We start from the raw sequence: 72,089 nt of genomic DNA on the forward strand, positions 1-72,089 counted from the left end.
CAGAGGTAACTTCTTCCACACTATTTCAAAAACTACAGTCCTTGATAAGGATTAAAACATATATAGGCCTTTACTTTGTACAATTCAACATGAACAGGTGATCTCAAGCACAGACAATGAAATCTGAATGTTTTTCTCTCGTGAAAATTGTCAAAACTGTCACAGATAAATAAAATACTGAAAAAAAGGCTATTTCAACATTTTGCAGCTGTTTATTACATTATTTCATATGCATATACACTACCTTATTTATTCTCTCCTCCTGTGTTTTTTTTTTTTTTTTTTTTTCCTCCTCTAATGTACCCAGATGTAAAAAGCAGCTTCTTTCAAAGTCAAGATTGAATCTACAGATTCCTTTACATTAATTTTTCTGTGTGCTGGGACAAGATTTATAAGATTTAGGCAATGTTCTGAAAGTACAAAGAATTCCATTAGGTTTGTATACAGTGCCAAATGCTCCAGTTCAACAAGCATCCCTGTCTGTTGGGGTATAACTGCTAAATTGCTCTGTCATAACAGTGAGCATGATTGATAGACTTTTTCATACTTCTTCCTCTGCACCACCAGCTGAAATTAGTCAATATCCAGCAATCAGTAGCCCTTTCCAACCACCCAAAAGGCCAAATACTTAACTAAGTCTGATAGAAAAAGTTTTCCTCCAGTCCATACGAAAAAGGCAGTTTTCAGTTGTCAAATATTCATCCCAAAGCCCATTCTAATCCATACAACTCTAATACATCTTTATGAAGGCTGCCCTATCTGTTTTTTCTCCATTGCTGAAAGCTTTTTTACATGACTGCATTCTAGGGAGATCCTTCTTTACAGGGAGTTAGCTAATACTTTTTTTTTTTTTTTTCAGCATTCAGAATGACAGATCTTCATCAGACAATTAAACTTTTTATGTTCTGTGCTGTGATCTGTATTCATATTTTGATTTCTGAGAAAAAGCAGTCTTAGGAAGTTCGAGGCCATTCAGCCTAAGCATGATCAGAAGAAATGCAGATATTCAGAATGTGGAACTGAACTCAGGATCGCCAGACCACAGGTTTCTACAAGTTGATCTTATCACCACAGGAGCTAAGTAAGTTTTGCCTCCACATATTAGTTGGACAGAAACCATTAAGCTAACACATTAAGAAGGCCATGCCCACACCCCTAACATGCAGAATCTACACTTAATCTTCAAGAACAAATGAGCACAAAAACTGAATTTCACAGACCAGGTCCCAGAGACCTAAAAAGATTATCTTCTGTGTTGGAAAGCTCTCTCTCCTTGGAGAAACCCGATCAAAACAATGACAAAGTGGAGTAGTCCAACTAAGACTCATGGCTTTATAATATAAAATGCTAAGTTAATTAATGAGATTGTGTGAAATTCACCAACTAGGAACCTGACTTGATGACCCAGGAAATCCGTCTGCTGTCAGGTCTCAAAAGGAGACATGACCAAGTTTTAGAGTCTAATTCTGTATTGAGTTCCATTTCAAAACAAAAAAAACAAAAACAAAAAAAAAAAATCACCTTTTTCCTAAATCCATACTATGCAAATTCAGCATTCTCATCCTACGCCATTCAAAAATGTGAGTCAAATTCCATTTCACACAGTTGACCAGAGAAAAATATAAAACTCAGAAGAAAACTTATTCAGACTGTTTATCTTAGACCCAACAGTATTTGTGCCTTCAGCTTTCTTACCATCAAACGTTTTTCCTAGGAAGTTCAAAGACTGTAAAGAGGAGAAGTACTAACCAGTGATATGCCAGTCTCACACTCCAGGGACAAAGGGACATGCAGGTCATTTGAGAGCATACCCACATGTGCTCAGCACAGCTGTGTGGCATCTAAAAGCCTAAGAAAGAACCTTCTTTGCCAGAGGCAAGTACACCAAACAAGTCTCCAATAATAATTTTAACTTCTGTCTTAAAAACAAGTTAGTTTTCTTGTTCTTCTATTCTTGATGTAAAATGTTATTTTTGTAGGTTAAAAAAAAAATTAGTACCATTAAGTATTAAAAGCGTCTCCAGACCAATTTTACACACTGGCTCAGATCTTAGATTTTATCCACTTGTTACATAGTTCTCCTTCTGTTGTGTACAACCCTAAAATGCATTGACAAGGACCACATACCTCTCTCCAGCAAACTACATTCAACATTTCTACAGTTTTTCTCTGCCCAGTCAGAGATCAAGCCAAGGATTCAGGAGTTTCCCGCTTTATCTTTACAGTAAGAAGCTTGGAGTGTCTGTGGCTTAAAGGTGGGTTTATCGCAATGCAAATACTATTTAGAAAACGATATGCTACAAGCAAGTAACTGCCAGGTAGGATGTACAGATTTACTTGTGTATGAAAATTAGCCTACTTCGCCAGTTTCTACTCTCCTTGGAGGCTAGTTCTTTTAGCCTTACTGTCCTTGTTGGCCAAATGTTCCCTTGGTTGTGCAAACTCCAAGGTCTCTTCTAGGACCCCTGGAGTCTCCTCCTCTTCTACGCTGAAAGCTTGGCTTCAACCAGAGCACCACTCCCCACCCACTGCCCACAGTTTGTGTGCCAGCCCAACTTACGCAGACACTTTTGGGGATAGAGACTGTCTCTTGCTAGGCTAGCAGGACAGGAGTCAGGACAAGGGAAGTAGGCAGCCTTTCTCAGCTCTGTTATCAAGTTATCAAGTCAGAATCCCACATTGGCCAGAATGCACATCTCAGACATGAACAATCATTTCATACAAGCTTGTACGAAGATGCTTGCTTCTTTCATCTCCACCAGTGTATCTCAGGATCACATTTGTATTTACCACAAAGAGAGATATTTAACAAGTTCCACAAAAAATTTGCTTCCAGATGGGTGCCTCCCCTTTCTGCATTATCTGTTGCCACCTTCTGCTGACCCTCATCTCCACTGTCATAAGTTATTTCCCTTGAGACATATGTCAAAAGCATTGCTGAAATCAAGGCAGATCATATCTACTATGTTTTGTTTAGAAAATGAATTCTCATTACATGCAGACATTAAGGTAGCCTGGAAAATCTACCTTTGATACATCTGTGTTGTATTTTATTCAATTTTCCTTTTATCTCATGACTTTAAATATTCTCTTTTAAAATTTTACAAAACCTTAAATACTAGTGAGATCAAACTAACAGCTCTGAGGCTGTCCTAACTGCCTTCCTTCCTGCTTCTTAGATGTAGTTACTACATTTTGCTTCCCCCCACTCCAACTCCCATCCTATAGTTGCAGCATGCTTAACAATAGAGAGTTGATTTCCTTCATCATCATGATTTCATAATTTTCAGCTCAAACTACTCTTTGGATCACTTCAGCAAGTTGTATGCTTTCAGTGTAGTTTCTTCTGTGGTAGAGCATTCCTCATATCTAGCAGCAGTCTGACTTGACTTCTATTCCAATACAATCATCTTTAGAGTTAAGAATACAATCATCTTTACAGTTAAGAATTCCTTTAGTTTTTGGGTTCAGTATGCTTCTTTATCAGACAAGGACCCTAATTCTTTCTTCATTCTCTTTAGTAATGACTTTTATAAAAAGCATTAGTAGCTTGATTAGCATCACTCACAATGCCCAAGTGAGACAATTTTGGGAATGTGTAACTTAGCAGATTCTTAAGATGGAATGCTAATTATTTCTTCCCCCACTTCCAACTGTATCTACCCTTTCCTACTCTTCTCAATTCCTTTCATCCTCTTCACTTGTGCTACAATTAATAATTTTGATCTAAAAAATTTCTAGTCTCCTGTTCTCCCACTAGCAAGTTTCCTGTATATCATCCTTTAAGAATGACAAATCTCATCATGCTTCTGACAAAGCAAAGGCTACCTCAGCACATATGTTTCACAAATGTTTCACAAATTTCAGCATGTTTCTAGTAGATCAAGGCAATTTCCCAAGAATGTTAGTATGCAGTGGCCATTTTCCTGCGGGGGGAAACTAAGGTGAAGAAGCAACTTGATGAGGGCTGGACATCAGATAGAGTCAGACATCACACATGAGGCTCCCACTTCTCAAATATCAACCAGTGGACACTGCCTCCAAAATTGTTTTCAAATCATATTGTCACAAAGTAATTTGCTAAACAAATGTATACATGAGTTTATTAATTTTTTAACTAAGTACAAATGTGTGAATACCCATCTATTTCCCTGTACAGATTAAAAGCCTATCTCCATCAACCATGCCAAGCAGTGAGCTCTCATTGTCCTCGACATGTATTACGACAGTGCAGCATCCTACAAGGCCAAATCCAATGCCAACTGCTCTTTTATAAATTTATAAATAATACTATTAGTGCTAACATGATTAATAAATACATTAGCTATTCAACTAAGGTACACTAGATAATTTATCATTAGAAAGCTGGTAGGTAACACAATCAAAATCGAGTTCAACAAGGGGGAAACTTGATCAAGTTGTCTCCACAGGAGACAAAATGGGAGAGCAATCCAGGATACTATCATAGTGCTTGATGTCTTTGTCATGCTTCAGAAGTCTTTCCTCAGGAAGAGCTTCTCTGAACTCACTGGTGGATTCCTGATTCAGATTATTGTATCTGTGAGGGAGGATATGGAAGGAAAATGCTAAAACAATCTTCATTTATGGTATCAATTTCACTCATTGTTTATCAGGTAATATTTTGCAAGTTAGAGTGCCATCTCTATCCTGGGTTTCTAAGCAGTACATATTGTTACCCTGTTTTTATTTATTTTACTTTCTTAGAATTGTTCAGAACATCATGATGAGAAGTGCCAAACTGGATGCACTTTAATAATAGTAATAATTCATAATTTAAATAGATTATAAAAAGAAACAACAATATCTGGAGTAATACAAAAGATACTCAGTGTTTTGCAAGCATGCTTTACTCAGAAGTTTTAGTCTACTGTAATTCTGATTTTTAAAGGATAATTTCCTCAGAGTCTTTTTTTCCTCCCCTCTGTAAAACCGCGATCAGGTGAATTTTACTTGGTACAAAATGGATAAATAACATTTAACCTTAAAAGACATATTATCTTGGTTTTGGTTGCCTTACTGAAAAGTAAGTAAGGAAGTGAAGTGCCAATTTGAAATTAATTTTTTTTAAAAAATATATAATAAAATGTAAATAACTTGATATAGATAAAATAGGAAGACAAAGAAATTTGTTGACTTTCAAAAACATGTTAATTTGTGGCAAAATTATTTGTTGAGCTCAACCTAATTTTATGACCACTTTTTGACAGCTAAAACCCTTCAGTTTTCAATGGTAAATGATAAGTGAAAATTTAATTTTACAGAAGAGTAAGAACCCATTTTGTAAAAGGACAAGACAAAGTACACAGAAGAGAAACATTTCTAACCATGACTCAGGTCACAGTTAAAAAGCAGAACTGAGAACTAGCTAACTATATAAATGAACACTTGAGCCTCAGGTTACATTGAAGTGATTGAGAAGATGCTACAGTAATCTTTGCTGCTGCAAAGTTAGACTAATAAGTAACAGGAAAGTGTTTTTTTTGTTTGTGTTTTTTTTTTTTTTTTTTTTTTTTTTTTTTTAAAATGAGTTCTAGAAGTACAACGCCCTTGAAAATTTTCTATTATTGTCATTATCAAATCACTACTTTGTCAAGGTTTCTGAAATATTTTCATAGAACTGCAGCCCAGCGTGTAGGAGAGAATGCCACTTGCACATGACCTGGGTTGCTTCCCTCTCTGATCTTAGCCACAAGTATTGCTTATAACACTGACAACAAAGTTAGCTATGATTAAATATTCCAGAATACAGGAGGCAGGCCAACTCAGAAGCCATTTTGGATGTAAAAGGGGAATACAAATGTGAATTCCTTGCATTTTACAGGCAAAGAGTGGGCCTTAAAAATAGGCTCCACAGGTGACATAAAATTACTTTCTGTATGGGGGCTGAGCAATTCCAGTCTGCAGCAGAAAGTTGCATTTATCTCATTATCCAGCAGAGCATCAGAAAATATTTCAGCATCACTCTGTTGATACCACTGCACAAAGCATTAACCAGAAGCATTCTGATGTTTTCTTGCAAGCCCCTCACCTACTGTCCAATGCTAAAGATGCAAGCTCACGGGGGCAATAGCAATGTTTACCACATTTTGGTACAGTGCCAAGTGCTGTAGTTTTAATCTCATGACAACATATTTATGTCCTTTAGGAAAGGAAAGAATTCTCTTCTTTCTTGGAGGTATTTTTATTTTGGTATTAATACATGTAAGGCCTCTTAAATATTTAAAGCCAATTACTTTTTTTTTTTTTTTTTTTTTTTTTTTTTTAAGTCTTATTGTGATTTTTACTGTGATCTCTCTCTCTCTGCCATCAAGGCAGAAAACAACTCTGAATCCTGAACATCACCGTATGATCTATCACTACCATTTCCTTATTACACACTAACATAGAGGTTTCACAAGCATTTCTACCCCTATCTACACATGAAACATCAAGTGTTCATTTCTTCACACATACCTGTGTGCAATGGTCCAGAACCCCAGGGTGTTCACCATCATTAAGAAAGCCAAGAAGAAGAAGAATCTCTCCAATTTACCTTCATGTAGCAAGTGGGGAAACCAGTTGCCTGGCAAAGCAGACATTTGAAATAGAATTAGTTTACCTTGCAGGATAAGATGTGGCTTGTGTGAAAGGCATGAAGATAAGTCTGTATAAGATAGTCACAGTTGTCTTGAACCCTTCTGTACCTATTTATACACAAGTTTTAGAAGTGCTAGAATTAAGGTCTTTATTTACATCTCCCATGCTTTTAACAGGCCCCTTTTCAAAAAAAAAGCATTTTTTAGTGCCTTGGGTGGTACTCCATTACCAAGATGCTACCTGACATTTTACTTTACCTTTTATTGCCTTTAACTGAGAATCTGCAACATGTGCTTGTCTTCCACACATTTGTTTTGCACGAATCACAGACCTTTTGCTTACCAAGGCTTTAGGCAACAGTGTCTGTGACATTCTGGCAGCATAGACTCCTTTCAGCAGAGGATAGTGACATATACATATGCACATACCTATATATACATCCAGAATCTCTCATACCTAAATTCTTGTCAGCTTTCCATGTTGCTCCTTACAAATTCAAGCTCAGGTGATAAATGATTACAATGGAAATCAAGATGCTTAACAGGAAAGCAATCCCCAGTCTGTCTACATCTGAAGACGATCAGTACCTGAAGTACTCTAATCAACTACAGTAAAACAAAACCAAGGTGAAAAAGAAACTACAGTAGATACAGAACATCAGAGAAAGGTGTACACTGCCATAACAACTTATGTTATTTGGTAGTACAAGTTGCCTTTGAAGAAGGAGAGGCTGTCTTCATTAGCAAGTAGTGAAGTACAACAGGAGCAATCGGCTGGAGCTGAAAATCTGATGTCCACACTACACACAGCTTAGAAGGGTTGTATCAAGCTAATTCCTGTTAACAGCTGGAACGCATCCAGCACAGACATTTAGGGAGTTTCGTTTCATCCAGAAGATTTTTTTGTGGTTCAAGACCACAGTGATGCAAATCAATGCACAAACACATCATCAGGAGATTCAAATCAAAAGAACACTCCTGATCTGAACTAACACACTAGCACTGATGCACCCAAAGACTCCCTTCTTCGTTCCCTCAAATTCTGGTACCAAGTCCTTCCTATCTACTTAGAATAGCTATTCACCATTTTAACTAGCTTAAAAGGGAGAGGAAGAAAAATAGCCTTCTATGGCATAGCTGTCCCATAAAAATCAAATAGTCTTAACCAATCTTTGGACCACTAATACCATCTTTAGCTATCCAATGCCATTCTTATCTTGTCAATTTATTCTAATTAGATATGGAGAGAAAAAGCAATCAAAGGATTATGCATACACACATGTACATTCTTCTCTTTTCCTCCACATCTTGGCATTGTAAACACATTTCTTTTCAAAGCAGTTACCTCTAGCTCTCCTGGGATTTACAGGGAACACCTGCCATCAGTGCAGCAGTTTTCTCCCAACTCCTCCGCAGCTTGCTCTGTGCCATGTCACCTTTCTGCCTGTCACAGTGCAGCACCACCTCACCTGCGCGTGCAGTGTCTTTTGTAGCATTATCTCAAAGCCAGTTTTAAAACGTATCATTTAACATTGTCAGTCGACTGAGCTCCTATGTGCTATAACTTCATTTTAGTAGCTTATAAACTTGTACTGTCATAATTCACAATCAGGCAGTTTTTCATTTCACATCACCCAGTGGGCAATAGAGCTCACAGAGAGAGCACGTGTATCTGATGAAAGGGAAAGCATGCATGGGGTTTGGTGCTACAGCTTGTCAAAGCAGAGTTCACACTGTCTGCTAGGTTATTTACATTGGCTAGCCTAACTATATGAGCAGCAGGAGTTTCCTAATGGAATGGAGTTTACAATGGAATCTGAACAGGAAAATATGCAGTTAAAAATAGTTCTGAGCTATATATATTTATATATATATTTAGCAGCTTCTAAGAGGACAGAGTGAAATGGACCTTGGAAACTGTTTTAATACTAGGAAAGGTGCCACACTGAAACATTGAAAGGGAGATTGGTTGCTTTTATCACGGTGAAATGGCAGCCTGGGCGTTAAGAGATCTGGGTTCTGCCCCCGCTTTACCACTGGCCCCTTCCAGGACCTGGGTCAAAGATGATTGATCAATAGGCACTTTCATCAGTGGGTACAGACAAGATAAATTTAATAATTTCCAGGTTTCAACCAAAAGTATTTGGTTCTCCGATCTTTTTCTTTTTAAAGGCTGTTGGTTTTCCACAGAAGAGGGGGCTGACCTGGACTACATTTTCTTCTACTTAGATACATTGCGCAGAGAATCCTCTGCTGGCACGAAGCCTTGGGAGAACAGCCATCCACACTGCAGCTTCAACCAGGTGTTTCAGGCAGTGAAACTACATTTAGGCACCTTACTCCTTGCCCCACTAAAAGCTTCCACAAGCCATCTGCAGACCTTATGGGTCACTGGCTGGGGGTTTGGTTCGTATTTTCAGGATTTTACTCTAAGCCATTAGCATCAAGAACTTATTGGGCCAGTTTGTTTGTTTTTGATGGAATAAGATGTTTTTGACACTATTGTGTTTGAAGATTTCTGAACATTCGCATCCTTCAATCAGCATGCAATATGCTAACAATTCACTTTTCCCCAAAAGACACTGCCTTTGGGTTCTGTCAATCCTTTACTTTTCTATGGAGATTGCCAACAGAAGTGCCAATTACAAGGTTGGTTTGTCACATAGATAATTGCTCACTGGGAATTAAACTTTCTACAACAAGCTCCTGATTTCCATTTTTATTCCAACAATGGAAATGCTCAGTAGCATGAATCACCACAGAATCAGAAGTTTCCTTTAGCCAAGTATTTTAAAGAGCCTTTTGCTGTTGGCTAGAGGTGAATTGGTTATGCATTTCATGGCAAATTTAGAATAAATTAGAAGACTAAGCCTGGGGAGAGCCTAAGTTCCTCAAGCCTGCTACCATACATTGTTAAAATAAAATGCCTGGTAAACTTCCACTGACATTAAGCAGTCCTATCAATTTTATATCAAAAATGCTCAGACAGTACAAGGAAGAATATTATACAACACTGAAAAAAACACCTGATCCTACCAACACAGGCAGAGAAGTAGGTGAAGCAGCGACTGGGACAAACACAAGAGCATTTTCCTATGCTGCTGGTGGTGGATGACAAATACTGACAGTCAGATACTGGTATAAGCCATGAAAAGTTCTGTGGAAATGACCATAGCCCAGTTTTTCCACATATACTAGTACACACAAGGGAACTGTTATGATGATGACACCCTTAAAGTTTTCAAGGGATTCATAATGAAGCCCAAAGTTACATAAGAAAGGGTTCGCTTTCTGAATATCATCATATTTAGCATTGGGAAAAATTGAGAAGACAGCAAAAGAAACATAAGGCAGAGGTTAGCCTGTTATGTACAATTCCCACATTTAACATAATCCCGCAACCTAGACTGTAACTATAGAAAAATGTAATTCAGGTCTTAGAAAATAATTGTATCTCCTTCCATCACTTCAACAAGTTAGCAGGTATATATTTCATGTTTAATCATATCCAAATTAAAGTCTCAGTCTGCCTCTAATCCTTAATAGCTAAATAGGCACCAGTGGACACCACCATCTGGACTGCAAGCAATATCATCACTGGTATTTAGAATCACACAAGGCTCCAAACTGGAAATAGAAAAAAAAACTTTATCTACATACAAATGTGTCTGGGGCAGTTTCCTTCCTCTGACATTCCCCCCCCCCATATTTACATTAATATTTTTAGAGAAAAGTATTTTGAAATGATTGGCATAGCAGGACAGGTTGTGTCTTGCATCTTCTGTTAAAATGTTAGGAGAGGTAAGAGATCCAAAAGAAAGCAGTTTCCCAGCTTGTACTGAAAATATCACTGTCACCCATCATCTGTTTGCACTCGTCAGATTATTTTTTTTTTTAAGTCTTATTTTATCGTATTCACACCATCCTCCATAGATGCGTTAAAAATGATTAATGCAGCTTTGACTGTGACTGATATTTGATCAACTTTGCCAATAAAAACCTAAATAAAATTCTAAACTAGTGACATGAAATAGGATATAAAAAGGTTTAAATAATTTTCTCAACATGCTGTTCTTCAAAATATACACAGGAGGATATTCTTCACTGTATCCTGAATTGCTTCATAGCAATCATGGTTGCATTGCTTAGATATGGGAGAACCAAGAATAGCCTTGGCTCAGGTTCTAGTGAAACAAGAATCTTTGGATGAGGCAAAAGCACCCATAGCCCAAGAGTCACATGCTAAGCCTTGCTAAGTCTTACAAAAAAAAAAAAAAAAAAAAAAAAAAAAAAAAAAAAAAAAAACATTGCATAAACACTCATCTTCTTTCAGGATCATTTTGATCTTTCAGTATAATTAAAACAGTTTAGCTTTTCAGAAAAAAATCAGAATGGTTTTCTTACACCCAGGTTTCATAAATTGTCCAAGTACTGAGTGTTTTAGAAGCTCTTAAAACAGAGCTGGAAAAATAAATGCAAAGAGTAAGAGCTTAATTTATGTCATTTGACCTTATCTGGCTTCAGAGAGCCATTTTATTCTCTGAAGTGGTGACTTTAAGAAGTTTTGTTAAGTAACCATTAGTCTTTATAAATTAAATAATTATTACTTTGCTCATGTTAAGATTTTCACCACAAGCATCAAAGAACACCCCATAAGAAGCACAATGGAAGAGTTTGAAGAAATACAGAACAAGTGAATTTCATAGGAAATGTTTTCTTTCAAACTAGAAGAAAAACAAAACCAAGTCTAAACATCTCTGGTTTTGTTACACTCTACCCAGCTTCAGAAGGCTGATCCCAGGCCTACTTTGACCTATGACTCACCAAGACAAAAAGTCTCTTGGGGTGAGATCTCTTCAGTCTGGAGGATTATAACAAAGTAAGATACAGGAATATTTCCACTATTATCAAGCTGTGAACTGTGGCAGCTTGGAACAGTTTATCTCACTCTAGCAGGTGCAAACCAGGAAAGAGATACCCAGTGAGGTTCTATATATTTTTAGAAAAAAAAAGAGGCCAATAATATGTTTGTTTACATACTAATAGAAGCCTTAGAGGTTACTTTTCCTAACTAGAGGAACAGAGCAATCATGAAACATCTTTCATTATATTTTCCCTGTAACTTTTCATGTTTTGCAGTGGAGTTTCTCTGTTTAGGGGTTTATTCAGTCAACACCTTAATCTGAATACAAACTATTGCTGAATATCTTTGGAAACTCTAAGAGTGACTTTTGCTCAGGATGACAGTGTGATTAGTCCACCTACAGTAGTGGATAGGAATATAGGAGTAGCAGGGCATGTCTGCCAATATATGCCCAAAGGCATAAGTTAAATCTTTCATTTTTCCCCCTATAAGCTAAGTGGAGATCTTTGCCATACAACTTCTTAAAAGTGAGAAGTATTTTAGAAAAAAGAAAAAAAAAAACTTCCCCAGTTTGCTTGAGAATCTTGAGCAAAAAGGGTTAGAACATGGAATTGCATTCTGACAAGTTTATTTGGCCTCACTCAGGATAAAAATTCGAGAGCTCTGGATGTTTCTTCTGGAAAGAAACATTTTCTTTTTGAATAATTATTTTCATATAGACTTACAGGAAAAAAAAAATCAATGATATAGAGTTGGACAAAATCTACCAAATTGTAAACCAAATACAAATGCCAAGTTTCCTCTGGTGCTTTATATAAATATTCTATGAAAGAATAAATGACATACGTTGCACCACATAGTCAAAATGTTTTGATGCAGACATCATGCTTTTTTAAAAAAAATTTTTAATTCTATCAAAAATAAAAATGAAGTGAAATATCAACTTTGGAACAAAATGTTTCAATTTTATCAAAATTAATAGCTTCCTTACTTTTGGGGGAGAGGAAAATAGAGGGGAAAAAAGTTAACACAATCTTTCTCGAAATGTTAATTTTGTTGAACCCTCATTATTCAATGAAAAATTTATTCTACTATGGAAATTCAAGCAGCTCTGCTCTCTGCCATAATGTCTTAGTACTTAATGGTTCTTTGCCTGATTCATTTGGGTAAGCATTCCTGCTTTTTAACCATCTCCAGGTGACGCTTTTGTGCCTGGTATTTAAAGTATTTAATTGAAGTGTGAATTTAAGAACAGGCCCTATTTCAGATATGTAAACAAAGGTATCCTTGTCCTTCAGCTCAAGGACTCAAGTGCATTATTTTTTTAATTTACTTCTGAAACAAGTCTTCTATGTATTGAAAGAAGATTTATCAGCAAGGGAAAAAAAAAGCTTAAACCCTTTGCCTTTCTTCAAAGTCAGCAACCCAGAGAAGTTTCTAGTTCAGGGCTTGCACTAAATACTCTTTAACAGGATGAATCTGAAATAACTCATCTTGAAACATCAATTTATCTGAGAATGGCAGATATTTGTCTGGAGAAGGGTGAAAACAGTGAAACTATCTTGTCACAGATTCTTGTTCTTCCAGTAGCTGGGGAAAAGAGTCCATTTGCTAAAGCAGTAATCATGCTCTTGTGGCCAGAAACTTCCATGTGAGCCTGGCTAACATGATCATACTTGGCCATGAACATAAAAAGATGGATACAAGAACATTTATTTTCTTGTGTTCCAGAGAAGTATAGAGGTTAGAGGTGAGGGCTTCCTGCATGGTGCCACTCATTAATTACTCCACCTACCAAAACTAAGATAACTCATTAAAATTGGATGAATACAGCTGCAAGGCTATTTCCTATCTTAATTCCATCTTAATTGTGAAAGCAAATCAACTTTGGCATCTCCTTTAATTCTGATGTCTAATTCTCCAAATCAATAATCAATGGGATTAGCAAACTGCTCAGGAACACCAGTCATGGGCATGCTCTTACCTTGAGTGCCTGTGTGGGCTGTCTGAACAAAGAAAGCTCCCATAAAGCAGCCAGCTCCATTGAAGAGAGTTAAAAAATGCATGGAAATACCTCGAATTCTTTCTGGCACAAGCCAGAATGATAGCAATGAACCTTTAAAAAGGAAGCAAATACAGTTACAGGTTGTTTTTGCTGTTTTTGTTTTAAGTGATAGTAGAAGATCGATGAGAGGAAAAAAAAATCCAAAGTGGGGACTTCCGACATTTTACCAATAGAACCTACCTGAAGCAGAAGGGCAGTCATGTGTAGGTATGTACACTATTAAAATGGATTATCTAAACTGTTCAAATAAATCTCCATAATAAACCACCCTATATACCACTAATGATATTCACAAGCACATAAGTTTTCACCCATTCACTTTCACCTTTTAAAAACCTGAAGCTTACGAAGACGAAGAAAACCACCATCACAGTCATGAGGGGTAAAGAAAGCAGATGGCATATTTAACTACAGGACCTTACATGCAAGAGCCAATGCAGCAAGGCCACTGGTGAATGCTTCTGAAGTTCAGAGCATGCCTTAACTTGGGTAGTTAATTTGCCTTAGTTAAAGCTGGATAAAAATCCCATACAGAACCCCCACGGGTCACTAGCTACTTTAAGAGCTGTTGTCTTTCTTGTCAGAAGACTAAACCTGAAAAAGCACCAACCTGGGGGGGGGGGGGGTAGCTGTAGCATGCAATAGTAGTATGGATTACTATAGTCCCACCAGTTGTAGTTTGGCTAAACTAGGTTAGAGTAACAGTAAGCATTTCTAACAGCTGTTCTCTTTGAGCAGCTTTCCCTGGTCAAAGCCTCTCACTTCCTTATCTCACACCTTGAGCTCTCAACCACACTAGCTCTCCAAGCCCCAAGCCCCAGTGTCTCCCAATCTGCTTTATTACTCAACTTTGAATGACCTCCAGCCTGAGAAACTTGTTAGCAGAAAAGCCTATTTAGATGCTGAGTTGCCTGAAGCATTACTGAATACAAATGAAACTTGAAAATTACCATCTCCCACCCTTTTAAATTTGGATGTCCAAATGAGAGCATTGGAAACATTAAAAAAATTTTCAAAAGTACCATGGGCAGTGCTTTTTCCTCATTCATAATAGGAACCAAAAGCCTGAGGACAAGAGAAAACAGGTGAGCCTAGGACACCATCTGTAGGAACAACAGTACGGTCTGAAACATTGGACAGTCAGTGTCCTAGCTACTTTAAAAGTCTCTAAGAGCCTAGAAGGTGCTGGGCTGTGCTTTTTCTTTGTTTGTTTCCCTCATTCTCCCCCAAACCAGGGGTGCAAAGCATTCATCTTGACCAAGTTCTGCTTGGTAATTGTATCCTACTTATGTAAATTATCCCTGCTGTTTCAATTGCATGCTCTATTCCTCACTTCTCCCACAGTGCTGCTGTGAACTATTAACCAGCTGCTGCATTTCACCCTGGAGATTATTGCACTTTGTTGGTGGGTGAAGTGATCCCCAATATATCCTTTAACTAACAGAGCACTTTGTTACAAGGCTTCCCATTTCTAACTGCTTTGAGGAATGATGACAGGCAGAAATGTTCTCTCTGGAGAAACCTGCTAACCCTTTGTAGGGCAAGCAGCTACAGTGCACCTGATTGCTTGAATACTGGCAGTGCACCACAGCTGCTGTGGCCAGCAGGACAGCTCCACATCACCAACCTCATGCACTGTGGTAGCAAATGCCTGCTGCAGTGTTCCACCAGACAGACAACACTCCCTCAACCCCCTCTTTTTTAAGCACTAAGCTTCAGGAAAGTAATTTCCTTCTTCAAAACAAGCTATGGTTGCAAATTCAAGCTGTGTTATCTTAAATTCTAACACTGTGCAGGAGAAGAGTTCTATTATCATTTTATTTATTTCTTTATAACAGAACTTCAGCATTAGCAAAACATTAAAATACTGGTATTATGTATTCTTAAAGATACACATGCTACTCAAGGCAGGTGATTATGCAAACCTCCTATCAACAAGATAATGAAATAAATCATATAAACACAATTGTAAGTATCAGAGCTCAAATGTAGATAAAGAGTTCAATATGTCAAATCTAGCTCCTCTAACTAAGCACTTCAAAACCAAGATACTTCCTCACTTCCTTCTAATTACGGGTGCGAACATTTCTGTCTTCAACTTGGATCATGTACTTCCAGGCCAAGTAAATTATTATGATAATTGAATTTGACCTTCTGCATAATACAGCAGTAAAATGTCAGGAAAGGTGAAACAACTATTTCAGTGTCTAGGCTGTCATTAACATTGATGCAGATTCAGTGAATGGTTCCTCAACAGCAATTCAGTTCAAACTGAAGTAGAAAACTAGAGCTCAGTTTAGTTGCAGGAATACAGACGCCCACTGCTACCCAAAATGCTCTAGTGTGCCTCAGCCATCTGCATGGTGCTGCCCCATAAGATGCAGAACGTATTGCAGAACCGTGCTCTACTCTAGCAGCAGCTGGAGGCCAAGGTAGTAACATCAGGAACCTGCTTGCCCCATGTGCACATCTTTGATGCTCCATCATAAAAGGTGCCAGACATCTACCTGTGGGCAAATTAATGTAGGCCTGCATCTCCACTGACCACAGTACTACTACAGAAGTAGCAAATTTCAGGTACCTACCTTTATTTTTTTTTTTCCATGCAAATCTCAAACTCAGACTTAGCCACAGTGTTCTTGAATCACACCTATAACTGCAGCATTTCATAAGATGCTTAGTCTTTATTTTAACAGGGAATGCACTACTTTGCTTCCTACCACACTCTAATGATCATCTTTAAAAAACAAACAAACAACAACAAAAACACAGTATCAAGCCTCTTCTAAAGGCTAACGTCATCTTCCAGTCATTGAACTTTTGTTCTGTCCCATTGTGCTAGATAAGAGCCTTATTCTAACAGAAATTTTATTTTCATGCAGAAGCATGAGAAGACTGTAAGCAAGCCACCTCCTACCTTTTGTTGTTGTTAAGCTAAACAGTGGTCACTTTTTTTTTTTTTTAAACTCAGCCTGTAACCTAGAAACCACATAACCTGTCAAGAAACCTGTCTCTGTTAAGTACTTCAGAGCTATCTGATGAAGAGGCATTATTGAAAAGTGTTGAGTATTTAAAACTAGGGAAATTACCCTTTTAGTGGCAGACCATGACCTGCTCTAAGTAGTCTTACAGTATAATAATGAAGCTAAGATTTTTTTAAGAGCAGAAAATAGATTTGAATATTTCTGTGGTTGTACTGGAACAACAGACACAACCTGTAAAATTAAATGCTTATGGAAATCAGCTAGTTCATAACTTTACCTGTGTCTATTTAAATGAATGTTGATTAGATTAAAAAAAGAGATCAGTATTACAAAAGTAACCTCTGGATGGTAGAACACTGGTAAAGACTGTGTGCTCCTTAGGAAACAAATCTCTGGAATGCCAGTGCAGTTTTGGAAAGATAAGTTATAGAAGGAAAAGAAGGTTCATATTTGTAATCAGGAGTATGTCTACATAGTCTATGGATGGTAAGTGAGAGATAAGCTGTGCCTGTGCTCTGCGAAACAGGAATGTTTATCTCTAGCTCCATTACATAAACTAAGACATCATGCTCTGTGTAGGCATCTTTACATGACTCCTGACTGTAGCACAAACACAAGTCCTGCATCTACCTACAATATTCCTCAAGTCCACGTCAATTGAATTGTGGTACCCACCTGCATATGCTCTATGTTAATGAAAAACTGTAATTTTATTAGCTGGGTTCTCAAATGAAAAGGGTTAAGCTAAATTACTTCACCTTGCTTTGGCTGTGGCCTGAAAGGGCTCAAAGACTATAACCACAGCTCAATTGTCACACATGTGTTTGTTCAGTCTCAGGAAAATCAGTTACAAAATAGTTGAGAACAGACAAGATGAAGAGACCTCAGGAGCTCATTTGAATCATCCCACTGCCTGACCAGCTTCCACTTCAAGTTCCAGATCCCACCACTCTCATCATCCCCTTCTGCCCCCCCGCCCCCAGTGGTGGATTACATCTGGCTGGTCTGCTACAGAACCTTCCAGTTAATTTGGAACAACATTGCTCACTCTGCATTACATCCAGCAAGACAAACCATGTTACTTCAAGCAGGTAGAGCATAGATCTGCTCATTAAGCCTGTGGAATAGAGTCAGGGATAAAAATATTACATGATAGTCTAATTACTTTTAAGAATTGATATCATTCTTTGAGAACCAGGACACACTGGCTATAACCTATTAATTTTTACTTACAGGAAGGTGTTACCAAGGCTTCTGCCACTCCGAGTAAGACATACTGAGGAGTTAAGTGGAAGCAAGGCATGGAGGAGACCAGGAGAATCTCCTCAGAAAGGGTCTGTTCCACCTGAGGGAAATGCTTTCGGTGTATTTCAGAGAAACCAGCAACCATCACAGAAAGTGCAGCAGATAACTGACCTACAACTGGGTAAAGAGCACAGAGAGTATTCACTAAGTTTACAGTTACAGGATTACCACATATTTACAGTGAGTCAGAGACCCAGTGCATGCAAAAGTAGTGTAAGATATTTTTTTTATGTTGTTGGTTTTGTTTTAATTCTCTGCACAAAGAAACAGATTAGAAAGTATGTCCTACATCTGCAAGCTTAATTCTAAATCTATGATAAAAGGACAGCAGCTCAGCACACAAAGAATGTAGTGATGCAGAACAAACATGAGAGGAAAAACCTCTCTGAAGAACAAACTCAAAAAGAAGATTTCATAACTGTAATTTTTAAAGACTATGTGAGTTAAGAAGAGAAGAGAGCAAGAAGGGAAGGCAGTTTTTCCAGATATCACAAAGGATTGGGTACCAAAAGCAGAGGGAAATTCTCCAGTTCAAGCAGCTGTAAAATTCTGAAATATACATATACACTGTATGCTTTATCCCTTTGTTTTCTGTACAAAAAATAGTAGTCCAGTCACTTAAGCTACTAGAGTTGCACGCCATTGTAGGTGGGAGAGAAAAAGTTAATCACTGCAGACCACATATCAGGAGATCAAGTGTTCCTACATTTTTCCCTTTCCCTCCACTAGAGTTCTGACCTGTGTTTGAAAGTGTTAATGCATTTGATGGGCTGTTTAACATCTTAGGATCAGCTGCATTACTAGAAGAGAGAATCTTCTGCTTTTTAAGTGCTTGCACCTAAGACATTAGTTGCCTCTTTTCTTCAGTTGTGCTGAAGTATCAGCGCATGATCCAAAATACCGTGTTCAATATATTACTGTACATGCAAATCATGGAGTGATACCAGCTGCCTTAGTGGTAAGGCATAAGCACCACACAAGCACAGGAACAAAGGACAGGGAAAAAAGCTGCATGTGTAGCCTCAGTGCAAGACAAAACTTCCAATAAGCTACCAAAAGGATCTAGAATTGCTTTAACCTGAAACATTTAACCTTCTAATGTTTTGATCTCCCATTGATTTTGAATAACTTTGCAATTCCTCAGCCCTTAAAAGCTATGATATAAGTACAGACATGAGGATTTGTTTTCTTTTGACAACTTTGGCTCAAATACCCAGACCACATATTGTTTCCCTCTTAAGAGGACTCATCTCACTTCATGACTGGTAACAGTTACACTTATTAGCTCTGACATTGACAATCAAAAGTTTTGTTTCATTTTATATTTATATTATGTACTGAAGTCTGACTCTTTGGGCATTAGGACAGAAGGGGCAGAAAATTCAAGGCTAAGGCTCCTTAGCTATATGCCACCTTGGTGTGGGTACCATCAGCCTGGAAAATATATCAGCTACATTTGTGTTATCAGAAAGCCTGCTGGAATTGGAACTTTGTACGTTTCCCTCCTTTTGTCATTTCTAGACAATGGAGCCCACAGTTCCCATGTCAGAAGTTATGTGCTTCTCACTTGGTACTAATAAATCTCTCCATGCTCCCACAATTTTTGTTGTTTTTTTGGTTGTTTTTGTTTTTAAAATGTCTAGCTACAGTTTCAGTAAGAATGATCTACTCCCTTAACTCTCCATGTAATCACAAAAGCATCAACATTGGCTGTAGGGAAGCAATGAAAGGCCTGGCTATAGGAAGAGCAAAGCTGCAGCAGTCCAGTATCCTGTGGTCTTGAGCTACCAAACATGTCCTCCTTAGTGAACAAATTGACTGTAACTGATGGACAGCTATCCAGCAAAGACACGATCCATTCTCTGCTGAATCTTCTGTACTGCTGGTTAAATCAAGCAGCATAATAATCTAAAAAGTGGAAAAGCCCTAAATTTTCCAAAAACTAATTTTTCATGTCCAAGTACTCAATATATTTGCAACACAATCTAAATTCACTTTAAGATTTTTCATATTTGTTGTATCATACCAAATTTACAAATAAACCAGCAATTTCAGAGAAAGTAACATAGATTGCAGTTTTCACATGGATCTTATTACAGAGCAATCAGATAGTTCAACATTGTCTTATGGCTCATCCTTGAATAATTTCCTGAAACTTTCAGTATGTTAAGAATATAAGTCTTCAAACTTCCCTCTATTTCAAAGCTTGCATTAAAGTGTAGTTGTAAACTGGCTTAACACCAACATCCTATTTATAATTTCTTTTTTTTTTTTTTTTTCTCCTGAAAATAATTGTGAACCTAATTAACTGTTGGCAAAAATACTGGCACTTAGAGGTCTACCATATTTGCAGTTGCAGTCATATGCTTGGATATCTGAAGGCATTGCCTGTACTCATGGGTATATTTTATGCCTCAGGTAATTTATCACCTCTAACAGGAGGGTATTTTAATAAATGAAGCTATTAAGGATAAACCACTGCATATATTCTACTTCTGTTTAACATAACAGGATACAACATTAATAGTAACTTGAAGTTTCCTTGGTTTTAAGAAAAAACTATAATCTGAATGTGCTTTTTGTGGTTTAATGCAGATGTTATTTTAAAAACTAGGGTAATTGCAACCTGCTGCGTTATATGCATCTGGTTTATATAAAACTTAATAACACTCTTAATTAGGCTAATTTAGTCAGATTAATACCTGTGTGTGTCAGTACTCACTGTGCTGCTTGCCATGGGGCACAGAATTAATAGTAGCACACTGAGAAAATAGTCGTTTATAAATATTTTTGTCTGAGTTTTATAATGCAGGCCAGATGATAAAACATGTAGGAAGTTTAATGAGTATCTCCAAAAAAGAATAGTTTTAAACAAATGTAGAATGGAAGCTGCTTTTCTAGTACAATTAGATGTAGCTGATATCAGTAGGTAAATGTTTAGGATCCCTCCAGATCCCAGAACATCGGAGGTCTGGGGTCAGGGACAGGGCAATGGAAAGACAGTAATGTCAAAGGAAAGAAGCCCGACTTTGTAGGGCACCACCCATATTAAAGCCATCATTGCTTCTAGGCTATGAATTTCTGTGAGATGAGCTCCAATCCACAAGTCTGAGCTTACATGATTACTGATGAAAATGTTGGAACTAATAAAAGAGAAGACTTCACACTATTTCTATGAGAAAAAGATAACACTTCAGCTCTGGAGATCCCCCTCTGCTTCACGTTATGGAAGTGAAGCATGCAAGATGTGTTTAAGTTAAGTTTCAGTTTAATAATTTTGTTTATTAAAATCCTGGACACCTAGACAAGTATTCCATATTGGATATTCAAATTAAAATTATAGTGCTAGAGAAGCACTTCCATTTCAGATGTTGAGCCTGCTCACTGAGAACAGCAGCCCAGTGATACACATTGGTTTGTTTTAGACAACTGTCTGTATGTTTACTATTGCTTGCCAGTTCTAAAAACACATATTGCAGACAGAACTAGACAAAAGTCGTCCCCCCCCCCCCCCCCCACACACACACACACACTTTGGATTCAGCTAAAGAGTCTGGAATGAACTATAGCGGTGACAACAGTTTCTTTCTTAAAAGCTGCACTCCTAATATAAAGTCAGCATAAAATATGCAAAGATAGCCTCTTTGTGTAGCTTAATTAATCAAATTCACCATTTTAAGGAACAGTACCTTTCTTAAGATATCAGAGAGCTACTAACTGAAAGAACCCCTTCCCCATCAAAAATAAAAAACACACCACCTTCTGAAGAAAATAAACTTTCCAAAGTTAAAGGCTATGTAAACACGTAGAAGATAACCAAGTTGAAGTCCCAAGTTAAAATGGTTAGTACTGTTTTTCTCACCAGCTCCTCAAGATGACTTCTAACTATCTTCAAGTGTTTGTTTCAATGCCTTGTATTGGTCAGAAGAGTATTTATCACCTTCCTAAACAAGAGTTATGCATTTTTTCCTTAATATATATATTTTTTTAATAGGACTGTTTACTAAAATTTCTTTGAAACATTCATCCCAAAGCCATCCCCAAACAAGTCTAGCTTAATATCTATAATTTGAAATAATTGTATAAGATCATTATCACCTAACAAAGTTTCTCTTCCAAGAAACAATGCATATAAAAACTGTGTAAACACATGGGTTTTCTAACGTACCAATATAAATTGTAGGAGAACGTCCACTTCCCTTGGAACTGAAGAGACATGAGTTAATGCATTCCAAAATAGGAACAAGAATCAGTAGTGGCACGATGCTTATTACATTCATTGCTGCAATTGGCAAGACAAATCCACTGAAGTTCAAGTTGGAATTCATGGTTTGAAGATAATATCCTGACGGAATCTGTATTATGGAATACAAACCAACTTCATTAGTATACCAGTTACCTTTCATGGATAGGATTGTTATGTTTTGAAACTTCTCTAACCCTTTTCCTTCTGAAAAAGTCAGAAAATCAATTACCTATCGACCAAATGGAACAACCATTCACGATAAAAAGACTTTCAAATGGTAATATTCTCATTCTCTGCTAGGATTTAACATTTTTAACTTATTTCCTTTACTCCTCGCTTAAAAAAAAAAAAATAAAAAAAATCTAAGCATCAGCCCGTCAGTTCATATTAGCTCTAACTAGGAATGATCAAATAAGCTATCAGTTAACACACTAAATAATTCTGCTCAGTGCTTTAAACACTCTGTGAAGAAGTCACTAACAGAACAGAATTCCCTTTTCATTTGAGAATAACAGGATACAAAGATGTTTTGAATTTCTAATTGTGTGCTCTAGGTCAGAGAAATTTTTAGATGCTCTTGCCAGCACATGGCTTTAAAATCTACATGGATTTGGCCACAGTCTTAGAAGCAGCTTAGTGTGACTGACAGCCATAGCAGGTATACAAAGGGCTTCATTTTACCTCTGGAACTTAAAACCAGAAACCAATCATCAGAAGATGAGCAACCCACCAATGGCAATCATCTATGAAGTTATGTAGACTTGTGAGACCCTCTCTCATTCCAAGAGCGAATAGCTCTTCCTGCTTGTGTGAGCCTACAGATCTGTTGAGTTTATTTATACATGTATAAAAGCCCACATTTGGTTCTACCAACCAATTTTTCTGCTTGTGTTTGAGGAAGCTTGAAATTTCAATGCTTAATTCACCATGTGAAACACACAGTTACAACCCACTCCATTTCACAGACCAATGGGAAAAAGAGGTAACTTGAGCAATTCAGTCTTGACAGAGCTGGATGTAGAACTGATTTCTGTATTCTCATTTCTGCTTTCAGTACACTATAGATTTCTGCAGTATCCTGCATGGCATTTCAGCATGACTGGCAATGACAAATACAGTTAGAATATTATTTATAGCTGTCTGAAAATTCAAGTATAGTTTATAATGCAGTTCATCAAGGGTTACCCATCAACAGCTATATTCAACCCTGGTCACTGGAAGTCTGTTCAGTGACAAAGAATTACTCAAGTGCTAGCTCTTAATAAAAATATTTTCACTTATATTTCACCTCTAGAAAGAAATATAAATTGTAAAAAGGATGAATAAATGGCAACAGAACTGTGAAAAATCAGAACCAAGTCAAATTTTGCTGATTCCTCATTTCCATTTCCTATTGCAAATCAGAATTGACTTATTAATAGGAATTAAATTATCATCAATGTGAATCACAGGCAATGAAATCTGTTAACTTAATAATATGTAGAAAATATTAATCTTTATGAAAAAAACATTGATCAATTGCCTAGTTTAAGAAAGAGCCTTAGACGTAACAGAAATTCTGCTGAAAGTACTCTTTCAGTAGTGCAAATAGTCTTCTCTTTCTGAAATATATTCCTGGATATTACAGCTCTGATTTATTGATACCTGGTTTTGTTTTTTATCTAGTCATTAATGCATCACTTCAGCCATGGGGAGGGATATATATATATTTTTTTTTTTTCCTCCTTCCCTTTCCTCTCTTTTAAATTCCTGGCATGGATGGGGGAAAAGAAGAAAGAATGAGGCAGATGGATAGGAATGTAGAATGATGTCAAGAAAGTGTCAATAAAACAGTATGTGTTACATATTTGTAAAAATTTCCTTAAGCAGCCTATGCACGCATTTTAAAACAAATAAGTAAAAATGAATTACTAAACCAGCTCAAATTTGTTATGCCAGTTGCCAAAAGGTAAGCTGCTTCAAACTCCTGCTTAGCCAGGATCATCCAGTCAGAAATTAATCTGAAGGAATCATGTCAGCTTAAGTAACTTCCTGACACATTTACATTACATACACTCAAAAGTGGTAAGACTTAAAAGTGGAAAGAGTCACATAACCTGGAAGAGAGGCTTTGAAAGGACTGTTTCTTTCCACAGATGGAAAACCATCCATATACAGCATAGGTACACCAGCTGCATAATCCCACCAAAACAGTAGATGAAATATGCAACTAAAACAGCTAAGAAAGATTTATGTCTTGCCCCAAAGTGAGTAAACATTTGAAAAACATAATTTCCCAGTTTCTTAGAAGAATGCTGAACCTGAGTCTCCAATAACATAACAAAGCAGTATGAGGAGCACAAGACTCCCTAGCACTAGATGTTTCAACCAATAAGGATGCATATAAATGAGCAGCAAGAAGCCAAACAAGCTCCTTCACAAGTCTTGATGAAGGTGATTTTGCTTATTTAATGAGGTTAGAGGAAATAAAGTATCATCTCAGACAATAGTACTCTGGAAAGTGGTTCAGCTGGCAAAGAAACAGTTAAAAAACATGCCTGGAAACACTGTACTAAACACATTAATCTTTATCAATTTGATTTTATTTTTTTTTTAATCTGTTTACTCACCTGCATAATACACGTTCTGTATAAAATTTGGAAAGCAAACAGTGGGAAAAGCCTGGCAAGTGACTTTGTGCTTTCCACTTGAATCTCGCTGTAATGACCACCATAGTTTTCCTTGGCGTGATCTAGCCAGTTTGTTACACCTCCACCAAAGTAGCGATACCGCACACAGCAAGTTTTCAGTGCACTAGCAATTACCCCAAAAGTCGTCAGAAGGGAACTGTCTGAAAACAGAGATATTAGCCATTGGTTTATTTCTATTTGATGTCAAAATAAACAAGACAAACAAATCACTTTGGAATAGAAAATATAATCCAACATATTTGCCCTTATGTCTTTGGGAAAGGGGGAAGAAAATAAGTCTGGATCTGTTCAAAAGCATTCTGTTTTGAAATCATTTGATTCACTACTTAAGAGGAAAAAAAAAAGTAATGCAGCTGAGCATCCACAGAGACAGAAGAAAGTGCCTTTTACTAGCAGTTATTTAAGGCACCATGGCAATTTGTTGTTGTGGTTGAGAAGGTAAAGTATTACCCTCCTTTGCTTTTGCTTTCTATCGATTGAATGATGTTAGTTTTCAATTCAAGACAACAATGAAATATTGCATATCTGCTGGAGTACAGCAAGGAGACAGCAGTAACAAAATGAGAAGGAAAGGGAGTCCTAAACAGAGCTGATGGGATAGAAAATCTTGAGGGATGCATTTTAAAGCCAGAAATGTTATCTCAGGACTTCCAAGTAGCACGCAGTGGGAGAGGAAAAGTTTCCAATGTATTTTATTTTATTTTATTTTTTTTTTCATATTAAAATTTGCCCACAGGTTACTGGGCTTGGGAATTGCTTACTTATTCCTGAGACAGTAGAAACAGAAATAAAACATATTAGCTTTGGGCTCAAAGATGCAGACTCATTTACTTTTGGTAAGTTGCCCATCCGTGAGAGTTGGGGTTGTAGCATGTCTCTCTGCGTTTCTGAAGTGTTTAAACACTACAGTAACTTTTTTTTTTTTTTTTTTAATACATGCTGTCTAAACATTAAGGTGAACCAAAAAGATTGTAGAAGAAAAAAAAAAGCGTCTACACTATTTCTGGTGGAGAATATATTTTCTAGAAGTGTCCATCTAACACCTATTGTAAGTTCTTCAAATACTGAGAGTACTAAGGTAAGGAAATTAAATATAAATGTAATTAAACTAACTGTTTGGCATTAACCTGTGGACTGTTGATGTTGTTGAATGAAATCTGAAATAGAGAGCATTATCAAAACAAAAAGTGGATACAGATTTTACTCTGTGACTGTATTAGGCAAGTATTCTTACTGTTCACTGTAAATGTTGCTAGAGTTTAGGATCTAGAATATTTCAAAAACGAACCTTTCAAGAATGAACCTGAAGACAAAGTAGTCTTTAGACTTCCAGGGTGAATTGACTAAGAAGATAATCAGAAAATAAGTGGGACTTAGGGATCTTATCAAAGTCAATTTGTTTTCAGAAGTAAAAAAAAAAAAAAAAAAGGTAGCAGAAAAAAATCTGTATCAACTCAAATTATTGGCATAGCTAGTAATTACATGGTTTTGGTCAAAGGAGTGATAATCTCTTGCTTCATCCTCTGTGACAGGCTGAACATTCATGAAGAAAGAATTAAATGAAATTATGCAGTGCTATTACCACTCTATGAATATTTGGACCCAGTCAGAGTTGAAATTAGGACATGCTCAGAGTACCCCCAAGCAGATACAGTGGATCTCTCAGACAAAGCAATACAACAGCTCTGTCCTAGTCTCAAATACAGTTATGACCATCTCTTTTCCTTTGGATTGGAATATGTAGGACAGGTTCTTCCTTACTTATTCTCATTGAAAGAAAGGCTAAAATACAAATAAAATCCTGACATATCAGTGCCTTTCCTAATGGATTAGCTGGGGCCCTCTTGAATGTAATTTCAGTCAAATACCTAGGAAACATCACTTTTATGAGTTATAACTGGAAAATACATTATTTAGGTGCATTTCTTAACATGGATTTCTAAACAGATTTATCTTCCTCGTTTACTAGAGGATATAAACTGCTTGATATTAGATTTCAGATAGCAACTTGAGCGATGCATAGACCTAATCTATATCAAGAGGTTTTTGCCAATTATACAGTTAGAATAAGTTCTAACTGTTCACCTGTTCTTTAAAAGCAAATAAGTAAATCCCACAGAACTCCACAGTAGTGAATTACTCAGATTACTCAAGAACACACTGAGTAGTTAAACATGCACTCTATACTTATATTGCAAATGTTTTCTTAAAAATATCCATCTCTACAGATATAAAAACTTTCAGAAAGCAACTTTCCTTCTCCATTATACTTCAGACCTTGGTTCTAATGTTCTGCTACTTCGACCTTGATGTAATATGAATATCTATGCTACTTTATTACAATAAAAATAAAGAATCCTATATTGCACCCTAGATGGTAGATGCACATTTCTTCCTCATCTCTGGTCATCTGCCAATCCTAAAAATTATAGCAGTGGGAAGAAATGCAAACGAAGTCCATGCTTGACAGCTGAACATAATTGGATGCATGATCCATATTTGAAGAGCTACCTTAAAATAAAAAAGGTAGCATATATAAGAATCCTGTAAGGTCACTTATGGATTTTAATAGCAGTTATGATGAATTTCATATTTAACCATCTTATTGGAAGTTACAAAGTATATTATCTTTTATTTTGACTATGAAGATAAAAACTTTGCAGATGTTAGTCTAGAAATAGGCATTCTACAGAAATGTGGAAAATATATGAAAAATTGAACAATGTTCATAGGGAAAATTCATTGGGGAAAAAATTTCTTGACAAAAAATATTCTGCTTGATTTATGGATGATTAGTGTCATCCAGATTAATGATGTCTTATCTTCAGGATTGTTACTTCACTTAGTAAAATTGAACTAGTTAGATGATAAACTACTACAGATTTAGTCCATATGAAAGTTTAGCCTGGGGATAGATACTAAATGTTTTTAGCTTCTCAGGTCGTAAAACCCTTAGTGAGTCCTAGAGAGCCAGACAACCACCATTCTCTACAAAAAGCTACCTAATTTGATGCTGGCCTTTAAAGTAGAGACCTGAGTCAGATATTATCATGATTTTTTTTTTTTCATGTGTGTGCATGCACACAGAGGGAATTCATTTCTTTGGGTTTGTTTGTTTTGACTAAATTTTTCTAGTTTATCACTCTGATATTCCCAGGTACTTGGTTTATGCATCCATTCCCTTGCATGCATATAGTACCTGCTCCTGTACAGACAACTGGTCTGAAGCTGTCTTGACATTGCAGAAGGTGTACATAAATTTACTAGACACCATACTCAATTTTTTCAGCCTATACTGAATCTGCATGTCTGTCATTACAGAGGATATTGTCAGTTACATAGAGACCCAAGTAACTACAGCCAAACAGGGTATTGTCAAAGAGCTTATTTATATGTGCAAGGTGATCTCTTCTATGAAAATAATCTCCAAAGATACTTTCTAAGAGACAGTTGCTTCTTACCTGTTTTGGGTTTGTAAATCATTTCACCACGCACCATGTGAATTGTGATCATGGCCATAAGTATGGACACAAAAGGGATAAGGAAACCAAGGTTCCTAGCCACAGACTGCTGGATATAAGAGATACTAACAAAGACAACTGCTGAATTTAAGTTAATCAACCAATAAAACCTAGTACACACAAAAAGAGAGAAGAGACAAAATTGGAGAAGCTGAATAATTTAGACTTTACAGAATATAAAATTTAAAACAATAAATTAAATGCACAGTAAATATAGCAACTGTAGACAGCATCACACATTGACACAGAAGTTGCACCAAATTTCACTTCAATGTTTCAGGTCCATGAGGTAAACAATTAAACTAACTGTACTAGGGTAGTGGAGCTGAACAAATTATCAGTCTGATACCAAAAATATCCTTCTGGATAGGAAGAATTAAATCAGCATTTACCATTTACACTTTTAATACCTGATAATGTAAGATGTATGTATGCAAAATAATGAAACCACATTTTAAGCTTAACAGAGAAATAACAGTGTATATAGCAACCCTTCAATTATTTCCTCTGGTGTGAAATAAAATATTTCCTCCTACTTGGGGGAGGTGGACTTCATATATTTAGAATAGCCAGTGATCTAATGTTCAGGTAACTTGCTTGGGGTATGAATTGTTTTGTAGCTCTGATCTATTGGCCTGGATTATGCAGACTGGAACAGTGAATTGTGTACTGTGAATGTCATGCAACAGTTTAATCACTTGGTAGTAGACTTTCACTTTCGGTCTTAGTCCAAAAAAAAAAAAAAAAAAAGCCTTAGTCCATGGAGGACTTTGATTAAAATATTAATTTATTGTGAAAAGCTTCTGCTTTGAGGATACCCCTTTTCAGATATTGCACCATACTTTTGGAAAATCCTTGGTGTTATATCTTATTTGCAAGACAAAAGGAGTGGATTTGTAGAGCCATTTACCTTGCATCAGGGACCCAGTGTCCACATTATATACATTGAGAATTTTACTTCACTATTGTTGTAATCTGATCCTACAGACTCAAAGCCTGCTAGTGGCTTGAGGGTACTAAATATATCATCATTGTTGTGGTTAGGTGTTCTAAAAGGTACCCAACTTCTGCACTCTGAGGTCTCCTCAAAAATGCAGTTCTGATACAAACTGAAATGTTATTGTGAAATGCCCAGAAGAAAATAATTTTATTAGAATGTCTTATGGGAATGTATTCATTATGGTAACTTCAGTAGTATTATCCATGTGACTTTTAAGAGTATTGTTAATGTTTATAGAGTATGGACTTTTTTTTTTTTTTTACTTAATAAAACAATGAAGATGAACTCAATGAATGAAAACAGATCTATATTTTAAAAAGCCTTGAAAATGTTCTAAAATTGAATTTTCAACACTTTTTGGATTCATTCTGAATACTGAATAAGTATATATTTTGAGTACTGAATAAGTATTCCTGCTACTTGAAATACTATTTGCTTTTATTTTTTTAAGCACATTGAGCTCTAACAATTTAAGTTTTGATTTATCTAGACTCAGACCTAGAATGAGAATGGGACAGTATCCAAGCTACATATTTTTCTGTACTAGAACTTTTTAGGAGGTGGTTAAATTTTTTCAGAAGCACTATGGAATTCTCTGAAAAGACAAGGTGAACCAAACAAACAGAATGAGTAGAATGAAAGAGAAGAGAAACACTACTGGTCCCATATTGTCTGATTTTTTTGTTTTGTTTTGTTTTTCAGCAAATCAGTAAGACAAGACAACACTGACAACTTATCCTTAGTTCGGACTGTATCCTTTGCACTTATTCTCTACTCCTGTAGACACAATTTGTTTAGGTGGCCACAGCCATAGATCATACTAGAGGTTAGGCCCAGGCCCTGATGTACAAAGCAGTTGTTTAATTCCATTCACAAAGACAATAGGTAATTACAAGTTTGTACTTCACTATTTCTTTTATCATTAACACAGTATATCTGATTTAAAAAAAAAAATAGAACTTGTTAAGAACATAGGCTAATCAAGAGTATGCAACCACTCTCTTTTCATCTATTATTTTAAAATTCAATCCTGTGAAAAACACCTACCAATAGAAAACAGGGTACCAAGGGATAATGATTATATTCTGAGAGATTATAACAAGATTAAGATCACTAGGAATATAACCCTATTTAAAAAAAAAATATCTTGAGATTGCAATCAAGGAGCCCTTCTGTGGATGTCATCACAAAAATTATTTTATTTCTTTAAAATCGCACACATGCCTTTCTTAATATTTCCAAAGCCCCCAAAACTGACCCATCTGGATTCCCCCAAGGAACTTTTTATTCATATTATGTCTCCTTTGTAATCAACACTGAGAAATGTCACTTTGATTAAACACAATTCTGAATGGCTAAGACCACAGTACACTAAATTCTCTAGAGCTATCTTTCAGAACAACTGATTGCTCTCCAGTCTTAATCTCCCAGAGTCTTATTTAATCAAAATGATGTTGCTAATTAAGGATTAAAACTTAGAATAGAGTAAAAAATAAGGATTTTTTTTTTTCCCCATCTCTCCTATGGGCAGGTCAAGGAGGCAGAATCTGCTCTAAGGAGCTAAATAGTCTCATCCACCTTTGGTAAAGCTGCTTTATTCACTCAAGTTTGAATTTAATTCGAAACTCTGATATTAACATAATTGGAGGAAAAAAGAATAGCCAGGAGAGCCATCCCCAAAGTAAGAGAGAACTGATTCATAATCTTCATTGGTTCCTCAGCATTATATTGTCAATATGCAAATGTGCTCAGTTTTGATTCTAAAAGTGTGCATGCATAGGGAAGGGAAAGAAAAGGGGGCAGTTTAGAGCTTGTTTCACCCTGCCTTAAAGCAGGAATCCAGAAGTTCCCACTGATACTTCTTTGATCCTCATTCCACAGTTTAATCAGAAGTAAAGGTGAATGTTTAGTGCTATTAAAGTGGTAAATAAATACAAATATATGACCAAAATTGACCCCTCTGACACACAGAGAGGAACAGTTAATTTGAAACAAACAAACAAAAAACCGATTTTTTAGGAAGCATTTTACCTCCCAGAAATTTTTCTCAAAGTTTTTCTGAAAAAAATATGAAATACTCCAAATGAAACACCAATGTCAAATAGCTTATCTCATGCTAAATCTTCACAGTGGCTGAGCTGAAATAATACAGCAAATCCTTAACACTTATTTTAGTAGTTAGAGGCTACTAACAATTCTTAGTTCCAATAAACCAGTGAACTACTGCTGTCACTTCTAAAAATTTATTCTTATGCAAATTTTAACGTATTATTGAATTTTGCCATCATCAGTGAGTAATAGCAAAATATCCTCAAGATATAGACATGTTAAAGGTAGAACATTGTATTCCGTTTGGTTTTCCTAACAGCAGCTAGCTTATTGAGTCTGAATATTTGGGCAAATCAATTCATCCTAATTCCAACTGAAGATTTCTGATGGAGGCCAAAATAGATGATCATCTTTAGCAAAATGAGAACTATAGCAAAAGGTGTTTTTTTTTTTTTTTTTTTTTTCAGAAACTCTTGGAAATTATTCCAAAAATCTAAAGTTTCTGCAGTTTAAACAGAAATCCCAAAACAAAATCCACCATCTTGGAATCTGTCTTGTAAGTCTGCAAATAAATTTCAAGGCAATGCTGTATCATTCTCTACAGATATTTAGCTAACATTTAGTTACTAACCAGTTGAAAAAAGAAAGAAGTTCCTTTGGTCCACAGTCCTCAAGGTTGTATGCACTTAATGGACAAACTATAGCTCTTATGCCTCCTATTCCCAGGCTAGCTGTGAGTAGTGCAAAGTAGAATACTATTTTCTGCTCTTTTTTTGTTAGCGTATGAAGAAGAATGTGTCGTCTGTCAATGTAAATGTCTTCAAATGGGAAAGCCACAACAGGTAGCAGGGCTGTGCCTGGAATGGGAAGGAAATTATTTGAAATAGATTAAAATCAGACTGAAAAATTAGAATTTATAAGCAATTATGTTGAAAAGACATGGAAAAAAATTCAAAGACAAGAGATGAGTGCAAAGAGAAAGGGTCTTACTCCCATACAGATCTAGAACCTTTCTGGGTATCACTAAATACAGAAAGGCAAGATGACTAAGGGCCTCTGAGAAAGCACTTTTCTGCCCCAAATGCTTGTAAGGACTCAGGTCCTCCAATCTTACTCTGGAAGAGCTTACTCTGGAAATGCAGCTCTTCACATTGTGCCTTCTCCATTGCCTGCGTGTAGAGGGCAGTAGCTCTCCACTTGGCAGAATGGACCAGCTGAGGCATGTAATTTGCCCGACAAAAAAAAAAAAAAAAATGAACAGCCAAAAAGCCCCTCATTGTGGAACAAAAATCTGTTTTGTGTCTTCTTTAACCCAGACTTTTAATAAGAACTATAATTTAAACAAATTCTCAAACATGTTTTTGTTTTGTTTGCTTGTTTTGATGGAAGAGAATTTTCTCGTTTTCTGTTGCAGCTTCAGGGGATTTCCCCCGCCCCTTCCGCAAGAACTTTAGCTATAGGAGCACTGCAATGAATTGCTTTTACCAGCTCTAGACTGCAAAGCAAGTCTTTCAGATTTGGTCAGCTACAGATTCTCTGAGTTTTAATTGGAGGCTAAATTCAAAATATAGCAATGTGCAAACACCACCAATGTTAGTGAGACTAAGACTATGACTGTGCATCAAACAGATCAGAAATATATAATGGTCTATCAAAAAAAAAGAAGTTTTCATCAAAAGTACAGTTTAAAACAACACCCGAAATCATCAAATTCTGTCAGTGTCACTGGTCTCCTACTTCAAGATGCGTATTGAAAGGACAAATTGCAGAAGATTCCAACCCAGAAGCCCATAGGGAAAACAAACAAACAAAGGAACATAATTGCAGTCATTTTTACAGGCTGCTTACACAATGGTTTTTCAGTCAACTCAAGGGCACTTGGGAAACTAGAGAAGATGATTTCAGGAATGACTTTTTTCTTCCCCTTTAGTTTGTTGCATGTCTAAACAACATGGCTGGCTATTGCAAAAGTCACACCTGCTAATCCTCAACAATTGGTGCAAGTAAGACGAATTTCTATCTGCTCAGTTTAACCCAACAGAACAACCACCAGCTGTGAAATGCACTAATTGCTACAGAAGAGTCATACTTAGTTTAAGCAGTGCTCTTATACAAAAGATCTTCAGAAAAACAGGTGGGGAGGATTCAGAATACTTTATCAGAAACCAGACTCTCAATATAGGTATGAGGATATAACCTCTTTACTTACAGCAATGTTTGTTTATACCGATGTGTACTTAAATGCATCTTTCCCACTGGTCCAACTACAATAGTCATATACCTTTACATACAATAAAAATGTTGGTACCAACAGCTGGGAAACCATTTCCAATCTCTCTCTCAAACTGACTTATATCTCACGTTTGCCCCCAAACACTAGTTACACTAGTAACAATGTATGCTTGTTATCATGACCAATTTAAGAAAGAGCTGAGCATCTCTGCTCTGAATAGCTAAGCCAATTCAGAGCAGGAAAGTTCATGTGCCAGCTATCCACAAGCCATATGTGCAAATGTTTCTTAGTCTTTTTCAAAATACTGACACACAAAATGACGTACACAAAAAGCCACAAGACAGTTTGTAGAGGAAAAATGAAGTAATTAGCTATTAGTGAAGTTGCCCATGAGGCTGGAGAAAATTATTACATTTCAAACAGTGTTCAGCAATGTTTTTCTATAATACAATTATTAAAACATTAAATAGTCACCGGGCTGTCACCTACCTAGGAAGTGTAGAAACATGCAGATGCACACAAGCTTGGTCCTTCCCACAAGGCATTCAGCAAGCCAGCCAACCAGCACTGGCGTCAACATGGAGGTGCCTACAAAGCACATATTGACAATAGCTGCCTGGTAGTTGCGATAGCCAAGTCTGACAGTGCAAAAGAGGATCATGTTGCAGACAATGCCAAAGAATGTGAATCTCTCACACAGCTCCACCAGCAGCACACAAATGGCCTCTTGGAGTTTCTTCTCAGGCTGAGACACATTTCTAGCATGGTTGTGTCTACTGGGTGTCAGTCTTTGCTCCTTGTCAGCAGCAGCATCCCAAAGCTGCTTCTCTTGAACCTCTCCACTGTCTGCACCAGGCATGCTTGACTTTTTCAGGGTGGACCGAGTAGGGCAGCTTAAGTTGCAGGTATACTTCTGTTCTCTTCCACTGCAATTAGCAAACTGTTAAGGCTCTCGCTTTGAATTCCACACTTCACCACTACAATTTCCTAGGCACCTGTCACATTTGTGACATTACATATAGGATCAAAGAGCATTAAATAAGTAAATGATCTCTACCAACATTTCAATTTCTACATTTAGCAATATTCAGGTATTCAATTAGTTTATTTAATTAATCCATGTGGGGATGAAAAAGATTTTTCCCCCAAATTGTATTACCCTTTAAATTACGTGAATACGATACCATATGTGCAACTCTATACATATGTTAAAGATAAAGGTCTAAATACATGGGAAAGTTAACATTTCAGTGGAATTCAAATAATAGATCAAGAAAATAATTTGGATAAAATAAGATGGTGTTTTAATTAGACAACAAATGAAAAAGCAAGCACTTTTTTTTTTTTTTTTTTTTTAAGGTTAACAGCATCTAATCTATTACATTTGTTATATTTGGTTGAAATTCAGATAAGAAAGTTAATCGTAAAAATAAGTAATGCTACTACATTTAAATTAGAGAAGCAAGTTTAAAAGACAATAAGTTAAATACATTACCAAAGAGAAAAAGCAATCTGAAAATAAACTAAACCAAAACTATTTCTCTAGAAACCAGATATTGTGCTACAATGCATTATACGGGACAGAAGCACAAACAACACACTCAACAAAAAGCAATCACCAGCTTGAATGGAAATTAGAAAGAGCCAAAGAAATAATGCTTTTTAATGCTTCTGTGGATAATATTTTATCCACAGAGAAGTTTGCAGATTTCCCAGATCACTTTTTCCTTTTTATGGAGTTCATTGAGATCACTAACACTTGTTCAAAATAGTCCTAAATATGAACGAGAAGTATTTTGCATCCATTTTGCACAAATATAAGTGCATACAAGGCAGCGGTAGATCAGGCCTGCTTCTCTGAACAGAGCTCTCAAAACCACTGATGGCATTTTTTAAATATCATCTCTGCTGTTTTTTCCCATCCATCTATATAACTACTCAAGTTTTACATCCTCAGATCTATTAGGATTTCTACATCCCAAAATAGATGCACAATAGTATATATTCAGTATGGATAAAGACAGATTCCAAAATTACCTCCAAAAAAGTCTCAGAATGTTGCTGTCAAGTTCTGGTTTACTTCCCTATCTTGTTTCTAAAGCATCCATGACTCAAATGCAAAAAGTGGAAGTTCTGAAACCTAGGCTAAAGTAGCAAAAGATGGTTCCCTAAATTATTATTAATAATAATAATAATAATAATAATAATAATAATAATAATAATAATAATATATGTTTAATCCAATAAAACCTGAAGCTAGAACTCAGACACCAAATAATTTCCTTTTTCTTTTCTTACCCACCCCCCCAGGATATCCAGTTGGGGATGAAAATGGCTGTAGCTTGTAGCACAACCAAGAACTGTTTCTGTCTTCTCACCTGTAGAAGATGATGTGATCATCATTTGGACCAACAAAGCAGATAAATCCAACCTAAAAATCATTTATAACTCAGTTTAGTTTCTCCATCAAAGCCTAGTGAAGCAAACTCTAAATCTAAATACAAGTGACAACAACATTTTGACTAAGAGGCAGGTAGATTTTTTTTTTTTTTTTTTTTTTTTTTTTTTTTTTGCATGAAGCTACTCTTATCTAACTGTTCATGAAGAAAAACCTTTATTTTTTAAAAAGAAGGTATGATTATATTTTAGAATCAGATAGAAAAAATTGGGATAACTATACTCTTACTCCTATAGATATTTTAACATTAAATAGTCTGTTTTCCTACAAAATAGCTTTCTTTAGAAGTGTAAAGTTTACCTGTTCTCATGGGTGTTAGCAATTCAAACTGAATCATATCATGGGAACCCCTAGAGACAGCAGAGTTACTAGCTAGGATGACTGTACCTTAGTTCTCATGTGGTTGCATTTACTCTAATTTTGGGTAGCAAACAAAGGAAAAGGAACAATTGGTTGATCCTTATAAATGACATAGTAAGGAGGAGCTGGGTGATTTTCATTGTTGTTTAGTTTGAATTACCTTTGCATGTGGCTGTTATAGGTGTGGTGGTTCAGTCACAGATCACAATCAATAAATTAGTTAACATCCTAAGTGCTAAGACCATGTACTACTTCTTAGAACAATGTGATCTTTCTTGATTTATTTATTTAATCACTTTTACAGCAGTTATAGGTTATCTAGTTCCTTGATGTGGTTTTAATTGAGCTTTAGTTTAATCACCTGGCAATCACTTGTTCTTAATAAAAGAGGCAGTAGGACTACATAAAGTAAAAATTCAAAAAAAAAAAAAAATAGATTCAACCTCCAATACGAACTCTAAAAAAAAAAAATAAAAAATTTGGTGTTACTTTGGTCAATATCCTGTTTATTATATCCTGTTTCACAAGGTGTTAATGAAACTTCTTCTACTTAAAATCTTTCCTTGGACAACCACTTTAGAAATTTTTGCTCTGGCTTACACTGCAGTCTCGGAGGACTACTGTGCAGATAGCCATAAGTCAGTACCGGGATGAGCAGGAACCAATTCCAGAATATGATAGTGTTTGGGAGTTCACAGCATCTGAAATCTGATGCTTCTGAAGAACTTTGTGAGCATCAGAAAAAATGTGGGCTAATATTTGCTTGACTACATACTAGAAGAACAAATGCACACAAAACCCAAGTGCTCTGTCAACAATGTAAAAGGTCAATTAAGAAACTGAAATGCAGTCATGAGGAGGTTTAGAAAGTTCATTTGTGAAATCTGTTAGATTAACAAATCTACTTTTATAAAACTGTTTTGTATTTCATGAAGATGTATTACATGTTGTAAAAGTATGCCTTGAAGGCTGAAAAATAGCATTAATGAAGGAACCAGTTATTAAAATTTTTGATCATTTGAGGAATTCTCTGGGGAGTTCTGGAGCTATGGTATCACATCACACTTGGATAACTTTATTCTCCCTTTAGTAATTATTCTTGTAAAACTTTCCACACTTTAATGAGATGCAGCGTGGAACACAAGCCCAGTTCTGCCTTGCTGCAGGAGAGATGTAACTCCTACTGTCTTGTTCCATGGCAACTTTTGTCTGTGAAAGTGCAAGACCAGCATGAGAATTTTATTTATGGAAAGGCTATGTTTTAAGAAGTATATTTGTTTATTTTTCCTTTTGTAGTCATAATTAAATAGGATGTAGGAAAGATGTTTTTTCTTTGTTCTGCCAGAAGGTAACACCCCAAGAAAGTGAATTGAACCTTTCTCTCAGGAATGTGTAGGAGTGCAGAAAGCTTTCTCGTTGTTGCAAAAAGCTTACTGTTCTCTGCTTGTTCTATGAAAGAGTGATGCAGCCATTTCTCCCTGAGTCCTACATATTACCTAGTCTATTTTTTTTTCTTTCTTCTTCCCCTGTTCAAGCATGAAGTGTGACTAAAGGATAGAATTGACAGCCAGCAAAACCTCCATAGCTTTTTCCACAGATTTGCCTCTCCGTTTGTACACAAGCCATGTTAGTTTGCTCGGATCTTGCTCTCTCCATCTTGACAACAGAAATTGCTTTGAATTACTTCACAGAGGTGCTAAGGGTTGAATTCACTAAAACTTACAGTGGCCTTCTAATTCTTAGATAGAGAGCATTAAGGAAAGACAAAATATTTTTATGAATAAACAATGCTAAGCCTAAGCTGCAAAGGCAGTCAAAGAGCGGACAAGATGTATCATTAAGTACTTAAGCAAGTGCAAATGCAAGAAAGCACAAGATGTGGACATACTGGAGTGAGTCCAGTGAAGAGTCATGAAGATGATGGATGAAGAGAGAGAAGCATATCTCTTTGAAAGAGGCTATTCAGCTTGGAGAAAGTTCAGGGGGATCTGATCAGGGTGGATAAATGTGTGTTGTGGGGGATGTAAAGAAGATGGGGCCATGTTTTTTGTAGTGGTGTCTAGTGATGGGACAAGAGGTAAAGGACATAAACTAAATTACAGGAAACTCATTTTAAAATAAATAAAAATTTCTGGGGTCATCAAACACTAGAAGAGGTTGCTCAGAAAGTATGCGGAGTCCTCATCCTTGGAGATATTCAAAACCCAACTTGACACAGTGCTGGGCAACCTGCTGCAGGTGATTTTGATTTGGATGGGGGTGATGGACTGGAGGATTGCCAGAGGTGCTCCCAACCTTATGCATCCTGTGATTCAAAGCAGCAACACTGAATACTTTGCCAAACTAGAATCTGAGGAAGAGGGTAATGGAGGCAAGAAAATAGGTTCTTGTCCCATTGTTGGGTATGGCCTAAGTGAATGGAGAGAAAGGTTTCCTAATTTATTATTATTATTATTATTATTATTATTATTATTATTTTATTTTTTTTTTCCCCAGGGAGATGGTTTTAAAATTGCTGATTCTTGAACCATTGCTATAAATGAGAATTGTTTGGCATGATTACCCTGTTCCTTCAAACTGCACATCTTTTATTTTGGGGATTTTGTTCAAACATATATAATTATCTATGCTAAGCAGTTTTTCATATGTTCTAAGGCTCTTGTCTTATTACACCTATTTGACGGTTTTATAATTCAGGAGTAATTGAATTGCAATTATTTTTCATGATGCATGGTACAGTTTTATATCATGTTGTTGGCAGATATTCTTTATGATGTCGTTTGGTCTAATGGGAAAATTAGAAGTAGCTCTATCATATAGAAAGATGGCTTTTTTGTGTCATGTTATAGTTTGAAGATGGCACTCAGGATATTTTCTTTTGACATATAGATTTTTAGGTACAGACTGAAATGAGATTCTAAAGCAGTGTGCACAGTAGAGACAATGTTATCAGTACATCCAAGATTATTTCAACTATTCTCCCATAGTGACAGTTCATTTATATTCAAGTCCATTTAGTAGACTGTGGTTAGTGTTCTAAAATACATGTATAAGTAGTACATATTGGGAGAGTTTCTGCACTAAATTCTTCTCTGATCCAATCTAACTGGTTTCAGAGAAGCCGTTAAAAGGTGTTAGCATCTTTTTTAGGAGCAAATATTCATCAGAATAGGGGATTGGCAGTAGATCTCCCACCTCACTGAAGAGCTTTCCAAACACCACACTGCCCAGACAGTCTCTTAACCTCTCCTGATGGAGCCGTTACACAAAGAGTAAAGCTTTATGAGTGGTAGGGAAGATGCCTTTGTAACCTAGAGATTAGGGTTGTCCTCCTGTAACGTGGGGAGAAGCAAATTCAAGGTCCTGTGTCAATGAATAGTTAATTATGTCAACAAAATTAATAGTCCTCAACAGCCAGGAGCAAGAAAGCACCATCCAAGAAAAACACAGTTTGGCACATTGGAGAATGGTAGAAAATAAGAGCTGAATGCTAAGAGCCAGCAGAGCATCCTTTTACAAAAGGAAAAGGAATACTTGGAAGTTTTCAGTTTTGTTTGTGAAATAATATTTGGAATCTCACAGATTTTCATGGGATGGGACAGTGGTCATATGAAACCCAGATCATCTGTCCATAAAAAAATCTCATGAACAGATGATCACATAGAAGTTGATAACAGAATGTTTCAGATAGATAGCCATCTTGAAACCTATTTTGTTTCCCTCATCTGTTCATACACATTTCAGCCTTGTAAACTGATACAGAAAAGAACGTCACATAACTTATTTATTCAGCTGCAATGCTACATGTCCAAAAAGCTGAAAACTGTGTGAATTACTACAGACCCTGTCTGTAGCACCTTGTGCGGTCTGGAAGAAACTGGCAGAGCTGATAATGCTTGTTCTTATGAGGGCCAATATTTGCTTCTTCTTATTTTTTTTTTTTTAATGGAAAAACAGAGTTTTCAGTTTTTATGAAAGGTGCCAGCATTGACAGCAGGCCAAGGGAGGTGGTCCTTCCACTCTGCTCAGCTCTGGTAAGGACATATGTGTCATACTATGTACAAGATCCTCCATTGTCAGAAATTTGCCTAAAATTAATGACATTGAAGTTATACTCCAAATCAGGGGATATATACGCTATTAGTGTTTTAAAAATAGCTTTTATTCTTGCTTCTGCATTTTTTACAGTTTAAATAAAGGCAAACAGATTGAAATTTTGTACCAAGCGTGATCCAAACACAGATTTTATTTTTTTTTTCGTTAATGGTTTCAAGATCAATCTTCTAGATCTAGGTCTGAACTGAAACCTTGAGTCTGAACCGGTCTCGGTAGGTTTGGATCCTGATGTAGTCTTCCAAGTGCAGGCACTTCTTTAAGCTTTCTCTTATATTTGGTATTTAATGTAGAAACTACATGCTTCTGAAGTGAGAAGGCACATTTCTTAAGTTTCTCTGGCACACGGTTATGTCACCTTTATTTAACTATTGTCATGACCTTTGGCTGAAGTCCCAGCACACCCAGTTAGCAAGCTACAAATAGTACAAAATACTACTGATAGAATCTAATCCAGTGTAAGGAAGGGTAAATATGTAGCTACAGCTATACTTTTACTTATGGAAACAAGAAATGAAAAGCTCTGTTAGGATACTATTGACAATACAATTCAGGTTGAGTTTTTCCTGTTTTTAATCCAGTGTTTCTGAAACACTTGTGAAGAAAAATAAACTCAAATAAAACTTCTATATCTAAAACTCCTCAGAGACTGGGAATGAGGCTTATTCCTCATTTGCAACAGGTAGATCATTGGGAGTTTCTCCACTTGCTGAGGAGTTTTGTTTCATGTTACTCCTGTATGGTTAGATGTAGATATACATGCATTCTAACAAGAAGCCTTCTTCCTGCTCATCTTCTCCCTGGATGGCACAGTGAGATAGGGGCTGTGCAGAGGCCTAGATCTCTCCATATTGGCCTCTAGAATTTTTACAGCCTCAAAAAATTAGTCCAGTTGTACACAAGAACCTCAGCAAAAGGCAATGTCCTTGGTCCAAGCATGACCCTCAACATGGAACTGGCTTGCCTTGTCAGAGGCACTCAAGCACTTCTAGTTTTCACATAAAACCCAAACAATGGTTGCTTGGTGCCCACAGAAAGGTACAGGATGCCCTTAGACACCAATCTTTTGTCACCTAAACCTCCATATTTCAACACAAACCAAGTCATCTGCTGATTGTTTATGAGTTTCACAAATGACATATTGAAATGCTGTCACTGATTCCATCTAAAGCTTTCTTCCTCCAGTTCTCCAAAAAGATTTCAGTGGGGAGGCTGAGTACACTGTACCTAGGTGAAAGGAGAAGAAAAACTTCGATTCACTCTGATCTCTAGCTTTCATTAGTTAGCTGGAGTAAAACTAAGCTTATAAAAAAGCAACCTGAGTTGTCTTTAAGGCAGCATGTGTGCTACTGATCTCTGACATAATAGTTTCTGTAACATGCTAAAAGTGATTTGGCTATCTTTTCAACCAAAGCACGCTTTTTCATTAAAATAAGGTCATTTGCTTTGCTTTGAAATCATCAATACGTAGAAACAGAAGAGTAGTGCCAGACAGCAAGTTAGTAGAGAGGGAAAATAGTAAGTTGCTATCAAAAGTATATAAATAATAAAAATAAATAAGTACATGTCTAAGCAGTCTTATTGCAAATGCATGATTTTAAAGGCACCCTCGCATTCTCAGTAAGGTGTGCTCAACTCCAGCAGGAATGTGCTCTTGAAAATCAGTGGACATTATGACAGTATGTTCAGTGGTTTGCACTGATGATACATGAGACTGAGAAAATTTTGTTAACTTGTAAGTATGGGCAGTATCTAGATTTAATACCTCTGGATGTCTTGCCACTGAACATGGCAGGTGGAAAAAAATAACCTGACAATAAATTTTAACCTAAACATAGTGGATTAACTTTTCCAGCTTCAGTTACTGCATAACCTGGCTGATATTGACTGAAACAGACTAAAGAAGGCTGACATAATCCTTTCCACTGGTGGAACCGATGGGTGCTGGGATGTCTGTCCCAGGTAGTGAGGTCTTCAGCTGCAAAGGTTTATGAAAGGAACATCTGTCCATGCCTAAAATGGTGAAACCAATACATCGTGTAACTTCATAGCAGGCTGTACTTCTGGCCTCTGCTATTTGATGACTTGAATGCACGCTTTCCTGACTACTTACAGCAGTTGAAAGATATCACTGCATTCCCAACGTATAATTACTTCAATTTAAATTCCACTCTGTGAGATCTGAATTTGTATTTGGATTTTTTTTTCATCTCCTGCTTAAATATAAACTATAACCATCAATGACTGTTACACCTGCTATTGAGTGCTCAGGCAGAATGCTTGTCATGGTTGATACAAGAACTGCCTGCAATATCTGTCTGTTCAGTCTTCAAAGCATGGAAGCAATTTGGGAGAATGAAACCCGGAATAATTATTATTAACATTTTTATGTTTGATACAGCCTTAAGATTAAGTGTTGTTGGTTTTTAAACACTGAACTTTAACTTTCATTCTTAATTGATTCTGTGTTTCAGGATAGAAATACGATTGTTTACATGGATGACACAATATTTAAAAATAATACCCTGAGGTACGCAGTATAGTACATTTTGAGTCCCCCCCCCCCCCCCCTTTTTTATTTTTTTCCAGAGAGGTGTGCTTGAACGTGTGATTCCAAAACAGTATAATCAGACCAAATAGCTTTATCAAAGATAGCAATTCAAAGCTTTTAGTGCAAATGCTTACACTTAGAAATTCTCTTTGTAAGATTGTGTTTACAGACTCTGCCACAATAGGTAAAGGAACAAAAATACCTTTGATGATTTAGCAGAGAAAAGGGTAGTACTGAAAAAGAGATGAGAAAGAGTGGGATGCAAGACACTATTGAAAAATAATTGATACTGTTACAGGGGAAAAAAATGAAAAAGAAGGACAAAGAGAAATAAATTTGGTATTGGGTGCTCACATTTTACAATTAGATACACAGGTGTTTGTGCCTCAGTAAAGTTTTGTCATGTTCATACTACATATTGACCTAAAACCACATCTCTCTTTCTTAGATTTCCTCCCTCTTGCTTTCTCCTTGACAGACTTTTTGAAGATTTTATATATGAATTCTCTTGCTGAGACGTACCTCAAGTAATTATTATTTGTGGCTGAACAAATGAAGGTGGAGGAATGCAAACCAGGTTTTGGTTATCACACCAGGATGTAACAAGGAAAGAAGAGCAAAAGGATCCTCTGATTTCCTTATCCAGTTCCTCTGGCCAAATTGGAAAAGTCAAATAGAAACTTAGGTGCAATGCAATGCACAAAGGAATCACATAGGCTACAGTGTTCAGTAATGATAGTCATATCTCCAAAATGATTGCTTTTCTACATGTGTAAGAGTGCACATGAATTTTGGAGGTAAGACCTCAGGCTGTAAGAAAAATATGCCAGGAAGGGACCCAAGAAATCAGTCTGTACATGTATAAAAGGAACCAGTACCATAGCATCTTGCAAACAGAGTTTTTGTAAAGACTATGTTTCATTTTACCACCGCAGTATCTCTCTATCTTCAGTCCCCTTCAGTCCCTTTTGCCCAAACAAAGCACTACAAACATACATAAGAAAACAGTGAGACGTTAAGTCAAGTACTTTAGAAGCAGCAAGCGCTAAACTTTGGATGACCTGTGCAGAATATGTTCAGATTTTTTTTTTTGGTGTAAATTGTGAATAGTTTTTAATTAAAGAATAAAATTTCTTAATAATCTCAAAGCACAAGATGGGTTTATTCTGAAGATAACTGGCATGAAATTAGAGTTTCTATAAAACTCAACTTTATTTTATGCAGGATGTGGGAAGGTTTACCCCTAAGGACTGACTCTCTGACTAAGGAGATCCAGTCAACTTCCATCTTTCCCTTCCACCTTCCACCTTTTTCCATCATTATTCCTCTTCAGTCTATTCCCAGACTCCTTCTTCCTCCTTTCACTACCTTTTACTTAATTCTCCGATTCTACATCCAGAATTTCTCCTTTTTCTTTGATGGGGATGGAGAGGTAAAGAAAGAGGTTTAAAAAAAAAAAAAAAAAAAAAAAAAAAAAGAGAGAGGGAGAGAGAGAAGCTGCCGAGAATTTAATTTTCTTAAATATAACTATACTTTAAAAGTTGAATGATTACAATATTTGTCCATGTAGTATAAAATCTGACAGAATTATGCTTGTCAGGCAAGACTCCATGCAAAACCTGCCTGCTTTCATGTCATAGAATCATAGAATCATAGAATATCCTGAGTTGGAAGGAACCCTTAAGGATCATCAAGTCCAACTCTTGACACCGCACAGGTCTACCCAAAAGTTCAGACCATGTGACTAAGTGCACAGTCCAATCTCTTCTTAAATTCAGACAGGCTTGGTGCAGTGACCACTTCCCTGGGGAGCCTGTTCCAGTGTGCAACCACCCTCTCTGTGAAGAACCCCCTCCTGACGTCAAGCCTAAATTTCCCCTACCTCAGCTTAACCCCGTTCCCGCGGGTCCTGTCACTGGTGTTAATGGAGAAAAGGTCTCCTGCCTCTCGACACCCCCTTACGAGGAAGTTGTAGACTGTGATGAGGTCTCCCCTCAGCCTCCTCTTCTCCAGGCTGAAAAGGCCCAGTGACCTCAGCCGTTCTTCGTATGTCTTCCCCTCCAGGCCTTTCACCATCTTTGTAGCCCTCCTCTGGACACTTTCCAACAGTTTCATGTCCTTTTTATACTGTGGTGCCCAGAACTACACACAGTACTCGAGGTGAGGCCGCACCGCACAATCACCTCCCTTGACCTACTAGCGATGCCGTGCTTGATGCACCCCAGGACACAGTTGGCCTTCCTGGCTGCCAGGGCACACTGCTGGCTCATATTCAACTTGCTGTCTACCACGACCCCCAGATCCCTCTCTTCTAGGCTGCTCTCCAGCGTCTCATTGCCCAGTCTGTACGTGCAGCCAGCGTTTCCCCGTCCCAGGTGCAGGACCCGGCACTTGCTCTTATTGAACTTCATGCGGTTGGTGATCGCCCAGCTCTCCAACCTATCCAGATCCCTCTGCAAGGCCTTTACACCCTCATTCGAGTCCACAACTCCTCCAAGTTTGGTGTCATCAGCAAACTTGCTCAAAATACCTTCTATTCCTACATCCAGATCGTTTATAAAAATATTGAAAAGTACCGGCCCTAAAATGGAGCCTTGAGGGACCCCACTGGTGACCGCCCGCCAGCCTGACGCAGCCCCATTTACCATAACCCTTTGGGCCCTGCCCATTAGCCAATTGCTCACCCATCGTATGATGTTTTTATTTAGCTGTATGGTGGACATTTTGTCCAGTAGGATCCTATGGGAAACCGTGTCAAAAGCCTTGCTGAAGTCCAAAAAAATCACATCAGCTGGTTTCCCTTGGTCCACCATACGGGTGATCTTATCATAAAAGGAAATCAGGTTAGTTAGGCAGGACCTACCCTTCACAAACCCATGCTGGCTGGGACCAATGACCGCTTTGTCCCCCAGGTGCGCCTCAATAAGTTCGAGAACCATCTTCTCCATGATTTTACCAGGCACTGACGTGAGACTGACAGGCCTGTAATTGCTAGGGTCTTCTTTCTGACCCTTCTTGAAAATCGGCACAACATTTGCCAGCTTCCAGTCTACCGGGACCTCTCCAAATTCCCAGGATTGTTGAAAAATAATTGAGAGAGGTTCCGCGATGACATCCGCCAGCTCTTTCAGCACCCGGGGATGAATCCCATCCGGACCCATGGACTTGTAGGGATCCAGGTGGAGTAGCAAATCCCGCACACGTTCAGGGTCGGCTGGGAGTTTGTCATCCCCACCGTCCCGGTCCTCCAGCTCAGGGCATCCTGGGTCCCGAAGCCCATCATCGGCATTGAAGACAGAGGCAAAGAAGGTGTTAAGCGTCTCTGCTTTGCCTATGTCATTGTCTGTGAGGAGACCTTCCCTATCAAGGAGCAGCCCTATGTATTCTTTAGTTCTCCTTTTTCCATTCACATATCTAAAAAAACCCTTTTTATTTTCTCTCACAGACACAGCCAGCTTCAACTCTAGGTGTGCTTTGGCCACACGAACTTTCTCCCTACAAACACGAACAGCATCCCTGTATTCTTTCCATGACACCTGGCCCTCCTTCCAGTAGCGAAACACTCTCTGTTTCCGCCTAATCTCCATTAGAATGTTCCTGGTCAGCCACACCGGCCTCCTGCCCCACCTGCCTGACTTGCGATATTTAGGAATTGCCTGATCTTGTGCTTCTAGGAGGCATCGCTTAAAGAATGACCAGCACTGGTGGACATCGAGGCCTTCAAGAGCAGTTTCCCAGGGGACCTTGCTGACTAGTTCCCTGAGCAGCCTGAAGTCCGCTTTCCCCATATCTAGGGATGAGGTTTTGGTGGCACTTTTCCTTCTGTCACCGTAAATTTTGAACTCAACCACTTCATGGTCGCTATGACCGAGGCGGCCACCAATCACCACATCTCCCACCAGACCCTCTCTGTTTTCTAGCAACAGGTCTAGGAGGGCACCTTTCCTAGTTGGCTCCGTTAGCACCTGCACCAAGAAGTTATCATCTAGGTGCTTCATGAACCTCCTGGACTTGCTCGTGTCAGCTGTGTGGCACTCCCAGTTAACGTCTGGCAAGTTGAAGTCCCCCATAAGGACAAGGGGAGTTAATCTCGAGGCCTCTCTTAGTTCTGTAAAGAATAATTCTAAGAACAATGTCTGCCACTCCTGTGGCAGCCTGGTGCTGGACTGCCTTCTATCCGTCAAGAATTACAGATATCCCAGAGCCTACATCGCTCTAACCATCTACCAGGGTTCAGACCAACCGCTGGAGTTTGGAACAGCTGGAGCACACCAGGATGGGAACGCTGCTTCCATCAGTGAGAACTTAAAATTTTGGGGCCGTCTTTCAAAGTTGTCACAAACACAACTTCAAAAATATTGATTAACTCTGTCTCTACTTTTTTTAACCCTTTCCACACTGCAGGCTGCATGGGTGCTATCTGGGACAGTTGGGAAATGGAATTTTCCTCCTCGGTGTTCCAGTGCCCAGAGCCCCATCACCTTCTGATGGTCAGAAGTAGTAAAACCAGCAAAAACACATGCAGCTGCTGTATGTGGTCTGGTACATGTTTAGGATCAGGGAGGGGATGGGGTGTATTCTTTGCAAATAAAAACTTCTGAAGATGCAGGTGAAGATCCAGCAATCCTTCCTGGGCATATAAAACTGGGATTTCAGAGGACTATACAGTTACTAAGTACAGCCACATATTTAGCATATTTGGCAAGTGTTTCAAGGGATGAGGAAAGCTCTGCTGGTGCCAGCAACTTTCCATAATTTCAGCTTCAGGTTCCATGGAATATATGCAACTTATGTCTCCCAAATTACCATACCTCACTACAGCAAAATAAACACTGAATTCAGATTTTTTTAAACATCTATTTATCATTGATAGCACGTATAACTTGGTCTGGCTTCTTCCAAGAGAAAAGAATTATGCTTCTTGCTGAAAAAATGGCGAGGAGATGTTTAATGTGATTGCAACTAACTGTTAATATCCAGGCAGCTGATGGAGGAAAAAATAGCAATGTTATATGCAGAGATGCAGAGATGTTATATTTGTAAGATAATCTCCAACACAGTACTTGCAGCTCATGTTTGTTCACATACTTCAGAGGAATGTTTTCTAATCATCCAAAGAAGTTTACAGTGCTGTGTTGAGCTGACACCAGTTGAAATCAGGTCACCAAGCAAGAGATCCATAATGAAAAATTCTGTATAGCACATATGTGTGCTGTACAAGAGGCTGCTGCTTCCAGTTCAGTAATGAAATCATGATGATTTTTTTTTTTTTTTTTTTTTTTTTCCCAGTGAAAGATTTTGGCAGTCACACAAGCATGCTTTCATGGAGTTGTAGAGTCCTGAGAAGATCTAAGACTGAATCTTAAGTTTTACAGCTTTTTTTCTGCTTATAGTCACAGTGTGTTTTACCTCTGGATTTTGGAGGTTGGCCTCAGCAGGTATGACAGAGTTTACCTTTCCCTGCAAAAGATGGAGAAAATGGAATACAATGACTAAGACCAGGTAGGCTTTTAAGTCCTTGGCACTGAATAAGGGGAAGAATAAGAGTTTGGTTTTGGAACATGTGTATGAAAGTAGCCATTAATATATTTGCTATGATTTATAGTAGTGTTTTAAATGCATCTTATCAGAGCACCAACTGCTTTTCAAAAATTTACTTGTGATTTTATTAATGTGTATGTATATCCAGAGGTTCAACCTGATAGTCTTCAAGAGCCTCAATTTTCACAGGATATCTCTAACTAGTCACTTTTCAAAACATTGTTGCTAATTAAGTCTGGCACATTTCTGTCAGATAGGCAAGGAATGTCATTTCCCATGTTATAGATGGGTCAACTATGATCCAGAGAATTTGTGGTCCCCTTGTAAACCAACAGCAGGGACACATATATAAATGAAGAATCTTAAATAAGATCAGAGGAGAAACTACAATCCTAAATAATGATTCACCAATGTTTTTCCAAAATCTCTACAAGCTGTGATACTGAGCTTTTTTATTGCCTAATCCACAGCTGTGCTGACCATATCTCAGGAGTCATTATAAAAAGATATACGAAGCTATATCGTTTCTACTCACTGTGCATTTTTTGCCACTGAGGGACAGGATGCTTGTCCCCTGGCTATTTTTCCCTGAATGTCAGTCAGGTAGATCCCATAATGCAACCAGGTTCCCAGAGTAAATAAAAATCTCTTAATTCTGAGGCAGTGTCTGTCATTTGGAGTATGATAGGATCTCTTCAAGTTCCTTTTTCTCAAAAATTCAAAAAGGACGTGTGGGTTTCCTGGAGATGTGCAGGACCCAGCACTTAGCCATGTTGAACCTCATCCCATTGGCCTCTGCCCATCAACCCATCCTGTCCAGGTCCCTCTGCAGGGCCTTCCTACTCTCTGGCAGATTGACACTTCCCCCCAACTTGGTGTTGTCTGCAAACTTACTGAGGGTGGACTCAATTCCTTCACCCAAATCATTAGTAAAGATATTAAAGAGGATAGGCACCCAACACTGACCCCTGGGGAACACCACTGGTCAGTGGTCGCCAGCTGGATTTCACTCTGTTTACCATCATTCTCTGGGCCCAGCCTCCCAGCCAGTTTTTAACCCAGCAGAGAGCGTAACTGTCCAAGGCAAGGGCTGCCAGATTCTCCAGAAGAATACTAGGGAAGACCATGTCAAAGGCCTTGCTGAAGTCTAGGTAGACTATGTCAACAACCTCTCCCTCATCCACCAGTTGGGTGACTTGGTTGTAGAAGAAGTTGGTCAGACAGGACATGTGCCTTTCATGAATCCATGCTGGCTGGGCCTGATACCCCAGCTGTCCCACATAGGCTGCGTGATTGCATTCAACATGACCTGTTCCTTACAACCCAAAAAATTTTTGCCGTGACTCGGATTCGAACCAAGGTTGCTGCTGCCACAATGCAGAGTACTGACCACTATACGATCACGGCCATCCTGTGCCTGGCACCACCACTGAGCGCAAACTTTTCTACTCCAGCTGGCAGTGAGGATCTAGTGCAACTCTAGCCTTGAGCTGGAAAGATGCTGATCAGACAGTGTAAAGCTATCAGCCTCTGCAAACCTGCGGATACTATGGTTCACCAGCTACCTAAATTGTATTCATACAGCTCTTGTCATAAGAAATATATTGGGTAAGTTTGGGGGCAGGTTAACTTGCCATAGACTCATAAACTTTATATATATATATATGTATATATTTGTATATATATATGTGTGTGTATATGTGTTTATTGCCTGAAACAGTTTCTATAAAAGTCTGCTTTCATCTTTTAAAGCAGTTCTGAAGTAAGCTAGATATTAATGATGGACACCCAATAATGGGATTCTTTCTCTTCCTTTGTTGTTGTTTTCCAGTAGAATGGGAGGAAATAAGTTCTCCAAAAAATCCCCATCTGGTGTTTCTAAATGCTGGTGAGGACAAGCCCTCTCCAGGAGTTTAAATTCCACAAGTTTAAAGTCCATTCAGTCCTCTGCCTGAAGCTATCAACAAAGGCTTATTTAATGAGTGCCAATCGTGACAGCACATTTTGCAATGCTGAGGGACCAAAGGGTGCAAAACTTGCTCTGAGAAAAATGCCTGGTCTCCATAAGGGAAAGTGTGAATAAAAAAAAAAAAAAAAAAAAAAAAAGAGGCAGTATTGAGGAACTTCTGCTGGATAAAGGCTGAAAAATATTTTAAACCTCATTAGAAATATGAAGTTTGCCTATTTCTCCTGTTTCATACACTGTTCAGGCAATGAACACATATGCTGTCACATTCATATTTTACGGGCTCTTTTTTTTCCCCAAACCTTCATACCTCAGACTTGAACTTTAAACTTGTGACAGCGTTATGTTCATTAGAATAAGAATCACTTGCTATTTCCATTGCAAAGCTCCCCCCAAGAGGTTATCTTAGCTGTTTTATAAATCATATCAGGAGGAAAGCTGGCATAAAGGTTGACAGCTCACTCTAGATAATCATTTCTCCTTCTCTTAAGTGACTTTAAGGAGAAAGGAGTGTGTAGCTTGCCAGTTCAGTTTTTAGTGGTCAAGCATCCACATCTAACCACCAGCAACATCCTGACTAAATTAGCTTTTAAGCATTTTACTGCAATACAGAAAAATCACAGTCCTGCTCATAAGAAGAAAGACTCAAACATTCATCAGCCATCAAGCTGTATTTCCTTTGTCCTCCCAGTGCAGAGCTCATTACACACCTTAATAAAACTAAATCCTGGACAGAGAGAGTGAAGAAAAACAAAAGAAAAAAAAAAAAAAAAAAGAAACCTGTCCCTTTAAAACTGCTCTACACCACCATGAACTGATTCCGGGCTTTTGAAATCAATAGAAATCTTTCCACATTTCTATTGGACTTTGGAGCCAGTGTTGTCAGAGGAGAAGGGCTCACTATAGCAAGGGTAAAGTGGTGGGTCACTGACAGTAGATGTAAGACTTTCTTGGAAGTTGGCAGTGACAGTAGCAAATATTAAGGAGGAAAATGAATCTGGTGATGTTGCTTAAAATGTATGCATGGCTCATCTCCTAGTCGTTGCATCTATCCCTGAAATTGTTGTGTCTTATTTGAATAAGGATAATAAGGCTGTGCTTTATAAAATGGATAATCCTGAATATGTGTATCAGTAACTAAGATATAGAGAGCTTATTTTCTCACTGTCTTGTAATACAGAATCAGAAGACAAATTCAATTCAATGCCATTGGGAAGAATAAAATCCAACCCTGATAAAAAACAATACCTTTTTACATGGCATATAATTAGACTTTGAAATTAATTTATTTTGGATGCCAAGAACTTGACAAGATACAAAAAGAGAGTGGACATTTATGCAGACAATGAAACTATGTGCAGTTGTTAATTACATGGAACAAACATTTTAAAAGACATAAAACCTTATATTTCAGATATTTAACAACTGTAAACTCACCAGCCCAAACTGATAAAGACAACAAGTAGTTTAACTTGGTTAGCTACCAATAAATAGTTAATTTTACTGGTGTAGAAATAAAGGAACTTCTGAAAGTAGAGCAGAATCTGAATCTTATGCAATAACTTGAATGGAATACAGCCAATTAAAGAGATACTGCATAAAGCAATACCGCTTGCAGATATTACTAATTTTCAGTGTTCTCGTCACTTTATTAAGCTGCTCTTTGCTAGTACAATACCCCCAGGAAGCAGATGAAACTTATATCTAGTACATGCTGGTAGTTTCAGAGCTTGGCAGTCTATTTGCATTGATAGAAGAGATTACTATTATCACTGAGTTACTTACACATGTAGCTCTTAAAAAGACAAAGGACTACACACAACGCCACCCGGTAAAGTGGGTCATAGTTGAAGGCATGTTTGCAGATAGGCATGAGGACCCTAAACAGCTTCTACAATCAACTCCTTGCTACACGATACTCGTGCTTATTTTCCAGGGCTGTCACGCTCCCTCCCTTAAGTCTGCATGAAGATGTTTTAAAACACACAGATTCCTTGTCTGGTACAAACCACTGAATAACCAGATTTTGTTTGGTTGGTTGTTTGTTTCATTATCAATAACACGAGGAGTTTTCACTACCAGTTGCAGAGCTGTGTGACTTGCTGTTAAGCAGGTTTGATTCCTAGCTCTCACCTGCCACCGGGTGAAATGCTGAGAAACAGAACTAGGAGGCAAATACAAAATCAGTATTGTGTTTACTCTAAAGGAAACAAGGAAGCAAGCTGCTGGAAGCAAGCTGAACCAAAGCTGCTGCATTTTTTTCTTGGGCTTAACCTGTTTTCAGTGTTGTAACATGTATTGCACTAACTGGTAAACTGTACATAAAGGTCACTTCATGCTCCTTGAATGCAAATTCATGGAAATGAAACTTGTTAGCTATTAAAAAGGAGACCGTGATTTGGAACATGAAGGACCATATCTAATTTCTAGAGAAACTACCTTAAAAAGGTAAGGAGTTACAACTGGCTTTATTTTTCATGGACTTCACAGACAGAAAAATACTGACTTTTACAATGAGAATCTGGTGGAACAACCAAGCAGCTATTCCTGAACTTGGCCAGTGTTTTTATTGAAGTTAAGACCAAAGTGTGTTTTTAACATGCAGGTCATAAAGAAAGAAAGTTGTTGCATCAGCGGGAGCTCCTGTCAGTGCTGTCTTAAACTCCTGGAGAGGAGTTTGCCTTGTGACTGGTATAGTCACAGAAAACAATGCACTGTGGCTGGGTGCTGGCATCAGTTATGAGCTTAGGACACAAAACAATAATCACTTGGGCCCTTTGTTCCCAGAAGCACAAGTGATGTAAAGTATCTTTCAAGAAGACAGAGGAATTCTCATGTCGGGAATTTTTTTTTTTTTTTTTAAATTTTTCCTTTGCTTTGGACAAAGGCTGGGGTAGTATGTTCTTGGTATGCTCTTCAGCTTTTGCACTTCCCTGGCAGCTTCTGAGGACATGGCTTCATTTCACCACGTATGCTCTCAGAGAGAAAGAAAGATCATTCAAGTGTGTTAATAATTGTTTTGGACAAAAAGTGCCAGGGAAACAGCTCTATGTGTGGAGGTCTGTTTCAATGAGAGTTAAATATCATTGTGTCTAGAAGGCCATTTACATTTTGTGTTTGATTTGGACACTGGAGATGATCTTATTCTTATAAAGATCTAGTTTACACAGAATTCGTTACAACATCTGATAAGCCAGCTACATTTCAGCACTTTGAAAGCATCGTGGTATGTGATGAAAATTTTGCCTTGTTTACTCCAGACTTACCTTAAAACTCTAACACATTTTGCACAGCCCTTTTGCATTTTTCTGTTATAGATGCCAAGCCATTAGTATACCTTCCCACTTGTAATAACCTAAAATTAATAAATGAAATATTTATTATTATGACCAGACTTCATTGTTTCTTGAATGTGGACAGTTCAATACAATTTCTAACCTGAACATGCTTGCCGCCTGGGGGCTATGAGTCATGTTTGTTTTAAAAGAGGCAGCACTCACAGACTGTCAGTCACCTGGGTTATTAGAAACAGAGCACTTTAAGAATTACTCTGCCACCTCCTCGCCTCTAAATATAGCTGGTATGCGTGGGTCTAAGTGATTTAGCTAGTCTGAGAAAAGGTCTCATTCCAAATAATCAATTAAAAATCCATCATTTTAAGAACTATGCGGGCCTCAGGCCAAATGCATCTTGGATGTAATACCTTTGACTGTTTAATGCTGATATTAATTATTTGTATTACAACTCCAAGTCCTAACTCAGAATGGGATTTCTTTTTACTAGCAAGTAACAAGGCCTGTTCCAAAGAACGAGCTATTTAAGTAGGCATGATGGACAAAGAGCAGCAGAAGAAAATCATCATTATTGCCTGCTTCTCAGATGGGAAACAGAAAGACAGACTCAATGACCTGCCAAGGGTCACATAGGAAAAAGTAATTCATAAATCCTAGCACAAGGTCTTAAGCCATGAGATTTCTTCTTATTCTTTAATCAATAATAAAACACCACAGATGTCTAAGTATCTAATATCTACAAAATTGCTCTAAGGTCTGTAGGCTTGATGAAATTAATTTCCATTAAGAGCAATGGAATGTGAGAACACTCTGTACTGACCAGAAAAGTAGGCCTTGCATAATTTGCAGTCTTTTAATATTCTTTTAATAGAGAATGTAAAAATCAGGGATAGTCAAATTAAAAATAGGGGAAACAGTTGCCAAACCTAAGCTAAAACCAAAATAACTGATTCAAGAAGAAAACCAAATTAAAACAAAACAAAAAACAGGTCTAAAAAAGCAGACTCTATGAGTGAAAACATTTCTAATGATTTTTCCTTTTTAAAATTAGATAGTTGTTTGTCAGTGTTATGTGTTCTGTTAGCTTGAGCTTTAGGGATACAGTTGGTCACATTTTTTGACTCCCTCATAGCACAAAGGACTACCAACAGAAATTCTCACAGAATCACCTACCTGAAGGATTTGAATTTCAAGGAAAACATCAAGAATCAAAGGACTTGCAATATGATCACAACAGTCAACAATGCTGAATTGCTTATGCCAATACCTGCAGGTTGTAAGAAAGAAGTTAAGCACTGTGGGAAATGTTCATCCGTACCACACCCATAAAGGCCACCACAGAGAGCTTCCAAAAATACCTGAATTCCTTATACACAAATCTCTCTTAATCTCTTTCAGATTTTTCCACAAATGTAACAGGAATCATCACTGTGTTGTGCAGTATGTAATCCATCCTCAGCATGTAGTGGGTATAAACTTTGAATCTTCCCATCCCCCTTTATTGCTTGTTGAACTGACTTTTTACTATTGCTCCAACTTAAGCCTAATACTTGCAATGAGTTATTGCCATGCCTTAAATTGGGCACAGTGCACACACTACTGACATTAATGGAATTGCATAGTTAAACATATATATCCAATGTAGTTGTTGCGATAGGTATAACTTTGTTTTTAAAGCACCTAGCTTAACTGGAACATGCAGCTATTGCTCCAGTTAAAATATCAGCTAATAGTACTCATGCTATTTTTAATAAAACATGCTACATTTATAGCACTGATGTTGCAGCAAAAAATACAGAAATTAAACCATATTTCATTACAACCTATCCTAGTCCTCCATCCTTGTCTATATGTAAATCAAACCAATTTAACCATCACTCTGCTGTAAGATACTGTAAGACACTACAGTACAATATTATTTTCCTCATTTCCAGTGTTATATAACAAATTTTGATTCTCTCAAAAATTTGCACAGGGAGCTGACCAGTATTCCTTGTTAAAACTATTGCACAAAAAAAGCAGATTTTTTTTTTTTTTTTTTTTTTTTTTTCAAAATGCAACAAATGCAAAAATTAAATTTGTTACTTTATAAGACACATTGAGACTCTTGGTTGACATGGACTTACTAGATGGAAACTTTGCCCTGTTAGTGTTTATTCTGATAAGTTATCTTTAACTGTTGTAGGGCAAAGTTCTTATGAAATATATGCCGTTGCTATCACTCGCTGCAGTTGTGAGACATACCCTCCAGAAAGGCCCTACTCATTCAATATCCACTCTATGAATCCTATTCATCACAACGAAAATTTAGGTTTAAAGAAGGTGCCACTGCTTGTGGCTGGGCTTATTCTTCAAAAGCATACAAATAATTGAAGTCTTTGTGATCCACTTACAGAACACTGGTAGTGATAAGGCATTTAGTTTACAGTTACTAGTTAGACAATCTCACTTCTGTGGAAGTGTTAAGGCTGCTTATTTCTGCAAGAATGGTAGTCAAAAGACTTGACTTTAAGTGAGTATCAGCCCATTAAACAATGATCATATTTTATGTGTTTCTGAACTTACAGTAAAAGGTCATGTAACTTTCTAGGTGACTTGTTTATTCAATAAATTTTAGTAAAGGAAGGAAACTTGTGCTGATGCTCATGATTGAATGGTTGAATGGAACGCCCATAGAGTTTAACAAGACTTTCTGTGGAAGACTGGTAGCAGAAAGATCACATTCAGGCAAATCAGACAACTGTAATGTGCCCTTGACCTCCCTTATGTAGCATTAATATCAATTTATCTACCTTGTCATGAGTAGAGTAGAGGGAATACTGAGTGGTAAGTAGAGGTGATAAGAGTCCCTGAATTGGCTTCAAAAGTAGAGTGGGTATAACTTCAGACAGGCTTTTTAGAGCTTATAAATCAAACAGTGCACCTGAAAATTCAGAACTAAATGACTGAAGTAACTTCATGAAAGATTTAAAAAAAAAAAAAAAAAAAAGGGCCAAGAGTAATGGTGAACATACACATAATTTAAATATATGGTGCTAGAATGTGCCCTTGGGTTATCCGGTTATGAGGGGGATAAAAGGGTTCATTTATGCTGCTGGACATTATGTTTGCCTTGACTGCTGTAGACTAGAAAGGCAATGAATAGACTGAGTGCATCATGCAGTGCAGTGCTAAAAGCTGAGAAAAATGAAAGCAGGATGGGAAAACACTACACCCCCAAACAAGGAATAGTCATTTAGCTCTATTACAAGTCTAAGAAGTTAAAGGGGAAATCCTGCAGCCTTACCTACAAAGAGTAGCTGGTTTCAGCACAAGGGAGGATAGAACTTGGCTCTTGCCCTAGAGTAAGCTTAATGGCTGAAGTTTCTTCTTCAGAAGTTTGCCCTTCATTAGGGATGCATCAAGTGTTCCAAGACATGCTTGTGCTAAAAACCTCTATAAATACCTGAGGGGACAATGTAAAGTGGATGGGGCCAAACTCTTCTCGGTGGTGGCCAGTGATAGGAAAAGGGGTAATGAGTATAAACTGAACTACAGGAGGTTTCATTGCCATATAGGAAGAACTTCTTTACAGTTTGGGTGACAAAGCACTAGAACAGGCTGCCCAGAGAGGTTGTGGAGAGGTTCTTTGGAGATATTCAAAACCTGCCTGTATCTAATCCTGTGTAATATGCTCTAGGTGAGCCTGCTTGAGCAGGGGGCTTGGATTCGATGATCTCTGGAGGTCCCTTTCAACCTCAACCATTCAGTGATTCTGTGAAAAACTGCCCCATGGAGCTACTGAGGTGAGACAGTTGTTGGTTTCTGGGTCACCAACATCTGGTAGACATGGAGCTAGAAGGATGCTGTATGATTCATGAACTTGAGCTTTTAATTGAGCTTAGATATGGAGCATAATGGGAAAGGATATTTAACATTTACTGAACACAAGGTCTAAAGTAGTTGGTCTTTTCATTAACTTTGGTAGACTTCAGATCACAATCTGAAAGATCGAAAGCTACTGCACAGAGTATGAAGCCCACAGGCTAGAAGTGGAGCATGAAATCTTTATCCCTGCTATCAGCATGTCAGGATGACTAGTGACCAAAAGACGTTGTCTGACAATTAATTGTTCAGTTGGCTGTTGAAACAAGCTCAGGATCTTAGTTCGCTTCCCAGCAAATGACAGTATGTGATTGTCGCACCAGTATTTTAGTCAGGTGTCACAGGAGGGATCAAGAACTGAGTTGTCATCACTGACTAGTTCTTCTTTCATCTCTTCCTGTAGTTCATTCAGGTCATTGTTGAGGTGGATATAACAAGCCTTTCTGCTCCCGTCCTTAGAATAAGGAGGTAGGAACAACAGACTAAATATTATCTGCCCTTTTAGGAAGGTTGTCATTTACCTGCCCTACCTCAGGTTCAGCTATCTGATTAATCAGGTAACTCCCCACTCAGTACAAAGGCTTAGAAATTGAATTTGGCCAATGTGGACCACATTATGATTCTGAAAACATCCTTTATTTGTTTGGATCTCATAATCTATGGTATAAGTGGTCTCAGTGTGACTGTATGTACAGTGCTCCATACTGCGCATAACTGAGTAAGATAATTATACTTCATGGTCTCTTGCTGAGTCTGAGTAGTACAGTACAAAATATAAAATGATATAGACACCTTAAGTCCCTAAAAAGGGTTAAAGGAGGCTTTGAAAAATTTCTGTTGGAAAAGATTTGTTTGGTAGATGATTACTCTGAGCTCAAATGGGCTATAAAATTTCAAGAAGAAAATTTGTAAAAGGAATGAATATGACTGCTATTGAATAAGTTTTTGACAATTGTCAGTAAGCTGATCTCATGAAACAGAAACAAATGAGTTTTTTTGACAAGGCAGCAAATTATTGGATTTGCACACATATGCCTATTTATTTTTTGTAACCACAAACACCATTTTCAAGCACACGACATTACAAACAGTAATAGCATGAGCACACACACAAGAGAATCTTGAGGGGCCAGTGAACAGAAAATTAAATGCATCACAAAATAAGGAACCTTTTAAAGGAAGCAGTGATGATAGAATGAAAACTCAACAAAGCAAAGGAATTAATTCTGAAATCAGGGTGTGCTACTAGCCAAGACTCTATTGGACTGCAGTGCCCAAATATGTATCCACCCAGACATGGTTTATCTGATAGCAGTCATGCAACCTCACTAGAAATACTAAAGTAATGTTACCAGAATTTTCCCTTGTCTTAACACATATTCCATCCCTTCTCTGACTGTATTCTAATCTGTATTTTGGAAGGGGAAGGCATATTACATGTAAAGGACGACTCTAATAGTATCTACAGCATGGCTCTCTACAATTCATTTCACTTTTTGTGTTCCACACTCCCTCACAATATAGAGATTCTCAGTATGTAGCTTCTTGTAGATTTTTTACTGCACCAGAGCTATAAGTCTAGTTCACGATCAGTACAATCTGGGATACTTTTCCCAGGACAATATGACATGGACTAGGAAGAGGATTTATGTCAGGTATCTTTGTTTTGTTCTTTTCTTAGGATACAGTCAATCACATTTCTCCTACTATCTCTTCAATGCGTACTTCAACAAAATACATGTACCTTATTCAGCTTCACAAGAGTAATTTTCTAGTGTGAAGACCATTCATGCTACCATTACAGGGCAATAATCACAGATTGCCCTCTGAAAATATTAATGTGTGTGGAAATTAGGGCAGGGTAAATAGCAGAAGGAGCTCAGTCCTGAATACTCTTGCTGTAGCTACCAGGGTAGGAAGCCATTCTTCCATGGAAAGGGCAAAATCCTCCTGTCCTTGGAGTGGTAACCTGGTTCCTTTATTATTATTATTATTATTTTTTTTTTAATTTTTAATTTTTTTAAGAATGCTTTCCAGTTCTCCATTATTGCACAGCTCCTACAGTCACATATACATATATGTACTGGTGAGTCACTATAGCTACTGTCAAGGCCTTTTTTTGTTCCCCTCAACTTCAATGTACTCAATATATAGTAAAATGCCCTAGCCAATAGGAGATTGACCCATTAGTGCTGGAAAAAAAAAAAAAAAAAAAAAAAAAAAAAAGCAAAGTTATTGCTTTGTGATCCTTCCTGAGTAAGGAGAGGTACATATGATATTCCATGTCTCAGAAAACCAGCAGGAAGAAAACCAGTTTGCTCCATGAAGAAGTGACCAGCCCTAGATCTGTACCATCTCATGATGTGTTGACTTCTCTCCTGTTCCAAATCCAATCCTCTTGGTCAGGGTGCAGGAGATGGGAAAGGAAGAGGAAAGGTGTGAACTCAAGGCCTTTCCCTGCTGCATGGCAGAAGGAGGCTCTGTTTCTCCTGCTAACCTCCACCCCAGACAAGGCCAGTGGAATACTTTTTCTGCAGAAGGGCATAAGAGAGTAGTACAAAGCTCCTGTGTGCACTGTGCATAGATAAGAAAACCTTGCCCTAAATGTGAAAAGAAAGATTACAGAGGGGAAAAAACAACAACCCAGCAAAAACTGGCACAGCTACTAGAACTATGTTATTGAGGATGCTATTTGTCATCTGCTGTATAATAGAGCATGCATTTGGAAACAGGCTGGCAATTCCATTTCATTCACTCCTCTTTCCTATTCCACAAGTGTCATTGAAAGTAAGCAGCAAAGTCACCCTCTTCATGAATTTCTCAAACTGAAATGCTCTCCTGAGGATTGTTATCCTGCTGCTATGTGATCTAGTCTGGAAGCCTGCATGTACCAAATTAAAGAGAACTCTATGAATCAAAGCTGAGAGACTGAGGTATATAATGAACGCAAGAGCATGTGAGGCCCAGACCTGCTCCCGCAGAAATGAGCAGCAAGGGTCTGATTCTGATTTTGCTTATCCAGCTATAAATCAAGAACAACTTCACTGAAGCATACATCAGTGAATAGTGAACAAGCAGTCTTTCAGTACCAAGCCGCTAAATTCCCAACATATCACGCACTGTGTTTAGTACAAAACACTTTCCCAGCTTGACTTTGTCTGCAGGGTCATCCTGGAAGAAAATGCTATGGAAATGTTCAAACTCTGTCTTAAAAGAAAAAGTGGTTATGATACAGTTGAGGAGTGGATTAGCGGAGCCTACTGAGCCCCCTGCAACTGCCCATCTGCAGGGAAAAAGAAACAGGGACACTTCTCAGAGACCAAACTAAGCAAGGCTACTTCTGTCCCTTTGCTGTACTTTCAAATCCCTTCTGAGTCCAGAGCTGAAGGCAGGATTTGATGACCAGACAGCTATGATGAAAGCTATTAAAAGATTCCATAAAATTTTATGTGTGTAGGAGCACTCTTTTTTTCAAGCTAAAAAGACAGTGCAGCTGAATATCCCTTTGTAGAGTGAGACTTAAAACATGAAGCATCAAGCTAAGCCACAACTGGGTTATATGGGCCAATAGATTTTCACAAGGACTAGTTAGAATTGCAATGGCAGAGAAATAATTAGTTGCAACAGAGTGTAACAGAGAAACGCTGGTTATCATGGCTTGAGGGAAAGAAAGAGAAATGGTACTTTGTTAAGGCATAGCACACATCAGAATGGCAAGGCTGAAGTTATGCAAAAGAAAATCACCCATTTCTACCAGAGTTAAGAACACATGATTTTGTGATGTTCTTTGTAAATGGGACTGCACCAAAGAACATCACTACCAGAGAGAATAATTGCATCCCTGTCTTATCACCTCTTCATCTTTTTAATGAGAATTGCCTGGCAAAGCACCATGTGCTGGGTCACAACTTTGCCCAGAGAGGGTTTGTGTTTGTGTAGTGACTGAATATGAATTTGTAGCCTATTATTGGGTGTTATAGTATTATATAGGCTACTAAATGAAAAATGGTCTTTTCCCCAATTAAGTTTTAAATCATTTGCAATTTTTTTATTATTTTTTTTTCCCAAGCTAAAAGATGGAGCAAGACACAGACTCTTGTCTTGCTGCTGTGGTTTGTTTGTTTTTATTTCCCATCACAGGGCTTTAGGGAGCATGCCTCTGCTAAGTATTTCTGCAGCTGTTCAAAGGCTTACTGCACAATACAGTATCTGAATAATTGTCCCAGGTGACTATTAAAGTCTGCGGCTGCACCATAAAATCATGAGGAGTAATCTTGCACCGCAGCAGAAAATACCCAACAGCCGACCCTGCAGAGTGTCATTCCTGTTAGCAGAGAACTACTGCAACCAAGTAAAGATTCAGGAAGACAGAAAGAGCACAGGGAAGCCTTTGGACCTTAAATTGTTGCTTTTCTTGCCAACTAAGCAAAAGTTGTTGATGATTGTTAAATATCGAATTGTCTGTATTCATCCTTAGCCAGCTAAAGTCAAAGGACTTACATCAAGGATGACATTAACCCATTACATGTAAAATATTTGTTTTTTTTTTCTTTCCTACTTTCTCTCTCCCCTTACAGTTTTATATACTGCAGGAAAGGAACCCCTTTAAAGCCTAATGTATGGTAATACAGTTTAATTGCTGTTGGTTGGCCTGTTGGGGATAAAATGTACTGGTTCCAAGCCATTTTGCTGACTCGGAACTTGGCACAGTGCAGAGAGCTGGGGGAAGGGAGATTGCTAATAAAAATAGCTGTGCTACCTGGGAAGTCTCTGCATACTGCAAAGGTACTGCTATGGTAGGCCCTGCAATTGCAGATAATCGATTTTTTAAAACAACGATGTTTGACTCACACTGACTACACAGTTTGCCTCTTAACCCTTAAATAAGCACAACTTGCACACAAATTTAAATCCCAGATGAACACTCTGTGGGCACCCAGTCCTCCCTGAACAACAAGTACTAACTTCGCATTTACTATACAACTTCTTCCAAGTTGTGAGCTGCGGAGAGATGAATTGCTTAAGGCAGAAATCTCTAGTCTTCATTTTCTGCAGCATGACAACAGAGACCCAAAAGCAGAGGTGCTTGTTTCCTCATCCCACCTCTTCTGATCTGTCATTTGGATAGAATCCCACCCCACAGCCCTCCCACCAGGTAAGCGATTTGTGCCAGTGTGGAGCTGGCTACCCACAGCTCGGGACAGAGGCTTAGGAGAGGTGATTATTACTGATCAATACCTCGCTTACACGGAGCACTTGAATTCTTTCTTTCAGATGGTTACTCCACAAAAGTACCCACTTGTGCAGGAGTGTACCTCTACTTGTTGGCCTTAAGCTCTTGTAAGTATCTCCAAACTGCCAGACAGAAGCAGCTCTATTAGCTACACATGGTTCACATCACATCAGTGATATGCATACATTGTGTACACAACTCCAATTTTAGACAATTCATAATGGACAATGGGGCCTTTTAGCCTATTCACATCCGTCTGTGACACGAATCCAGTTAGGATTATCAGTGACCAAAGGTTCATATCACCATGGAGCTGTTCAGCACCCTCAGGGAAAAATTAACTTGCTTCAGCCAACAGGGCCTAGCAATTTTACTCTTTTACTTAAATACCTACATCTACATATGTATAAAAACAACACAGTATGATTTTGGAGCGCTTTAAAAGTTGACTTTATAACTTCACCTATTTGGTGAAGACAAGTACAGGGCAGTAAACCCTTTCCTAACAGATGTTATTGATGAGCCTTTTTCCTGCACCAGCAACCAGCCCAGGGCTAATGAAGTGGTGGAAGCTGAAACTAGTTTCTGTTTCCATCTCATCGCAAAGGTAACTTTAAGTGCAACATATGAGACTGGTTCTCATTCAGACACTGTTGATGTTCTTTGGTTTCAAGCCTCATCATTCTGAATTTCAGAAGTGGAACAGCAGGACACTTATCCTGACTTTAAGATCATCAGAACTGAATAGCACAATTAAATGATTTGTCTGTGCAGCACTGAGTTATGGTGTCATGCTCTGAAAGGTGGTATTAGTGTTCTGGACAATGAGGAGGAAAGTTTAGATCTGAGATAGCATTGCTATACTGTAGTTGTTATGAAGTTGATGAGACTTGTGCAGTTTGGCTTTATAAATAGATAAAAGGATTTCACACTTGCAGCTGTGCTAATCACCGACACTTGAAAATTCATGTAATTCTACCCAAATACATCCTACTAACCTGGATTTTCAAACTTCCAGTCTGCTGTGTAGCAGGCACTCTAATAGCCACAGCCGATATTTGAAGAACTTAAATGCACTTAGAAAAGTTCCAGCTTGGCAATAATTACATTCTACCCATATAAAATACTGTATGTAATTTAAATTTCAGCTGCTAGAGGGTTCTCAATTTCTCTACCTGCAAAGTCTATCATAGAAGTGCAAAACCGCTAATACATCTTCCCCCCTCTCCTCAACATTAGCTTTATTTCAGCAATGTGATGCTGAAGTAATTAACTAGTCTGTGAAAGTGCGTTTTGAGATGGGATACATCACAGATTCCCTGTTACAGATTTGCCATTAACAGCAGCAAACTTTCCCATCTGTGGCTAAATCACAGCCTAGCAACAGCTCTGATAAAAGGCTGCAGCCCACGTAGGAGAGAAGTAGTTGTGAGTGAACCTAGGAATTGCTTCTTAATTTTTATGGCAGCTTAGCAAGGAAGTGCCCACAGAACAGACCCAGAAGCCCCACCTCACAAAGAGTAGGTAAATCAGATGGGCTTATATTTATTTCTTCACTCTGTGCAAAGAAGCCTGTACTTTCTGGGCCCATGCAAAGTTGAGTAACACATGTGGACTAGAATAATAGAAGACTGTGGTCCTCAAGAGTTGAGAAATTCTTGACAATTTTTTTTGGAGAATGAGTACAAATCTCTCTCTGGATGTTTCCTGGAAGGTTGTTATTGATGACTTTTTTGAAAATAAAAACAATTAGTAAAGGCTGACAAAGAATCTGAGTGGATGATCTGACTAGGAAGAATATATGTGAAGAACTGGAAAAAGGAGGGAATCTAAAAAGAGGACTTATTATTTTTCTGCATTCCTTGGGATCCTTACTTAAGTTGTGATGCAGTTTCCATTATCTGTAACATTTGCTTGTTCACTTCTAGGAGTCTCTTGTCTGCACAAATACCTTGACATCTTCTGTTTATATATTTTTTATCAGCCCTGTGTCTTCTCGGTATCTCACTTAAACTGACTGCAAGCCTCCTTGTGTCTTTGAAGTGGCAATGTAGCAAGAAAACTCCCAGCCTGGTCTCCAGCTGTATAATTCTCTTGTGCCACTACAGCAGAACAGTAGTACTACAAGAAAGAAAACTTATCTTTACTGGACTCTTCCAGTAATGATTATAAACTCAATGTCTTAAAATTCATTTTGCTCTATGTACTTTGACTCCTCTCTGGACTTTGTTCAATTTGTGAAGTGAAACTTGATAAATCTTTCAGCTTTTATAAATATTTTTCTGCTACTGCTGTGCTATTTTAAAGGATCACATTTTGCTCTGCAGGCTGCATTTAATAATTCTTAACAAACAACTCTCTGCACAGGATTAGCTTAAAAGTAACTTCTATGGCATCTGCATAATCTGTTTTATTGGCACATCTGAGCATTGTAATGATAGCGACTCTCTCATGGTCTTTACTGAAAAGAAATATCTTGCTTTTCTAATAAAAAACAATTTTACAGATCGAACAGCCTCACAGAAGTTGAGGTTAACACTCTTTTCACTTCAGTGCAGCACAGAACTTTAAATACCTCACCACATATGTCAGTCACCACCAGTCAACTGCAAAGGTGGCTCTGTGCTCCTGATCTATCTTCAGAGGCAGGTCCATTGCTGCACTCTGCACAAGCAGGAATCAAAGCAATGTTCCATGATATGCTTATAAATAGACCCACTGAAACAGTTCACCTATATGCTTGCCCCGACTCTTCTGAGCCAAGCTTTTGGGCATCAAGCTGTGTGGGACACCAGTCTATGGATATTTTTCATGTGTTTGAGTATTTCTTACATGTCCACATCCTAACTTTTGATCCCTGTCTTATGTGGTCCTTGTAGCAATGATGCTACTTGATGGAAGGGAGCAAGCAACTTCAGAGGATATCCTTACTCATTGTCTCTTTAAATAGCCATCAAATGAGCTTTGTGGGACTTTTGAATAAGGTATTAATGATGGGTAACTGAATAGGCAAACATTTGACATTACCATTCTTGTGCTTTGTGGAGATGTCCCCTCTCACCTTCCCTCAATGTTTGGCGGTCACCACCTACTGAGACTGGGCAAATATGTTATATGCTATTGTTTCCTTCTCTAAGTGACTGACTGTGATCCTCTAAACAACCTGAATTCCATGACTGCGAATTGTTGTCGTCCAAATAGTAGCATGAATAAAAAAACTATTGAAATGAACACTTTTTCAAAAAGCAAACACAGGAATCATAAATGTGTGCAAACCAAGTACCTTTTAAAAAGTTGAAAAGAGTTGTTTTTATTACTTAGTGGCACTGGTGAGCAGCCCTCATTGTGAACCCTTTGAATGTAGCCAGGCTGGTCCTGTACAAACACAGAACACCTCCTTCTTTAGAGATCTCACAATGTAAAGAATGCTGTTTTGTGTCAAAAAACAGCATTTACCTTATGCTTGGTAAAACAGGAAACTGTAAAGACATTTTTAATGAGGCAAGAGAAATACATTTTGGTGAAACTGCTTCTGACTTATGGTTATATTGCCTCAGTTTTTGTGGACATTTTGAACTTTTGAGTTCAGATCTTCATGACTGGATTATTAGAAGACATACGCTGGATGTGCACGGATGCTTTGGAGTCCTAAATCCAACCAAAAGGCTGCTAATACCAGAGTAGCCTTCACTAGGTTATAACTAGTATGAAGCACTCTTAACTGCAGAAGGATCCTTCCTTGCTGTTTTTGAAGCAGTTCCCCAGAGAAACTTGATAGCAGTTTGAGATCTGAAGCAGAAGCACGTGAATCACGGTGAAATTACATAGGTGTCAACATTTGATATAGCGAAAGTGCTTTCTAACCAGAGGGTGTAGGTTTTAACAGAGCAGCACAAAAACTGACTGTGGTCTGTTATACTAAACATTTTTTAACACTTTCTCTTTGGCTTTAAACAGTAATTCAGGTTTTAACTGAATATGTACTGAATCTCAGTGTTCTTGATTTGTTTTACTCTGCAAATCATCAGTTAATATAATTCAGGAGGTATTATTTACTGATTTTATAGAACAGCTGTTTGAGGAAATAACTGCATTAGCAGTGGGGTGGTGAACAGACGTTTCAGGTGGGGTGAAAATGTATTGTTGGTACATTCTCTACCAGTCTAATCATGGTGAATAAATGGAGCCACAGAAGGAGACAGGATGGAATGGGGTTGATCAATACATGCTTCTCCCTCACCTTCCTTGCAGTCAAAAGAGAATGATTACACTTATCTGAACTTAGTGGGCAATATCTATCCCTTGCTGGAGGTTAAATGAAAAACTCTTGTGTTCCTACTTTTATGCTGACCCTAAATTTGTGTCTTGATTCTACTGTCTCTGGCTATATGGATAGTTCTTCAAGTCAATGGGAAAATTGTCATGAAAAAGGGTTGCTCACATGAATGAGGTTTGCAAGATCAAGCCCTTCATGATCAGTATAACCCTGGGCATCAGGCTGATATGGCATCCCTGATTTACAAGAGTAATCCTATTAGCATCAAAGGTACAATTCACATGAGTAAGGGCTGTGAGAATGGGTCCCTCAGGAGCAACTACCACCATAGTTATGTATCTAACCTCACTTAGATCACAGCAGTTTTCAAATGTTGTACAGGCACTTTGTGCTGCTACCGAACTTTTAAGAGAAAATAGACCTTGAGCACAAGTTCACTTCTGCTTTACTATGGCCCCGATTTTGCACTCCATTTAGATTTCTCTTCCCCCCTCTCTTAAGGAGTCAGTTTGCAAGAAATATTGGCTTCAATTCTTGTTTCTTTTCCTTTCTTGCTTGCTTGCTTCCTTTCTTCTTCCCTTCCCTTTCCCTTTTTTTCTTCCCCTTTTTTTTTTTTCCTTTTTTTTTTTTTTTAATTTTCCTTCCTTCCTTCCTTCCTTCCTTCTTTCCTTCCTTCCTTCCTTCCTTCATCTTTCTCTCCCTCCTTTCCCCATAACTTCTTTCTGCTTTCTATACCTTCCTTATAACTAGGGGAATTCCATGGTGGTAGGAAAAAAGGTTGGCCTCAAAATTCAAAGACTGGGAATGCATAAGCTTTCTGTTCCAGAAGTGTTTGTTAAGATAACACAAATCAATCTAAACTTGTAGAATCCATAAAACAAAAAAGAGAAATCCAAATGAAACAGTGATTTTTGTAGAATTTCTAGCTGCATTTCTGGATCTCTTAATATCCTCCTTATATCTACTGAAAATGGCCTTTCTCCTGGCATTGTTGTATCTCCAGGTCTGGTTCTGAGAACTGCATATAAATCAGTCACCAGCTTTTCTTCTCAAGTATAATAACGTGAGTTTAGTTTAACTCTGTTTAACTTAGTAGGTTTGCCTTCTTTTTACATGTAAACTTGCTTAAGATAAAGAGGAATATCAATCAGAAAAAAAAAAAAGAAATGATAAAAATAAATATATTTCTATCATAGTAGGACTAATTAGATGATGTAATTGGGATATACTATGTTTTACGTTGCGTACAGATATTTTTGAAAATACAATTTCTGTCTTGAAGTAACAGCTAGGAGCAGCTGAAACATTTCCAGATTTCTAATACATTCCCTAGTAAAGGAAAATCTGAAAAAATTCCTTTCTCTTACCTATTCACATTCATGTGACTTGTTCTGTTGACTTCAACTGAAATACTATTTGCTGTGTCACTAGTGGGAACAAAGGTTGTTGAACCCAGCTCCTACGGCACTTAAAAGCAGTTCCAAAGCTACAGTCCTTGCTCAACTGAGTTTTGCTGTTTCATGCTTAATGTGAAGTCACAGAAGGTCTGCATATACAGGCATGTAACGTGACATGAATCATAGAAGTAGCCTCAATGAACACTGAATATATGTATGCAAGACTAGTTTTTCATAATGATGCAGCTTTAAATATAATATCCCTTTCATCCTTTATACATATCTACATATACTACTTCTGAAATTTTTACTGTGAACCTGACTACATTTGTCTACACCTTCATCACTCTTGTTTACATAATCTACTTAGTCACAAACATTTCAGTTACGAGAAATGCCCTGGAGGTTGTGCCATTTTCTCTGCAGAGGGAGGTTTGAACATCCCATTTCCTTCTTTCATCACATTCTGGTGTGCTGGGATAAGTCCTTGCCCAACACTGAAGTTCCTTTATTGTCAGGTTTTGCAAAACACTGCAATAGCACCGATGGTTTTGCAACGTAAATATTTTTGTCTTTGGTAAAAGTTCAGATCCACCAAAATAACACAGGGGCTGAAAGCACTGAGATCTTTCATAGATCATCTAGATTCTTCATAGATTCTTCAGATCATCATAGATTCTTCAAGATCATCTCACCCAACCATCACCCTACTACCAACGTCACCCACTAAACCATGTCCCTACACACCACATCCAACCTTTCCTTAAACACCCCAGGGACTGTGACTCCACCACCTCCCTGGGCAATCCTTTCCAATGCCTGATTACTCTTTCTGGGAAGAAATGTCTCTCCTAATTTCCAACCTGAACCTCCCCTGGCGCAACTTGAGGCCATTCCCTCCAGTCACTGGTTATCTGGGAGAAGAGGCAGACCCCCAGCTCCCCACAACTTCCTCTCAGGCAGTTGCACAGTGCAGTAAGGTCTCTCCTCCAGACTAAACAACCCCAGTTCCCTCAGCTGCTCCTCATAGGACTCGTGTCCCATGCCCTTCACCAGCTTCACAGCCCTTCTTTTTGGTGCTGTCAGTGTTTTTTCAAGCAAGCTTCAGGACCACTTAGCAGCTTGTGTAACCGCTGAACACAGTGCCTGATGATGAAGTCTGCCTGGGTTGCGATCTTTGCTTTCCCTCCAGGGCTTTAAAAGCCTTTAAGCCCATGAGCGTTCAAACCAGAGGGCTTTCTCTTTTCTTTCTCTCGCGGTTTTCTTCCAGCTAAACTCCCGGAGGGCCGAGGCCTGAACCCTGCCTCAGCAGGGTCACCCAGTCCCGCGGAGCCGCCGGGAGAGCCCCGCGGCCCCCAAGGGGACGTGGCCGCCGCCGACCCCTCACTGGTGGTGGAGCACGGCCCTCAGCCCCCCGGGGGCCATGCTGCCGCCCAGCTCCGGACCCGCCTCCGCCTCCACCGCCGCGCCCGCTGGGGCGAGGCGAGGCGGGGCCCCGCGGCCGGTCGGGGTTCATCGGGCGGCCGCGAGCAGCGGGGCGGCGGCGCCGGGCGCGCTCTCTGCGAGGGGACCCGGGCGAGGTGCGTGGGCGCTGCGAGATGGCGGCGCCGCGGCCGGGCGGGAGCGGAAGGTTCCCCCCCGGAGCCGCTGCCTTCCGGGGCCGTGCTCGAGGACAGGCAGCGGGGTTCGCTCGGGGACAGCCCGGGAGCGGGGCGAGGGGGCTCCTTGGGTACTGGCTGTGAGGAGTGGGGAAATCGCCTCCCTCCGAGCAGCCCTCGGGGCTGGGAGAGGCGTTGGCTGTCCCTCGCCTCCCAGGTTGCCCCCCCGAACTGGGGAGGAGTTGCTCGGCCCGGGCTAAGGAGCACCCAGGGCGTGTTGAAACTTCCCGATTTCTTTCTTTTTAAAGGGCGCAGTTTCTCTCTGGACGCCTGCAGCAGCCGAAGCGTGCTTTGAATTCACAGCTGAGGACGGCACAGGTTTGCTAGGAAGCCCCGTGACTCAAGCGTGGCCGCCGGGGTTTTGTTACGGATTGAGTTTTGAAGGCGGGTTAAATTATCAGTTTATGGAAGGGGTGGGTGTAGTGTCAGAGCCTAAGGATGCAAGAACAGAGCATATATTTCTGAGAAGCTGGACTTGCTATCACACAATATTTTGAAAAGTAGTGTTTTAACAAATGAACAACAGAAGGCCATCCCAGCTGGTATTTAGCTGATATTAACAATCACAACTGCACAGGGAAGGCCTAGTCTGTCAGCACTGGGACAAAAATCATGTGTAATGTGAATATTAACATAGGTGCCCAGTGAGGGCAACGTGGCTGAACTATCTTCCCCTCTCTGCTTTTAAGAGCCTGTACGTGGGATCCAAACTTTTACTTCTGAATTTTGCATTCCCACCACAGTGTGGTATTACATTTACAGATCAGTCTGCTGATAGTTTTACTAAGCATATCCCTTTAAACCCTGATCTGTTTTACAAGGTAGGGTTTATTTTGGCTTTCCTGCTGATGAATTCTTTGTCTTCAGCAAGGTTTTGATCTTCCCTTTTTGTAGTGAAGACAAGGCCTTGAGAATTAGAAGAAGATAACCGTACAAGTAGGGAAAATGGATAAATGTGGTATAGTTCCAGCAGGTAGGATAAAGAGACATTGGTGAACAGTTTTTCATGACTTTACGTAGTTCCTGGATGTGTTTTTAATATGGCTTTCAAATTCAGTGGGGGAAAAATGCTCCAAAGCCACAGATTTACTTTTTTTTTTTTTTTTTTTTTTTTTTTTTAAATCTATAAACCATGCATACTTTTTGCTGTGATACTAAGTTAAAAATGACAGTGTCTATTTATTGCTGAGAAAAATCTTTGCCCAGTTGCTGGTTGTTTTCAGAACTGCTGAGCTGCAGTGGGAATGGAAAGAGTTGCTCCGAGTTTCCTATAATCCCTAGACCCAGTGCTTGGCCCAGTGACCGAAGCACTCTTTTGTGAAGGATAAAGGAGGGAGCAAAATCCCATCCCCACATCTAGACATGTTTAGGCAAGGCTAGTTTTGCATCACTGAGAAAACAGCTGCTTACCTCTGTCCTGCCCACTTCTCCACCAAGGATGTACCTTCAGCACAAGAGTCTTGTACTGTTCGCAGCTGGTCCAGTTTCCCTTGTTTGGTTGTAGCTGGCAGTGACTACATGCTGAAGGCAAAATGAGTGAATGTTAGATCTGTACATAATTTTAACTTCTTATTGTTAAAATATTATAGGAAATTTTGAAGCTATCTGTGACAAAAAAAAAATGTAATTTTGTTTTGGTCTCAGAATGAATGAAGTACCTGGTAGTTAAGAAATACTAGTTATATGAATTCCTACTCACTAAATGCATGATTAAAGCACCTGGTGAGGCAAAAGCCTTGCTCTGTGCAGAGCACAAATTGGATGTGCAGGTGGACATGCTTTTCATTTTATATGCATTCAATCCTCAAAACTTTCTTAACTTGATG

The 72,089-nt window shown here is 38.2% G+C and overlaps 2 protein-coding genes and 1 non-coding gene across 5 annotated transcripts in view; 1 reads left to right on the plus strand and 2 right to left on the minus strand.

The window, feature by feature from the left end:
* Nucleotides 1-4,413: 4,413 nt before the first annotated feature.
* Nucleotides 4,414-34,412, minus strand: SLC15A5 (solute carrier family 15 member 5). The gene is made up of 9 exons (XM_032184982.1): nucleotides 34,043-34,412; nucleotides 31,952-32,177; nucleotides 28,212-28,381; nucleotides 24,670-24,890; nucleotides 21,983-22,169; nucleotides 17,743-17,931; nucleotides 13,445-13,576; nucleotides 6,475-6,583; nucleotides 4,414-4,558 (listed from the first exon to the last, which is right to left on the minus strand). The coding sequence occupies exons 1-9, from the start codon at nucleotides 34,410-34,412 to the stop codon at nucleotides 4,414-4,416; spliced, it is 1,749 nt and encodes a 582-aa protein (XP_032040873.1).
* A 15,499-nt stretch (nucleotides 34,413-49,911) lies between these two features.
* TRNAH-GUG lies at nucleotides 49,912-49,983 on the minus strand. Its single transcript has one exon. It is a non-coding gene; the product is annotated as a tRNA-His (tRNA).
* A 20,140-nt stretch (nucleotides 49,984-70,123) lies between these two features.
* MGST1 (microsomal glutathione S-transferase 1) overlaps nucleotides 70,124-72,089 on the plus strand; it is an 8,940-nt gene continuing 6,974 nt past the window's right edge. Inside the window, exons 1-2 of one of the 3 annotated variants that reach the window (XM_032207473.1) lie at nucleotides 70,124-70,185; nucleotides 70,512-70,581. The gene's annotated coding sequence lies outside the window, so the exon portion shown is untranslated. The other 2 variants (XM_032207474.1, XM_032207475.1) reach the window with 2 other exon arrangements.

This window comes from Aythya fuligula, chromosome 1 (genome assembly GCF_009819795.1).
Source record: "Aythya fuligula isolate bAytFul2 chromosome 1, bAytFul2.pri, whole genome shotgun sequence".
In the NCBI taxonomy this organism is placed as follows: Eukaryota; Metazoa; Chordata; class Aves; order Anseriformes; family Anatidae; genus Aythya; species Aythya fuligula.

Bases quoted from the DNA above. Each gene is read 5' to 3' on its own strand.
- SLC15A5 (XM_032184982.1), bottom strand. From the start codon at position 34,412: ATGCCTGGTGCAGACAGTGGAGAGGTTCAAGAGAAGCAGCTTTGGGAT. The intron at 32,178-34,042 runs GTAGGTGACAGC...TTCCCATTCCAG, and splicing joins CATGTTTCTACACTTCCTAG to GCACAGCCCTGCTACCTGTT. The intron at 28,382-31,951 runs GTTAGTAACTAA...TGTGTGTACTAG, and splicing joins CTTCTTTCTTTTTTCAACTG to GTTTTATTGGTTGATTAACT.